This window comes from Cygnus atratus, chromosome 19 (genome assembly GCF_013377495.2).
Source record: "Cygnus atratus isolate AKBS03 ecotype Queensland, Australia chromosome 19, CAtr_DNAZoo_HiC_assembly, whole genome shotgun sequence".
Classification (NCBI taxonomy): domain Eukaryota; kingdom Metazoa; phylum Chordata; class Aves; order Anseriformes; family Anatidae; genus Cygnus; species Cygnus atratus.
In genome coordinates, this window is record NC_066380.1 from 12035840 (window position 1) to 12106336 (window position 70497).

A 70497-nucleotide genomic window follows, 5' to 3' on the forward strand; every position below is an offset into this window, starting at 1 on the left:
TGGCACTGATGTTTCTGGCTGTGGCTGCCCAGCCTCTCTTGTCATCAGCTGCGTCTCTCCAGTCACAGCTGCCTCCCTCTTATGTACAACACAGACTTTTGATTGTCTTAGCCTCATCAGGTGACCTAAATGACTCCTGGGTGCTCTTATACTGGGGTTTGCTGAAGTTTGCAGGGTATCTTCACCCCATGTCACAGCAGTATTTGTATCAGTGGAGAAACAGGGTGGTGTCTATTGCACAAGTGAGGGGGGTTACCCTGCCATGCAGGTGGATAGCTGGAGCCCTTGGTGAGGGGTGCTGCACAGCTGCCCTTGACCTTTGTCCTGGCAGTGATGGGAAAGGGCTGGCACCAGCTGGACAAGGAGCCTGAGCCACTGGAGAGTTCAGAAGACTTGGCCTGTAGTCAGAGACAGAAATAGCAATAGAAATAGACCCCTCAGTCTGGGGGTGCACAAACTCCTCTGGCTTCATGCAAGTACTGCGAAGCCCTAGTGCAGGAATCTGTCTCCATTAATTAGTTCAGGGTCTAACAGTGGTGTTCATGTGAGATAGACATGTCCACATGTGGCATGTCTGGAATTTGAATGGCCTTTGCTCTGAGCAGCTCTCAGCACTGGCCACAAGCGTGCTGCCTGGGGCAGGAGCCTGCTCAGCAAACCACAGCCCCACCACGGGCTGGGGGGGGGGGGGGGGGGAATTCTTGACCAGGAGGGGGCACCCTCACTCTGCTTGAAGGAGGTGGGGTGGGGGGGCAGCTGTTGGAAGAGCCGTGAGCTGGGTATGCGCGCTGCCGATGCCGGACGGTGTCTGTGCTCGGGGCTAACGGCGGCTGCGGGCCCGGCTGAAGGGCTGCTGCCCAGGGAAGGGCCGCGGCACCCCCGGGGAGCCCGGCGGGGGCTACCGGCGGCATTAGGCCTCCCCTGGGGGGCGCGGCGCGAGGGGGGGCAGTGCACGGCGCGAGGGGCGGGGCCGCGCGAGCTCACGCCGGTGCGGCGGGGTCTGAGCCGAGCCGTGCCGAGCCGCGCCGAAGGCCGCTGTGGGGAGGGCGGCCCAGCGGGTCCCAACAGGAGCAGGTGAGTCCGCGGCGTGCGCCCCACCGCTCCCCGAACCTCGGCCGGCGCCTGCTGCCGAGAAGCTCCTGGCGCCTCGGAGCGGGCCCCTGGGGCACGAGGCAGCTCAGCCTGTGGCAGCCCCGCTCCCCGCAGCTACCGAAGCACCCCCGGACTTTCCTTCCTCTTTTCTAGCGAGACTTTAAGGGAGCGGGAGCGGGGGGAGTGGAGCACGGCAGCCCCGCCAGTGCATCCCCGGGCAGCCGCCTCCAGCAGCTCTCGAAAAAGCCGTAAGGGGACGCTTTTGTCAATTCAGCCCAGACGAGTTCAAGGGAAGGAGGCTGAGCCGGTTTTAGTCGCGAGATCCCGACTTTATCCTACAGCCCCCTGAGTGGCGAGGCTGAGTTGGACAGGGGGTGGGGGAGAGCCGTGTGGGAGGGCAGTGGTGAGGAGGAGCAGCCTGGGGAGATGAGCGGTTCAGCGGGTCCTCAAGCCTGAGCTGAGGACTGGGCAAAGCTGGGTGATCTCCCAGCTGCTGCTGCTCCTGGGACCTGCTTGGTGGTCTGCAGAGATCAATGTCTCTAACACTGTCTATGGTTTTAATTTAGAGAATTAAATTAAATGTGGGCATTTTGGAAGACTGCAGTAAAGAAGTAGATACTAAGGGAGCAAGAAAACAGTTTGTGCTAGTGCATGAAACTCCTGGGCTGCTGCTCCATTCCACCCCTCCTTATGTCCAAACAAGTAATTTGCTTCTGATGTTGCTTGCACAATTCTGGCTCAAATTGGTTTGCTGAAGGAGAACTGTGTTTTCAGCCTAGTCTCTGCTTTGCAGAAAAGGTCCTGCTTCCCCTGCCCTTTCCTTTCCAGCATGCCCAGGGCCTCGTTCTTCCATTTCTTTGACAAGTTCAGCAATTTCAGTGTAGAAACAGTACTGAGGAGAGAGCACACTCAGGGCCTGGAGGATCCTGCCTCAGCTTCAATCCCAAATGCATCTTGTTTTTCTTAAGAAAAGAGTCGCTCAATAGGGGAAACTGAACTGGAGGCTATGTAAAACCTGCATGCAAAGTGTAGGTAAAAGTGTGGGGTAAACAAACGATAAAAAGGCAGCACTGAGTGTTGTGAACGGATTGCAGTTATCTTGCAAGGTCAGTCACAGCATGGCACAAACCTGCAAGGGGCTAAACAAATGACAGCTGGAGCTAAAATGAACAAAGCAGACGTACCTGTATGTGGATGATTATAAATCACAAGGTAAATGTTACAGTGTACTGTCCCCAGACCAAAAAAAAAAGTAAAGTCAAGCTGGACCTGAGCAGTGAGGCTGAGAGATGCACTGGGATGTCAGTTAATCACAAAATGGACCTTCCAGCATCAAAAAGATCAGGCAACAATGAGAACCCTGACAGGGTCCTGCAGTTCACTCATCCCACATCCTTCCACTGTGTTTGGCTGGAGCTGGGGCTCAGTCACTGAGGGCGCCCAAATTGTATTTCCTTGTCCGTTTTCCATCGTGTCTTACTCTGCTGAGGTGCTCTTGCAGGAACATTGCTACCTGTGCCAGACATGGAGGTTGTGTATGGTGATGAGGTACAGCTGTGTTTCCAGTGTCTCTGCCTCACTGGCTTGCCAGGCAATGTCCTCTTTGTTCCATAAATCCCTCAGCAGGCCCCACTGCTGATGCTTGCTGTTGATATTTTGTTACTATTTTCTCTTTAAGTTAATAACCCCCTGAACTTATGGTGTGATGCAATCTGTAGTTTGTGCCATTTCAGAGGGTCCCAAAGCAATGTGTAAGCTCATTGCGTTCAGCAGCTGGAGGTCCTCTCACAATCAAAGCACCTTTCAACACCAGTTGGCAAAGCTTTCAGGAGCATTCTCAGTCTCGTTAGATTGCACCCCAATGCATCTGTGCTTGGGAATTGACATGGGAGTTACCTGGAGGTCGTGGTGTGTAAATAGGGAAGCCCCTGTGAGACAAGGGTAGGAGGCAGAAGCTGTGATTTTCTTGTCACCTCCCTGCTTCTTTCTGTATGTAGAAACATACTGCTTGTCTGTCTTATGAGCACTGAAGCTGTTTTTCATCTGAAAGGCTGGGAGCCTTATTCAGCTGGAGTTTAACACATCAGGGCTTCTGGGCCTTTAAAGAAAACACTTCTGGGTCATTCCTATCATTTAGGTCTTGCATATTCCCTCTTCTCTAAAGGTAGATTTTGCAATGAAAACTTCATATAAAGTAGTAGCTTGTCTTTATGGAAAGTAAGGCTACAGGGTTTTGGCTTGGAGCAGAGTTTCTGAAGCCACTTTCAACTTTGAGCATTGATAGCAACTGCTTTGGCTCCTGTCCCATCTGTTATTTACTGTGAGTGATTAAGGCCAGAGACGTAAACCTGTGGCCAGCAAGTCTGAAGTGTCACTGCAGCCATTTAACAAGTGGTTGGCCAGTGCTCTTTTCTTCCCTTGTCCTCAGTGACATTAACAGCACAGGCAATTCTGACCTGTCTTGCTTTTAATGGGATGAGTTTAGAAAAAGTTCTTGTACTGTGAGTCAATTCCTTACAGCTGTAAGTTTGTTGAAGGTGCTAGAATTACAATAGGTGTAAATGGCCCATGATGTCCAGGGAGAGTTATGCTGCATGAGCCATGTCTTCACAAGCCTCCTCCTTGACAGGTCAATTTCTGCTGAGGTAAGAGCTACTGCTCTCTCTGCTTGGTGTAAAAGCAGGCACCAGTAGTATCCACCAGTGAGGTCATCTCAGGGCATAGGCTGGCTAGGGGGCTGGAGAGGCAGCTGCATTCCGGTGCACAAAGCCACTGTGGTCACAAGTCTGCCGTTTTGGGAGCCTGTGCCCCACAAACCTAGTCTCTCAAGGTTGGTCTAGGGAGGATGGAGTGATGTTAGGGGTGTGTGTGAAGAGACACTACAGTGGGCAGTACTGATGAGGCACAATGAGCCATGCTACCAAGCTATGCAGCTTCTGACCAAAGTATATTCTGGTGCTAAAGTTTATGTAGTTTCAAAAGGTTTATTGGGCAGATTCGAAGAAGAAAAAACATGCATTAAGAGCTATTCAATACAAAACATCATCAGTTATCAATTAGGTCCCCTGTTGAAAAAAAAATACTGGAATTTGAAAAGGCATTCTCAGGAGGTAGCAAGCCTCCTGCAATGCTCTGCACTTCCTGTGTTCTAGATGTGACTGAGCATCCTCAGGTAAGGATGTAAATTCATCATGTCCACTAGATGCAATTCAGTCTGACCTGGCCCAGATGTTCCCTTGCAGATTGCTCAGAAATAGAGAAAAGGCATCTGGCTTTGAGGAAGGGCACTTGTGTGAAATTCCCTGCAGGAACTGCTCTTCTGTGCTCAACTGAGCCACAGGAAGTGAGACCCTGGAAGGCAAATGAGCAGAGCCTTTTCTGTAAGCCTGGGGGCAAGTGGAGTCCTTCTCCACCCTCGAAGCTCAGGCTTGACATCCTACCTTAACAGGGCTCATCATGTGGCAAGTTACTTAACTTGCTTTTAAATGTTTTAGCCTTAGTTTTTCCATCTCTTAGCAATAACAAAGTCTTCCTGCTTTGTGGTACTGGACTAGTAATGCTTATGAACTGTATGGAGCTGGTATTGCTCTAGGGATTCAGTCTGCTTTGTTACATTGCTAAGAAAATGTCTTAGGTACAAATCTATTTCTCTTTCTGGGTTTCTGTGGTCCTTTGGGAGCTGCTGAGTGAGAACTTATTCCTTGGAGACTTGCTGCGTTCAGTGTCCCTGGCATTAGTTGGCTGTGATGTTGTGTGGGGAGCTGTTGGAAACAGCTTGGTTGCCTTTAGAAACTTCTTATGATGTGTTGTAGTGCAAATACTGCTTGTTTGTATAGCATTACATGGAGAAATGGATTTAAGTGGAGTAAATGATTGATTTGCCTAGTAGGGGTAGCCTGCCTTCCTGAGGTGTACAGGAGATCTGGGCAGCTTGTCAGCCAGCTATGGGAAAGTTAAACCTCCCATAAGTCACTGGGTTTTTAATAAGCCCCTGGTGGATTAGATATGACAAGGAGCAGCAAGAGGAAAGCTCAGAGCAGAAAAAAAGGGGAGAGTAGCCCTGGCTGTTCGAAGCAAGCTCAGTTCAGACTATTGATGCTGGCAGTGGTGTCCCCCAGTCTGTGTCCCCATGGCAGCACTGCTGAAACAGGAGCCAGATGTGTTTGTGCAGCCTCAGAGTCTGAGAACTCTGCAGCCGACAGATATGAATCCTTCGTTGGCCCTGCACCAGCAGCTGGCTGTCCTACACCTAGGCTCACTGTCTCAGGGCACATCTGGTGCTGTAAGGGAGCTTTTGAGAAGCCCAACTTGGCCTCCCAGAGCGGTTGGGATGGAGCTTCAGAGGTGCAAGGAGGAGCTGGATATGTCCTGTGCCACATCGGCACTCCATGGCAGTGTGTATGTGTGTGTGGGAGGTGTCAGGGTGGGTCCTGGAACAAGTTGGCCGGAGATGTGGGATGCCTCAGGGGTGTTGCTGTGTGCCAAAGAGTCAGACTGACAAACTCCACCCTGACACAGGAGGATGTGAGCACTCTTATTCCTTTCTCTTGCAAGACTTGACCTGAAGGCTGCTGGCTGGGACCATCTCCCCAGCTCTGCGCAGCCAAGGTACAGGAGTCTGGGCGAGGGATGAGCATAGAGCAGGGATGCACTGCTTGAAAGTGCTGTGGAGATGCTGAACTTCTGGGAAAACACTCATCTGTGGTACAGAGTTGGATCTGGTTACCTTCATCTCAAACCAGAGGCTTTTAAATTATCTCATACAGCCTTCAGCAGGTAGATTGTGGTTTTAGACCCTACAAACAGATAAGAGAGTCTCCATGCCAACTGGTGCTCTCTTGCTGGCCTTTGGCATTTAGGAGCTTTGTTAGCTTTGTTTAGAGTATGAAGTGAACTAATCTATTTGTGTTTCCAATTAAAAAAAAAAACAACAAAACAAACCCCGCTGCCATTGCCTAAAACCTGGAGTCTCAGTCACATTTCTTTGCTGTAATACAGTCCTGAAGACTGCATGTTGCTGGCCTGTCAGTGCAGCCAGGATAGCATAGATGCGTGGTTGGCTACTGTGCTGATGAGTACCTGTGAAGTTTTGGGTGGCAGAGACTGAGAAGTGGGCTAACTGAAATGAGCCTTCTTTAATGCTGATGTATCTAAGAGGATTAATTACCTCAAACTTTGTGTAGTTTGAAAAGGGAAGGTTTGTTGCTGTGTTTCAGTTGCATCCTGCAATGAAATCAGGTCTAAAAGTTACATTTTTCCAGCACTGAGAAACCTTCAAAGCACGACACTCTCTGCAAAGCCTGTTGAAATGATTTTTCTCTATTTTGTTGCAAGAAGAAGGCTAAGAAGCAGAAAAACCTTTTTCTTCCCCTTATCTATGAAAGACTGAGACAATTTGCTTCAAATTTTTTGTCTTTCAATAATTTCTTTTAAGCTGTCTGGAGAGATCAGTTGTTCAGCCCTAGTGTTTGGGTGAGCCAACTGTTCAGAAAAATAACGTCTGAAATGCTCTAACTGGATTTCAGCTTTATCTGCTGGATATTTACTATAGTCCTGCTTGGGTGGGAGACTGAAAATTGTGCAAGAGGAAAAAAGTGCCAGGGGCTTCTTAAGCTTACAAGGAGCAGAATTTTTCCCAGGATGACCCCTCTGACATAGCAGGGTCCCACAACAGGTGTACCAGCAGCTCTGTGTCCCCAGCTGGACTCAAGTCTGTTGCCAAGATGCCTCCTGCTTGGGGACCCACCACTGTCTCCTTCCTGTCGCGCTGCCCTGCCCAGCATGGGGATGGTTTGGTCTGAGGTGGCACATCTGCAAAGGTTCTGGAGTGAATTCAGCAGTTGTGGTGGTTTTACTCACGTGGGCAGCCGAGTTCCTCAGCTCTCTCACTCCCCCTGCTCAAAGGAAAAGAGGGAGAAAATACAATGGATAGGGCTCCAGGGTTGAGCTGAGGACAGGGAGATCACTCAACAATTATCGTCACAGGCAAAACAGACTCAGCATAGGGAGATTAGAAAAAAATATTACCTATTACTAACAAGCTAGAGCTAAGAAACAAAAAACATAAAAACACCTTCCCTCCACCCACCCTCTTCCACTTCCTCCCCCTGAGTGGTGCTGGGGAATGGGGGCTGTGGTCAGTCTATAGCACTTCATTTCTGCCACTCCTTCATGGTCACTCTCTTCCCCTGCTCCAATGTGGGGTCCTTCTCACAGGATGCTGTCCTTCTGGAACTGATTCTGTGTGGACTTTCCACAGCTCTACAAGAACTGCTCCAATATGGGTCCATACCACAGGGTCCATCCATCAGGAGCAAACTGCTCCAGCATGGGTCCCCCATGGGTGGCAGCTCCCCACATATCACCTGCTCCTGCTTGGGCTCCTCTCCACGGTCTACAGGTCCAGCCTGGAGTCTGCACCAGTGGGGGTTCTCCACAAGCCACAGCCTCCTTCAGGTCAGATCCACCTGCTCCTCCATAGGCTGCAGTGTGGAAATCTACTCTGCTGTGGTAATACCATGGGTTGCAGGGGGACAGCCTGCTCCACCGTGGGCCTCTCCACAGGTCACAGGGGAACTTAGCTCCGGTGCATGGAGCACCTCAGACACCTGGTGACTGGTGTCTGCTCACCCAGAGGTTTCAAAGACCTTAAAATCTTAAGACCTTAAATTCAGTTTATCATGGTCAGTGTTTTCCTAGGAATGGCCTCAGAAGAGCAGGGTTTTGTGGTCCATCCAGGCTGTCCCCATCCCACATGGCAGCCAGCATCAGAGTTGGAGCCATTGGACCCTTTTTTCATCACCTGCTTCTAGTTTGTAGGAACAGCAGTCAACAGGAAATGGGTCCCCATTAGCTGTCTGCTCCACTCAGCTCATTCCTCATCTCTAAGGTACAAAGGTACCATTGGAGTATGGTTCTTAGGTTCACTGGGCCCTCTCCAAAATGGTACTTTGGGTAATTCTGTGACTGAGCCATTTGCTAATGGTTTTCCACATGTAAAATCAAGTTATTCCCCACCTGGTTCCTAGAGTGCAGAAATGGATGATGAAGAGCTTGTACAACTCCAGCAGCTTATTGAACATATAAAATACTGTTAGTGCCAGGTATTACTGCTGCAGTGAGCTTCTGGAGCACTCACAGCTTGGCACATGGCTGTCTCTAGCATTGGCGCATACTTGCGGACAGTAGGTAGCAAATGCTTGGGGAAGACAAGCAAGGTGTGCAGGAGAGGACCTGTGGGGCAGGAAATGTCTTCTCCATGACAACGGACAACGGTGATTCTCCTCGATGGGGTTTACATAACATACCAGAATGTTGAGCAAGACCAGTAAGGTGCTGTTACTGCTATTTGGCATTTGAGGAAAGATGGATACAGAGGCTCATTCATCATGCGGGGAGCCAATGGTACTGCATGGAAGTAACAAGCCTTTATTCCAGTTTAGAACTCTGGCCATCTGTACCAAGAACAATCCTTGAGCTAAAAATAATCTCTTGGCTTCTAGGAGCCACACTGAGTGGTTAAGATTTGCTTGTGGATACCCCAAAGATAAGGGGCCTAGCTTTCACCAGCTGTAGAGCATGTTTGGGTTTGCAAGGAGCCCTTTGTGTGTTGACAATACAGCCCCCACATCCTTTCCAGGCCCTTCCATGGCCTCCAGCCCTCATCTCTGCCTGTGAAAGGAGGCAAGTTACTGTAATTGCTCTTAGCCATGCTTGGAAGCAGATGCAGCCTCTGAAACGTTTAAGCAGTAAGGTCACAGTAGCTTTTCTCCATGCTGATGCATTTTTCTTAATGAAGCAGGTGGGTTGGGGATGTTCTAGCTAGCTCAAATGCTTGACAGTTCCCACATGCTGGGCTTTCTTTTAAACACCCACATGCCCTGCTTTGTTTTTCAATTTGTATAGCGTCAATTAGATATTGGGGGGAAAATGTTTTATGTATGCTGGTGAAATAAGTGCCTTTTGACATCAGTTAAGGATCTTATACCATGAGTCTTCAGAACTAAAATAAAAGTCATGGCAAATGCATAAAGAATGTAGCAAAGGGAGCAGAAATAGATGGTAATTGTGTGGGATTAGGCTTGTGATTGTTGAGTTATATCTTTTTTTTCCTCTCTTCTGCACCTTTCTTTTTCAAAGAAACAGTATGCCTTGTCAACCATCATCCGTTTTGAAAGGTGAGCTAATTTGAAGCCTTTGCTGCTGACTGTCCTGTAGCATGTCTTTTCCTTTGTTCTTGTCGTGTTTTTCTTCCTTCAAAATACCCACAGATTTTCCATCAGGCAGGCAATGGTTTGGTACTTTGTGTGCATGGGAAGTGTTACTGGGGAGACCTCCAGGCCTTTGCAAATAGTTGGGTAAAACTAACCCAAAATTTGGTGCAAAAAAAGCCAAGTTCTCACTGGGATAATGAGGTGCCTGAATCTTTAGCCTTGCTGGAAGCCAAACTGTATCTTAGCTGCCTAAATATCTTTATGTATTCTGGCCTGATGAGTCTTTATCAGTTTTGTGAAAAACATGTCAAGTGGGACTAGATTCAGTATGTGTAGACATGCAGGAGCTGGAGTTCAGTGCTCCTTAGAGGAGAGGATCATCCTGTATTCTCCTCTGTAGACTTTGTCTTTGCAGGGAGGGGAGCAAGTAGGTTGCTGGAGGAGCCAGTCTCTTCTGCTCCAGGCCCCGTACCATCTTCGTGGCCCTCTGCTGGACTCTTTCCAGGAGATCCCTGTCTTTTTTCTTTGTCTTTCTTGTCCTGGGGAGCCCAGAACTGGACACAGTACTCCAGGGGAGGCCTGACCAGGGCAGAGTAGAGGGGGAGGATCACCTCCCTTGACCTGCTGGCCATGCTCCTTTTAATGCACGCCAGGATCCCCTTGGCCTTCTTGGCCACCAGGGAACACTGCTGGCTCATGGCCAACCTGTCGTCCACCAGGACCCCCCGGTCCTTCTCCTCAGAGCTCCTCTCCAGCAGGTCATCCCCCAGCCTGTACTGATCCATGCAGTTGTTCATTCCCAGGTGCAGGACTCTACACTTGCTCTTGGTAAACTTCATTTGGTTTCTTCCTGCCCATCTTCCCAGCCTGTCCAGGTCTCGCTGAATGGCAGCACAGCCTTCTGGCGTGTCGGCTACTCCTCCCAGCTTTGTATCATCGGCGTACTTGCTGAGGGCAGACACTGTTCCCTCATCAAGGTCGTCAGTGAAGATGTTGAACAAGACCGGACCCAGCACCGACCCCTGGGGAACACCGCTTGTCACAGGTCTCCAGCTGGACTCTGTGCCACCGATCATCACCCTCTGAGCTCAGCCAGTCAGCCAGTTTTCAACCCACCTTACTGTCCACTCCTCTATCCCACACTTTCTCAGCTTTGCTAGCAGGATGTCATGGGAGACAGTATTGAAAGCCTTGCTAAAGTCAAGGTAGATGATATCCACTGCTCTCCCCCCACCTACTCAGCTGGTGATGCCATCATAGAAGGCAACGAGGCTGGCTGAGCACGACTTCCCCTTGGTGAATCCATGCTGACTACTCCTCATAACCTTCCTTCTCTTACAATTGCTTGGAGATGGCATCCAGAACAAGCTGTTCCAACACCTTTCCAGGGACAGAGGTGAGACTGACTGGCCTAAATCACTTCTATAAACCCACTCAGGGTTTACAGGTTAATTAGTTATGAGATTTTCTAAATAAAACAAACGAACAAAAAAGAAAATGTCTCACCTTCTTAGATTTTACTACTTATATACCTTGTTTGTCCAAATACTTCAGAAACAGTTTTCTGATCTTTAACATATGCGGCACTTCCTTCCTTCAGTTTCTCTTCACTGCTTTATTATGATTTATTATGTCTTTCCAGTACCTGTAGGTGGGGAAAGATCAGAAGAAGACTCAGGTTTGCTTTTCAGAATGGCAGCTAATTTCAAGTTAATCTGTCAGGGAGCAAGTTCTCTTCAATGATATTTTATATAGCCTTCAAGACTTTCCTGTCTTCCTGTGAGTAACATGCCTGGCTGCGGTGGGCATGGCACCAATGTGTCTCACAGTCCTGCAGAGCTGGGAGGTGCCACACACAGATGAAGCTCCCCACCTGCTATGGGCACAGCTGAAGGCATGAGGATATGCATCTTTTTCTCCAGAGGGTGGTAGAAGTGGCACCATGTTTTCCATCTCTCTCCCCTATTCCTGCAGGCAGGACAGCTTTGAAGGGGACAAGCAGCTCCTTTGAGGCTGTAGGGGAGCCTGGCACAATAGGGCCTAGGGCAGCTGGTAGCAATGTGTGTGGGCTTGGTGTCTCCTCCTGTACCCAAGCCCGCTCTCCTCACATAGACTGAATTCCAGCGGGGAAAATCTGGGAGCTCCAGCAATATGAGTAGCTGCCCATGTATTTTGCTCACACAGACAGAAGTGCAGCTTTGGATGCTTCAAACCTCGTGGATGATATGAGGATGTGCTCTGCCTGTGGGTGCAGGCTTTTCTTCTGAGACAGACCTTAGTGCTCCGCATCCCTCTCCCACCCTCTGCCCCTCCTTCCCTGGCTCCTAGGAAGCCTTGAAATAAATCTTTGCATTTCGAAAGGCTGTTTTCTTCCCCAGCCTACATGTCAACACTAATCTGGGGACAAAAAGCCACATTTATGAAGAGAAAATAAAGTCCTGGCTCCCACTCACTAGCATAATACAAGGGCCCATTCCCAGCATGCTGAGGATGTTGTGGGGATCCTTTTGTGGACAAAGGGGCAATTGATGAACTAGGTCTTGGCAGGAAGAGATGGTATGTGGGAAAAGCACTGAACAGAGAGGCCTCTGAAAAGAAAGCCATTCCCTGTGGAAGAGGCAGCCCCCCAGGAGCTTGCTTGACCTGTTTGTGCCTGTGCCGGATCACCCTGCAGGCAGGAAGGGTTCTGAGAAGGTGAGGGGAGAGAGGCACCTGTACGTGTGCTGCTATACGGAAGAAAATCTCTAATTTCCATTTCTTTTCTTTACTAGAGTTGAAGGAGAGGCTTTCGTAGCCTGCTGGTTAAGTGTTTGTGTCTCTAGGGGCTAGAGCAGCAGCTGGGGGTGTGGTACTCGCCACAGCTCTGTTAGTGAGTGACTGGTGCTCCTTTGTGAATCTGTGGCTTGCTGCATTGACTCTCTCTTTATCCATACAGCAAGAGAGAGCAAACCTCTGTCCTGAGCTTGGGTGCACCCTCAGAGTGCATTCTTGAGACTGGAAGGTCTCCTGCTGCTCAGAGCAACCCTTTGCCATTCCTTCTCCATGTTTCGTTGGCAGCATGAGGTCATCAGGACCCATCCACTTATGTCCTGGCCAATTCTGCAGAATGTAAGGGAACTCATCTGTTTCTTGCTGTCTGAGTGTGAAACACTGCTCACTTGTCCTGGACCTGAAGCATATCCTGTGTCCACCCTTCAGCTTGGTGGCTCTGCGTGCTGAGCACAATCTTTAGTGAAAAATAGCACCTTGCTGCATCCTGCCACCACCTTATGCTGGTGCCTTGCCCTGCTGCAGCCATGCCCCCAGCCCTGCCAAAGCCATGCTGTTTTGCATGCCAGAGAGATCTGGGTTAATTGTCCCTGTGGAAAGGTAATGCCTTGAATGACACAGCCAGAGCATGGTGTCTTTTAGCAGTGCTGAGTTTGATTGACTAGTGAAGTTGGTTCTTTCCCTTGTTTCTGAATGATCCCCTTCCCTTGCACTGGTGTGTGGCATGCTGCCTGGGTGCTGGCAGTGCGGGAGGGGTCTGTCAGGGCTGCCTGTCAGAAGCAGTGACTGTCCCAAGACAAAAACCTCCAGGCAGGTCCCTGCAGCAGTGTCCCATCGCATGAGGTTCCTGGCTTGCCTGTCGTTGGGTCAGAGTGGGTGTAAAGCAGGGTGCTCTAACTTCTTTCACACTTCATGCCTGATCTCAGCACTCTTCATGCCCACTGGTTGGTGGTGATGAGACCTTTCCTGCTCATGGGCAGCTTTGGGGCCCTGGTCCTACAGGTGTTTGCTATGAAATGAAGTAGGAGCCCATGTGTTGTCTTGATTTTGGTGGGACTAGATTCTTGCAGTCTGTGTGGGACCGTCCAGTGTCAGCAGCTTTCAGGTTTGGCTGATTTCAGAACTTCGTGCTGCTGTTCCCCTGTTGTGCAGCTCCCTGAGTCTCAGTCCAGAGCTTGCCTGCTGTTTGTACCAGGGATTTCTGCCCTGCTCAGTACCACCTACACACCCGCACTCAGCTCTTCCTGAGTTCCTGTCCCAGCTTAGCCCTGACACCACATCTGTCTGTCCCCACTTGGCAGCTCTCTCTTTGAATCTTGGCTGCAGCAACTGCTGGACTGTGGATGGATGTGGAGGTTAGTGCAAGTATTTTATGCATGTCTGCAGATTTTACATCACTCTGTAAAAGTGAAGTAGTCCTGAAATAATCCATGAGATCAAGGGATGCTAATACAGCTCCTTTTGCAGTGCAGCACCTAGGACAGGAGCTTAGGAAGGTCAGAGCTTATCTTTGCTTCAGGTGGAGGCTTTGAAGATTCACCTTTCTGTCAACTGTTGTCTCAGTTACAGTCTGGCGAAGTGGGTCAGGAATCTGAGCACGTGCTATGAGTGGAAAGTGCTAGGACAACATTGTAGTGGACTAACGGCTGTTAAAAATTTTCTAGAAGTAGGTACCTTATTCAGACCTCAGACAGTGTCAGAAGCCCTTTTTCCTCTTCCTCTGGATTTGTGTCCCCTGCATCTTTGGAAATAACTGGAGGCAAGTGATGCAGGAGGAATGAAAGGATGACATATGGCTTTGAAGGAGTCTGAACCTGGTTCTGTTAAAGGCAGAAATGGGAATGGAGGGAGGGGGCTGTAGAGTTAAGTATCAGAGCAGTAGAAAAACGAGATAATTTAGTAGAGGGAGCTGGGTGGTTGGAGACAGATTCGGGTTACACAGATAGGAAGAGAGTTGTTGGGGCAGTTCCTCGTTTGATTCTTTAGGTCTTGTAATAAACAGAAGGTACCTGCTGAGTAAGGACCCTTTTAAGATTGTATGTTTTGTGCTAGCATACTCAATCAAAGGCCTGTCTAGAGGTCTGGGATGATAAATGTGGCATTCATTAGTAAGTCTCATGTGACCTATGTTAAAAGCCCAATTTTGACATGGTAGCTTTTAACCCAGTGTAAGCTGGCTGAGTAAGATAGCATTCACCAGATTTTTCTTGGGCTGCGCTATCATGTGGTGATGGCGATGCGTGCTGATATCCTAGACCCTTGGAAAGGATAAGTGAATATATGCTGATTTGACATCGTTAAATGCTGGTATAAAGAAGTCCAAATACAACCTGCATATGGCAGGCCTAAGCCCTTATCAGAGGGAGAGTGCCCATGGATGCTTCCCATTGCAACGTGTACCTCAAGGTGCATCATGGCACAACGGTGCCTTGTTTACTGCCCCTCTGTTCTTGAGGCTTCATCCAGCTCTGGTTTCTAGTGCAGGTATTTGTTTGATGTACAAACGCTGCTTTTGGCTCACTGTGAAATGCACTGTGTTTCAGCTGCTGCCACCATGATGTGCAAGGCAGGGCTAATCACACCAGAGCCCTCCGACCCCATGCAGTACTATGGCGAATCGTCTGACACCTACTACCACATGGACCGCTGGCAAAGGCTGCGCACAGCTGTCAGGAAGCTGGAGTTCTGGGAAAACTTCAACGCTGAACTGATAGGTAGTGGCTTCTTCTCCAAGGTCTACAAGGTAAAAGTGCTGAGACTGACCCAACGCAGCATGAGACTGCTGCTGTGAAGTATAGGCAGCCCACAGTCCTTGTGAGAGCACCTGAGTACCTGCTGAGTCTGTGCAGATGGTGCCTCTTTTGAGGAACCATCCCCCAGCTTGTTTCCTCATCTTCATCTCTCCTGGCTCACCCTGGCAGGTTGGCTGAGGTGAGGGAGGAGAGGACGTCCCCTCTGCGCACCTAGCACATCACCTTTGATATGCATCTTCCCTTCCATAGTGTAAAATGAGACAGGAGGACTTGATCAAGCAATGTTTGTTGACTATTATCTACCAATACAACAGGCTTGTCAGGGAGCTAAACAGGGGTATTGGATGACTTACGGGGATATTTATGCTCTGTGCAGGTTTTGTTGTCAGAACTGTGACAAAATACATTGAGAAAAGGAATGTAAAATGAAGTTGCGTATGTCTCCCAGAATACCTGCCACCCACACCCCCTGGAGATGCCAGTGCCATCACCCCTCTGCTGCTCTGTGTTACTGGTGATGCTGCGGAAGAGCAGGTGACTTGGAGTACAGTCAGAGTGGGACAGGCTGCTGGTTTGTCCGCTTTTGCCTCTGCTGCCTTCATGTCAGGAGATCTATGGCTCCATGCAAGCCTATGTCTGATGTATATGGTGTATCACCAAGGTAAATCTGCTTTTCTCACTGGGGCTGTTCTGAGTCACTCCCTACATCAAGCTCCACTGGTGTGGGAGTTTAACCCTCTCTTAGTAAGCACAGGATCCAGGGTGTTGCTAGCTTTGCTCCCCATCCAGTGCCGTTCCTCAGCTGAGGAATACTTTAGCATCTCACCATTGCTTATTTGGGGTGAAGGGATGGGGCGTGGAGCTCTTTCCCTGCAACCCTCAGTCATCACTGTTCTCTCTATGAACAGCTAGATGAAAGGGGGACCTCTACCTAGGAAGTGAGAATGCTTTGCAATGTGGCCAGATTTGCTCATATAATCTCTCTTCCAGCACACTCTAGAATGTGGTTGCTGACACGGATCTTGATTGTGTGTGTGTGTGTGACACAGACTCAGTGGAAACAAATTGGGCCTGGCTACATCATCACTTTTAGCTCCTTATCTTGACCAGGTGCAGGATGGACACCAGGAACGTATATTTCTTCTCGGCCACCATAAGCTACTTCTGCCAGAGGAGTACTCTGACATTACTGTGTGAGATCCCTAGCTGGTGTAAGCAAGTGTGCCCTATTGAACCTAGTGAAGCCAGACTGGCAGGATCTGGCCTTGGAGCTGCAGAAAACACGCAAGTTGGATAGATAAATACACATTGCTTTCTTAAAGCTCTGTCTCCTCCTTTGTTGCATTTGGGATTGGTGTTATGGTCTTTCAGTGCTCTTCAGGTCCAGTGATAGTGCAGTAATGCTGTTCAAAGGGTATCTCCAGCCAAGGGTATATGGCAGCTGTTTTCAGACTGGAGCAATACATGACCAATACCTCTCTGCACCATACCCTCCCTCCAGTAATTCCTTTCCCCACTTACACAGCATATTGTTGCCGTCACTTTCTCTTTCCTTTATCTAGCAGGTTTTCATAGTAAGGACTGCTGTCTTCTGTGTGTGACATTTTCCTCCTGCCCTAGCAGTAAATTGAGATTCCAGCAATAGGTGGGCTGGATGCATGGATTTTGAATGAAAATGGAATAAATTCCTGAAGCAGAAGGAGGAAAAGAAATGTTAAAACAAACAAACAACAATGGTATGGGTTAAATAGTTAGAGGACAGTGGAGGAGGACTTGGTACAAGGACAAGTCTTTTGTAGGGACCTGACATTTGTCTGTGGACTTGAGCACAAAAGTAACTGATTACTCACATTCCTCTCGGATCAGCCAGTGTCCTGTAGACTCATAGCCCTAAGCAGCAGTGCCCCTGCTGTAAAGCATCACTGGTGATGGTCCTTTGAAACTCTTTGCCAATGCAGATGCCGTCTTCCAAAGCACTCCCACCACATGGACATAGACTCCTCTGTATGTGATGCTGGCACTGAAAGGCTGCCTGTTGTTTGTGCCATCCCTTGTCCTGAGGAAGAAGGATTCACTTGGTTTCACATGGTGACTCAGACCAAGAGATCTGGGCATGACCTGCTGCTCAGTGAATTATGTAATGCGTAACCTGAGTACAAGGTACTTTCCCTCTTTTTCAGTATTAGTTTTCTGATGTGGAATAAGGAACTATTCAAGTACAAGTTTTGCTCAGGGAAGGCATGAAGCTCCTTTCATTGACAATTATCTGCTGCGTGGGGTCTGAGGTGCTCAAAAGCAGGAGAGAAATGCAAAGTGATTTATTTTCTGGCACTGGTTTAAGGCATTGACCAAGGTGAACCTCTGAATAATGTCATCTTCTGGCCCCCAAAAATCTTCACAAGCATTAGGAAGTACGGTTCCACTCCCATTTGCATGGTCTGCAAATTCCCACTGCCAGATTTTCACCTTTATTTCGCTGCTTGAGGCTGACACTGGGCCTTTACCCTCATCAGTTTTTAGCATGAAGTGAGAATACCTTGGAGGGTTCTCTGCACACTGATCTAGGGCAGAACTGGACAGGGCATGACTTAGAGCAGGCCAAGGGATGCTCCAGGTTGGCCGGGGTAGTCTTAGGGCCTGCAAGCTTTGAAGAGGCCTTCTGACTGCAGGTGCCTCAGTGAGCCTGTGATCAGCCTAGGAGTGTCTATTGTGCTACAGTCTCTCCAAGCTCAGTGGGATCTGTCCAATACAAAGAAAATTTTAATAATCTTTTCTATCATAGAAGCTTGTTTCCAAGTTCAGAGTCAGGATTGTGATAGGGAACAACTCTGATTTGTCAGAGCAGAGCAAGTGTTATCTCCTAAATTTCCACTTCAGTATTTTTTTTCTAAGCTAACAGTAAAGCTGACAGAAGACTAGTGCTGGGTTATGGACTAACAAAGCAAGGAGCTGTCTGTTGTTGAACTGTGATGGGTAGCACTATAAAATTGACTAATTACCCTAATTATTGTGCCAGCAATCAGCTGTTGCTAGAGAGGAAGGAGGCAAGAAGTTAAAAATGAATTATGGGGAGAAGACACCAGCTCAGGGGGCTCTCCATCATGACCTAGCAGTTCAGCCTTTCTGCATGAGGTGCGTGTTGCCTGAAGTCTGATCCCCAGTAACTGGAGGTCCCCCAGTTTGGCCCCCCTGAGTAACGACTAACTGTGGTTATGATGTCTCATCAGATGATGCTGTCAAAGCCCTGGTTTCCTTATGACCTGCTGGAATATACAGGCAGGCTGTCAGGTTGTGTTCCTTCAGAATGGAAGCAGCAGTTCATGTTTCTTCCAAGGCAATTTGTTTTGTGATCCTGATTATAATCAACCTTTCTCTCCTTTCAGCTTAGCTAGGTCTTACATGCAGCTCTTTGTTCTCCTCACATGTTCTGGTAACCTTAAAGTAGTCATCACAGAGAGCAGTGGGTGATGCTTTGGGTCTCAGACTGCTGCTTTGAAGCCATCTTATGCTGTTTGAACGATTTTGACGTGAAAGCAAACAAAAAAAACTAAACCTCAAGATGAGAGAAAGTTAAACATCACTGAATTCTCTATTCACTCTGGGGCAAATGTCAGGACATCAGTGTGGGCCATACCTCATATATGAGTCTCCATAAAGCTGACTTTGATTAACATTTGAAATATTAAAGTATCACAATGCCTTGTTATGTAATCTGGAATCTGCTATTCGGATCCTCGACCCAGATTTCATGAGTTGCAGTGGACCTTGGATGGTCCTGTCCATGCTGAAAGTTGGGGAACCCCTGTATGTCTTGCAGCCTGCATGAAACCCCTGCATGCAGTACTGTCCAACCATGGTACTTTCATGGGGGACAGCAAATTTCCTCTTAAAAATGCCTGCTCAGTCTGTTATAAGTTTGAGGAACAACATTTTGTTTTCTGTTCTTTACTTTCCCATATCCCTGCTAGAGGGAAGCCCTAGGAATGGAATATGTCTGGTAATCGACAGCAGAGGTTCAGGTTAGCATGTGAATGGGAAGAAGACTCAGGGCCTCTGTCCAGGGGCACTGGGGAGAGATGAGCTGGCTCTGCACTTGCTTCATTGTGTCTGTCTAGCAGAGACTGTAGATGGGGAGCCAGGTGTTGGCAGGGGCTCAGAAAGCAGTAGGGATGAGGAGTCTGACAGCAACCTTGTGCAGTGACCAGACCCAGGCAGGAAGGAGGGATGGAGGTGGGCAGGCTATGGTTGGGATGGGCCATTGAATGTAAGGCATTGGAGAGGAAAAGGTCAGCCCTTCTGTAATTCTGTGTGGGCTGAGGAATTGCTCCAGCCACAGTTACCTGAATTTTGGCTGAGAAACAGCTTTGTGCTGTGTTGTGACAGGAGGGATTTAGCTGTCTCCGGCCTCCAAGTCAGACATCACTGGTTTGGAGCTTGTGTGGGAGGGACAGCACCTTGCCCTTGTGCAAATCATTGTGCAAAGCTCTGGGCAGCAGGGAAATGAGATTCAGGACTTCGGTTGGGAATGGATACTGTTGTCCAGAGGGGCTAGAAGACATCTGTAAGCTAACAGATGTCCTGCTCCAACCTTGGATCCAGGTGACCCAGGCTGCTGCTTGTAAAGTGATGGTGGTGAAGATCTACAAGAACGACGTGGATGAAGAGGTGATTGTACGTGAGATCAGCCTGCTGCAGAAGCTGTCCCACCCCAACATTGTCAGGTGGGCACATCCTCTGGCCATGACTGGTGTCACTGGCAGGGGCTGGAGTTGGTCAGTGTCTATAAAGCAGTTCTGTGGAAAGGGAATAAACAGAACCTTGATGGCTTGTTTTTTTTTTTTTTTTTTTTTTTTTTTGGTGCATCCTGCTTAGGTACCTTGGGATATGTGTGAAGGATGACAAGCTGTACCCCATTCTGGAGGTAAAAGTTTCTTGCTTGTAAGTGTGTTATAGGCAGGCAAGGACTGTGCAGTTCTTTGGTAGGGAGGATGGCAGATATCCTGTAATGCATATCTGCATATCTGACACTTGAGCCTGTGAGTCTGTACGAGTAAGACTGCCTTAGAGAAGCTTCTGGTTCTTTTTGCCCCCCAGTTGCTCATGGCTGAAGTGGGCACAGTCACTATAGGACCATGAGATTCAAGAAGGATAGCCAGAAAGTGTTTCAGGGTGGTCTAGTACCACCCCAAAGAGCAGAGGAGCCACTGGTTGGAGAACAGGAGTAGAGCAGATGCAGACTGGCAGGAACTTTACTGTGGCTCTGATGTGGTGGTGTGGTTTAATAGAAAAGCCTCGGCCGGTACCGGAGAGGCCTTGTCTTGTTTCTGCACCATCAGCAGCCTGAGGCATTGACTGAGCCCCTGCAAAAGGCTTTTTGCCTTTTGGTTGCTGCCTGTGAGTGAAGACTGTGGAAGGGTCCCCTTGGCCCCGTGCTCTTGGGTGCAATGGGAGGAGCAGTACAAGGGTTGGTGTGAGCATTTTCTCACTGGACAGAGGAGACCACTGCTAGGTGAGCCTGGCAGGGCAGGGGGCGGCAGGGGGCAGCAGGTGGCTGGATGCAGCAGGTACTTGGAGATAATGTAGTGGCATTCAGCAGCGATGTGCAGAGGAAAAGTGTTGCATGGCACTGCCTGGTTTGAGGTGGGCACCCAGGAAGGGGCCCCCACCATTGCCAACAAGTCATGAAGGCACAGCACAGGTCCCCAGTGCAGGTGTGGAACGTTGTTTGCCATGCTGGCTTATACAGAAGTCCCTGCAGCAGGGCAGTACCAGAGACCATCAGTGTCTTGCTGTGTCAGGAGGGGTATTAGCATTACACCATGCACAGGGACCCTTGTGTGTGGTGGCATTTATTATCTCTGTCCCGAGGTTGGGAGCTCCTGGGTTGGTGATGGAGAGCTCAGAACCAGGAGAGCCTGTGTCCAGCTGCATAGGTGCCTGCTTTTTGTCTCTGTTCACAGTATGTGAATGGGGGCTGCCTGGAGGAGCTCCTGGCCAGCAAAGACATCACTTTGACATGGAAGGAGAAAGTGGACTTAGCTTCTGACATTACCAGAGGCATGATCTACCTGCACTGCAAGAACATCTACCATCGAGATCTCAACTCCAAGGTACACAGCTGGAAAGGGGATGTCACCCCTGAAGGGCAACTATGTTAGGGGACCCTACAGAGGCACTTAGGGCTGTAACCTGGAGACCTCAGGCTTCTTCTTGGTCCTCTGCTCCATGCTAATCCCTTTGCAGGCAAGGAAGTTTTATTGATAAAACCTGTAATTACATTACATTCATCGCTTGTCAAGCAGAAGACTCAGCTTTTTAAGGAAAAAATCAAATATTGATGAAGGTCGGCAGCGTGGAAGCCATTCAAGCATTACAGTCTTGAAAGACATCAGTACAGGAACCAAACTTGCCTTTGTAATCTCAGGCTGTTTGGTTGGCTCAGTTCCTAACTAGGAAATCACAAACTACATGGGAGGACAAGGCACAAGTCTGTTTCATTCTGATGATGGATTTCTTGGCATGTGCGCTCTGAAGTCAGTTGAGATGCAATTTCCTGTTTGGTGATAACTGATGAGTTTGGGATATGCTTGTGGAAAGTTAGTGAGTGCTGCAGGTTCCTGCATGTCTTTTCTGTCTCACTATGGAGGTTCAGCCCTGAAAAAAGTTTATACTTCCCAGGAGAGACCTGGGAAATCTGCTGTGATGATGGCTGAAGATACAGGAGAGAAGCGTATATATGTTTACTTGATTCCTAGTTGTCCGTGAGAACCATCTGGAGAAGATGTTCATAGTTTCTGCTATCTCTTTGGGAGCAGATGCCAAGAGGAAATCCTGGGGAACTGAACAGGTTGAAACCACTGGGGTTTCTGAGAATCTGTAAGATAATTTTGTAGAAATTCCTCCAGAAAACACTGTTAGGGATGTACAACCCTGGGCAGCGAGAAGGGCTGTGACTGTGATCTGCCTGCCTTTTACTGAACAGTGAACAAGGCTGATGTGCACATTTCTAGGTCTCTTTCAGATGAAAGGATGTGGATTGTTGTGTTCATATCAGGTAACTTTGCAGATCTCAGTTCAGGTTAGTTAGGATGGAGTGCCAGCACTGAGTCCTGGAAGGCTGTATCAGGAGGTAGCCTGAGGCACAGTGGTGATGAGCAAGCAGGGCTGCATGGTGAGGGCTCCTGACAGTTCTGGGCATGGGATGGATGGTGAACCAAAAGCCTCCAATGGACACAGGCTAGGGAACTGCTCCTTCAAAGGACTTTTTCTGGCTTCAGATGTGGTCAGTGTGTGCTGCCAGGATGCAGGCCTCTGGTGAGAGGAGAGCCAGTAATGGCAGGGGCTGAGGGCCAGTGAGGTGCTGCACAGTGAAGTGTGCAGGCTTTTCCTTGTTGGGCATCTCATGTTTTACCCCCCATGGCCTCCTTTCAGAACTGCCTCATTCGAGTGACACCAAGGGGCCGTGAGGCACTGGTGACTGACTTCGGGCTGGCCAGAGAGGTGGTGGAGCTGCCTGTGAAGGATGTGGAGAGGAAGCTTTCTCTGGTGGGCTCTGCTTTCTGGATGGCTCCTGAGATGCTGCGGGGAGAGCCCTATGACCGGAAGGTATGGCAGTGCTTACCAGCTCCTTGTTCATCATCAGAGGTCCTGAGCAAGAATGAGGGATGTCTGCTGGTGACATGTTCCAACAGCAGAAAAGCCTTTCCCTCCCTCCCTCCCTAGGAAACATTGTTCTGCTATCTGGACCTTTGTTCAACAATGTTCTGCATAGCAACTTAGATGTTGCATGTGTGGCCTTGTTAAGTTAAACTCTTAGGGAAATGGATTACTGCTGTTGACGAACACACTGAAGCCTCTCTGAAGAATATGCTGGAGGAGTTACAGCCTGGTGAAGCTGTTATGGGATCTATGGGGGGTGCCAGAGCTACGGTAGAAGCACCAACTACGTTGAAGCGTGGCATGGGTCCATGTTTCCCAAAGATAAGGCTCAGCCCCACGTGAGGCTATGGTGTTTCTGGGTGGGTTCAGAAGTATAAGTTCACCTGAGAACAACTGATTTGCTGCCTCCATCTTCAACACACCTTTGATGGGCTCTTGGCTAACTAATGGAAGAACCTAGTCATCGGTACTTCCCATTTGCATGCTTTGCTTCTTCTACGTATGCTTGGTCCTACCTCTCCTCATCTTGCAGGTAGATGTGTTTTCCTTTGGCATTGTCCTTTGTGAAATCCTGGGCAGGATACCAGCTGATCCTGAAGTGCTTCCCAGGACTCAGGTAATGATTTTTGCAGCCAAATTTAACAGTGTTTTCTCCATGATACCAGATTGTGGTTTCTCTCGGGACCATACAGACCTGACACATGTGCATACGTGCACGCTCAGATTTCTCTCCAGAGTGTTTTTCATGAGAAAATCTGATGACAAAATGTTCAGTGTGTAAGTGGAATCATCTGTAGTTTGAAAACTTTTGTTACATCAACAATATGAGATACAACAGTTTTGTTTAGGGATCTTAATTCCAATAATTCATTTGGCTTTGACATTTCAGCTTCTGTATTGAAGTGGCAGGTCAAACAACTTCATCGTGAATTTGTATTTTCAGATACATTAGGGTTAATATACAGTTCATGTAAAAACAGTGGGCTTCTCTAGAAACATGGCCTTTTTTCAGTATTTGCAACAAGTCCTTTCCACAAAGTGAGAAGGGAAGGTTTTTCCAGAATGAGGGTGAAAAATCCATCAGGAAAATAGCAAATTGCTGCTTTCCAAGCAGTCTTCAGGAAAAAAGCAATGAACCTGTAATGACCAGAGATTATTCCATGTTTCTGTAAGACTGAACAGTAACTAAAACTGCGTCTCCATTTGTAAGATGGAAGAGAATTATGTATCAGGGACTCTGATGTCTGAAAGGACTAAGCTGTAGCTATGGAAACAGCTGGCTGGATCCCCTCAATCAGTTGTCATTGGAAGACCAAATAATCTACAATTTCTGTCCTTGGCAACCACTGCTCAGCACCTCACCCAGTGCTGGTTGCTCTACATGCTGTTTTCTACCTTTGTGGTTCTTGTTGCCTTACTCTGAGCTTTTCCAGGAGGACACATTGCACTTCAGGGAGAGCACAGAGCAAGCAGAAGGATGTTGCAACGTTCTCCCAGTTCAACGTCTCTTTTACCATCTGTGTCCTCCTGGCAGAGCTGGTACCTTTGCATAGCCATAGTTAAAATAGCTGTGATGGAAACCATGAACATTTTAATCTTTAATTAATCAGCTTTAATCCATGAACATTTTTGGTTTTAACAACTTGAGAAGGGTGAAGAGCCTTTAAAGGACTTTATAGCTCAAGCGTTGATTACTTTTTCCTTGCTTCTTACTGTAAAACCCTTTTATCCTGGTGGTTTTGAGGTGGAAGGAGGATAGCATTTGCAGCTAAGAAAAGTATAAAACCCAGACAAGGCCCATCTCAATAAGCAAAGGATATATAGGACGCATCTTGAGTAAGAGAGGGGCTTGAGACCTATTTTACCCATTTTCCTGGGGAGGCTGCATAACTGACTGCATGTAGTCATGGCCAACTCAACCTCTTCCTGGTTGGTTGTTGACCCACGCTCTACCCCTTCCTCAACAGGATTATGGCTTGGATGTTGCTGCCTTCCAAGGGATGATCAGTGAATGCCCCAGGCGGGTGATGGACCTTGCTGCTAGCTGCTGTCGGGTGAGATTCTTGCTAGATTTTTTTTTTCTTTTGGTTTTCTTGGGTTTGTATCACACCTCTGTGAGAGTATGCTCTCAGTGCCAGCACAGGGTTCTGCCACTGAAGCTCTGAAGTGAAGAAGTCTTCCTGGAGCAGTAGTATGCTTTCATCCATTGCATAGGTTTGCCCTAAGAAACACTTCGGAGAAGTGATCGGTTTGTGTATTACAGCCCAAAACATCACAAGGTCCTGCCTGTTCCCTTGTATATCAACCCCAAAGTGGGAAGCACATTGGTGACTATGTCTGATCCCCACTTAGCCAGACTGCAGGCAGAGACACCTAGCTGATTCTCTCTGGAAGGCACTGCCTCACCATTACCAGCATTGCAGGTATCATCAGAGCAGATTTCTCCAACCTGTGTTGCTTTGGCATAAAAGGTAAAGGTGAAAGCTGGGGGACCTCCCTGTGCTGCCTCAGGATGCAAAGTAGAAAGAAAGGATTCAAGTTTATCTTTGAAAGGAAGGAAAAAAAAGGCAATAATCAGGAGAAATTAGGTGATCATAATGCAACTCAATTTGTTGCTCAAGGCAGCAAATGGAAATAATTCTAGCACGAGTCCCAAGGACATGTGAATAACTCGCCCCGGATCAGAGGAGTAATTCACATGAACAACTTGCTTTGGTTTGTATGTGTTTCAGATATTGTATCTCTGACAGACAGTTTCCTAATGCAAATTGATTAATAATGTGCTTGTGCCAGAAATGGCTCTTGGGGCTGTTCTTTGCTTTTGTGCAATGTGCAGGTTTGGGCAGGTTCTGGTGCAGGCTTCCCCAGGGCCAGGCACAAGGGCAGCCTCAGGATGGCACAGTGGGGGCCTGGGCTGGAGGTGCCTAAGTGCCCCAGGCTGTGTTCCTTGGCAGCCCTTGCATTTGTGGAAGAAACTGTGGGTTCTCCAAGCAGGGTGTGAGGTATACTCTCTCCTGTAAGAGAAGGAGGGGGACCTGGACCTCTCTGCCCTTCAAAAGGAAAAGGGACAAACCCCAACTCTGAGGATACCCCAATGGCACTGGGAGGACAGGGGGATCACAGCCCACTGACAATGACCTGTGTCAGGGAGATAAGACAGATTCCGACTATCATGAAAAAGCCCAGGGAATGAGACATCTCCCTCCTGACACCTACCTCCAGTCTTTCCCCTGCACAGCCCTGACCCTGCACTGTTCAGGTTGGCTTTGGGATGAACAGTACCCGCACCCTGTTGAAACTTGGCCTGACACACCATGACTTCAGCATCTTGCTGTCTTTGCTTGTGCTGTACTGTGCCTTGGGATCTGTCTTGTGGCTGCTCATTTGCAGCAGTCTGTGCCTGGATCACTGCAGTAATGCCAGGAAGCTCTGCTGGAAGGTGCATGGCCCAGGCCAGTGCTGATGATGGACGAATGTCATTGCTCAGCCATGGGGGACCCAGGAGAGCTGCTGCAAAGCACCCACTTTCCTGTCCAGGGTGTCATCTTCAGCCTCTCCCTTCTCGTTCCAGGTGGAAGCGTTTAAGAGGCCATCTTTCTCCGAAATCCTGGATGAGTTGGAGGATGTTGCAGAGAGCCTGGAGCCTAGGAGGGAAAATCAGCTTTTGGGCTGAGCTGTGGGCCTTCTGCGAGGCCTGGTGGAGTATTGCACAAACTGTAAATCAACTGTCTTGGAGGGTCAGGAGTGAAGAAGGAAGGTGGGAAAGGGAACAGCCAAGTGACACACTGGTATTTATTTAATCATAGTCTCAGTCTCTAATTTCTGGGTTGGAAAAAGTGGTTAAAATGGAGAAGGGATTTATCAAGGGTATATATTTCTTACGTACGTTTTTAACAGATGTAATTCAGACTCAAGCCGCTTTTGTTCATTTGCTTGTTAAAAGCACATGATCCTGGAGGGGCAGGTCAGGGACCTGAACTCCCTTGCAGATGCTTTCCAAATACCCAACAGAAATGTAGTTCTCTCCTGCTTCAATGTGCCCCCTGGACTCAGGGTCTTCCCCTTCCGTATCTCCTCTGGCCTTGGGGAATCTCCTCTATGGAGGCTGTGGTCCTTGTGGTGTGAAGGAGTGTGGGGTTTTGGCACACTCAGTGAGCCTCAGGGTTGCCTTATATTTCAAAGCCTTACAACACCCATCTGGTAGCCTGGCAAGGACAGGTACGTTCTAAATCTCTGACTAGGTTCCTTGACGTTGTACACAGGATGCATCAGTATCAGGCAAAGTTTTGGAGTGCTGGGACTATCCACAGGGTGCTCACCTGCACCAGGCCGAGGCAATGGGTAGGGTGTGCCTCCTCAAGATATGAATTAACCAATTAATATCTCCTATCATAAAAGCTTTGTCAGGCACATGCCACGTCAGAGTTGTCCCAGTATTGTAGCAGTCTGGATTTCTCCCCACTGTCCTCAGTCTGGGTTCAGAGACAGGAGTCTGGGTTCAGGAGTCTGCCTCCCCACCTCTCATCCTGCTGCAAATACATGGTGACAAGCACAGTGCCAACAGCTTGTGAGGCCAAAGCAGGGGAGAGTTGGGTCTGGCATTATGCAGTATCTCACCTATTCCTCTGCCTGGTCGAGCATTCCATTGTCTCTCCAGTGGTTAGACACCCTTGCAGGCCCCAGGGCTCATGCAGCCATGAAAGGATTTTCTTTTGGTACTTTCTTCTGTGTTTTCTTCTGTGGGCTGGAGGAAGGTTGCTAGGTCTGCAGATCCAAACCAGAGCTGGGAAGAATAATGGCAAGAAATGGTCTGGCACTGCAAATTGAGAGAGAGAGTTGAGCAGACAAGTTCATGTCTCCAGATCAGCTGATGGCTGCACCATCTCATTGTGAAAGACAGGTTCTACTAGGACCAAAATTTTTGTGAGTGTAAATAGGCATATTGCCTGTATAGTGGTGGAGCAGTGGCTCTCTTCTTGTAGACCGTAAGCTCTTGGAGCAAGGATCCTTCATTTGTCCATGAGAAAGTAATTGTATAATGTATAACCCAATGGAGCTTTCAGCCTTGTGGGAGGAATGATGTGCTCTCACATAGTGGTATAGACCTACATGTGGGTCTCATCTCAAGCTCTTGAAGTAGAATTTGGTGTCACATATGGCCCAACATCTCTGTGTTGTGGTGCTTGTACAAGGGAGTGTCACTAGTGTGCCAGGACAGAGATGTTGTGGAGGAGTGGTGCATTTTCCCTAGGGATTTCCTTATGATCAGGACCTGACATGAAGTGCACTGAATGGCACCAGAATCATTGTCTCAGCCACATGTCCAGAGAAATTCTCATTCCCCAGAGCTGCCATCATGCTGTTGACATCTGTGCAGAAGAAACCTCCTGCTCAATAGTAAAACTACTCAGCAAAAATCTTCCTCCCAGCTTCCTACTGCTAGCAGCAAGGAGCAAAGCCTTGAGAAGTAGAAGACTGAAAATAAAGGAAGTTTTTCAATTTGGAGGAAGGCAGAGTGGCCACTTTTTGACTTGCACCAGTTTGGGGGCTTTAGACCCCTAAATGAAAAGGGCTGCAAAGGCAGCATAAACAGTATGTATATACTTGTGCATCTTCAGTGACAGCCAGACAACACCATCATTGCAGCAAAGTGGTGGACAGAAATCACAGGGTGTGTATTTGGCTACCAAGGGATGGACATAATCACAGAATGGTTGAGGTTGGAAGGGAACTCTGGAGATCATCTAGTCCAACCTCCCTGTCATGCAGGGCCACCTAGCACACGGTACACAGGATCACATAGAGGCAGGTTTGGATTATCTCCAAAGGAGACTCCATAACCTCTCTGGGCAACCTACTCCAGTGTTCTGTCACCCTTACAGTAAAGAAATATTTTCTCATATTCAGCTGGAACTTCTTGTGTTTCAGTTTGTGCCTGGTGCCTCTTGTCCTGTTGCTGGGCACCACGGTAAAGAGTCTGGCCCCATCCTCTTGACACCCTCCTTTCAGATATTTATAGACATTGATAAGATTCCCTCTCAGTCTTTTCTTCTCCAAGCTAAGCAGGCCCAGTTCTCTCAGCCTGTCCTTGTAGGACAGGTGCTCCAGTCCCCTCGTCATCTTTGTAGCTCTCTGCTGGACTCACTCCAGGAGCTCTATGTCCCTCTTGTACTGGGGAGTGCAGAACTGGGCACAGTACTCCAGGTGAGGCCTCACCAGGGCTGAGTAGAGGGGCAGGATCACCCCCCTTGACCTGCTGGCAACACTCTTCTGAATGCACTCCAGGATACCGTCAGCCTTCTTGGCCACAAGGGCACATTGCTGGCTCATGGTTAACCTGCTGTCCAGCAGGAATCCCAGGTCCTACCCCTCAGAGCTGCTTTCCAGCAGGTCAGCCCCCGACCTGTACTGGTGCATGGGGTTATTCTGCCATAGGTGTAGGACTCAGCATTTGCCTTTGTTGAACTTCATGAGGTTCCACATTGTCCAGTGCTCCAGCGTGCCCAGGCCCCTCTGAATGGCAGCACAGCCCTCTGGGGTATCAGCCACTCCTCACAGTTTTGTGTCCTTAGCAAACTTGCTGAGGGTGCGCTCTGTTCCATCATCCAGGTCATTGATGAAAAAGTTGAACAACACTGGACCCAGTACTGACCCCTGGGAGACACCTGTAGCTACAGGCCTCCAACTAGACTGTGTTGCTGAGCCCAACCCTCTGTGCTTTGCCATCCAGACAGTTCTCATTCCACTTCTGGCCATTCATCTATCCCACACTTGTTGAGCTTGCCTATGAGGAGACAGTGTCGATGCCTTGCTGAAGTCAAGGTAGACAACATCCACTCTCTCCCCTCATCTACCCAGCCAGCCATCCCATTGTATAAGGCTACCAGATTGGTTAAGCATCATTTCCCCTTGCTGAATCTATGCTGACTACTCCTGATCACCTTCTGCTCCATGTGCGTGGAGATGATCTCTGGGATGAGTGATTCCATCACCTTTCAGGGATGGAGGTGAGGCTGACCAGCTATTTGTTTCCTGGGTCCTTCTTGCCCTTTTTGAAGACTCAGGTGACGTGGGCTTTCAGTCCTCAGGCATCTCTCCTGTTCTCCAAGACCTTTCAAAGATGTTGGGTTAGCAGTAACATCCACCAGCTCCCTCAGCACTCATGAATGCGTCCTGTCTGGGCCCACAGATTTGTGGGTGTCAGTTTGCCTAAGAGGTCTCTGACCTGCTCCTCTTTGACCAAGGGAAAGTCTTCCTTTCTCCAGACTTCCTCTCTTGTCTCTAGGGTCAGAGATTCCTGAGGGCTGGTCTTAGCAGTGAAGACTGAAGTAAAGAAGGCATTCAGTAATTCTGCCTTCTCTGTATCCTTTGTCACCAGGGCACCCACCTCATTAAGCATCAGTCTCATGTTTTCCTTAGTCTTCTGCTATTGATATATATATGACCCTTCTTGTTGTCCATGACACCCCTTACCAGACTTAACTCCAGATGGACCTTGACTTTCCTTGTTACATCCCTGCATCCTCTGACAATGTCCCTATATTCTTCCCAAGTGGCCTGTCCCCTTTTCCACATTCTGTATACTTTCATCTTCCATTTGAGTCCTTCCAGGAGCTCCTTGCTCATCCAAGCAGCTCTCCTGCCCCCTTTGCTTGCTTTTTTTGTTCATAGGAATACATAGATCCTGAGCTCGGAGGAAGTGATGTTTAAATACTACCCAGCTCCCTTGGACCCCCTTTCCTTCTAGGGCCCTGACCCATGGGATTCCTCCAAGTAGGTCCCTGAAGAGGCCAAAGTTAGCTTTCCTGAAGTCCAGGGCTGCAATCCTACTTCTTGCCCTGCTTCCTTCTCACAATATCCTGAACTCCACTATCTCATGGTTACGGCAGCCAAGGCTGCCCCCAACCTTCAAATCTCCAACCAGCCCTTCTCTGTTTGTAAGGACAAGATCTAGCAGCACACCTCTCCTGTCCTTGTTGGCTCCTCGACCACCTGTGTCAAAAAGTTATCATCAGTGCTCTGCAGGAACTTCCTAGACTGTTTGTGCCTAGCTATATGGTCTTTCCAGCAGACATCAGGGTGGTTGAAATCCTCCATAAGAATCACGGCCTGTGATTGTGAGGCTACTTCCATGTCTGAAGAAGGCTTCATCTACTTCCTCTTCCTGATCAAGTGGCCTGTAGCAAATTCCCACAACGGTATCAGTCATGGTAGCCTGCCCTTTAATGTTACCAATAAGCTCTCAACTTTGCTCTTCATCCACCCCTAGACAGCTCAATGCATTCCAGTTGCTCTCTCACATGAAGTGCAACTCCACCACCTTACCTTTCTGGTTGGTCCTTTCTAAAAAGCATGTAGCCCTCTGTAACAGCATTCTGTTCATGTGAGCTATCCCACCATGTTTCTGTAATTGTGATGGGGCCTTGCGACCTCACACAGATCTCCAATTCATCCTGTTTATTCCCCATGCTACGTGCATTTCTGTACAAGCATTTCAGGGAGGTGACCAAGCCTACAGGTTTCCCAGGAGGGGTGCAAGAGAGTCCTTTGTAGTCATGTCCTGCACTCACTTCCCTGGCTGCATGCACCCTTTGGAGGCACCCTGACTTGAGCCACTTATTACTGCCTACCCTGTCCTTGTATTTCTCCCCTTCCCCCATCTTTCCTAGTTTAAAATCCTCCTTATCAGGTTGGCCAACCTGTTAGCAATGACGCACGTGCCCCTCCTAGTGAGGTGGATACTGTCTCTCCCCATCAGTTCTTGATTTTCAAACAGGGTTCCATGGTCATAGAACCCAATCCCTGTTGCCAGCGCCAGCAGTGCAGCCAGTCATTAACTTGGAGTATGTCTCCTCCTCCTCTGATCCTTCCCTCTCACTGGAAGTATTGAGGAAAAAATGACCTGGGCTCCCAGACCCTTGACCACTATGCCTATAGCTCTAAAGTCCTGCTTGATGGCTTCCAATTTACCCTTGGTGTCATTAGCACCCACACAGAAAAGCAGCAGAGGGTAACAGACTATCTCTTACCCGAGCCTCTGGCAGGCAACAAACCTCTCTAGCCAAAAGGTCAGGTGGGCAGATGGGTGCCTCTGTACCTTTCAGCAGGGAGTCACCCACAACAATCACCTACTGCTTCTTCTGGGTGCTCCTGCTAGGTACAGGGTTTGTCAGCCCGGTTGCCTCCCCTGAAGTCTTGCCCAACTGATCCTCAGCCTGGAGGGCACTGAACCTGTTCCTCAGTGCAGGAGGGGCAAGAGAACTGACAAGCTTCCAGCCCTCTTCTGTAGCGTTATGATGTACTGCTTCATGCAGCACGGAGCCCTCTGACCTCTGCTGTATGGGGTTGGGACTCTTGGGAGCTATAGAACACCCTGTCTGTCTCCTGCTCATCTTCTCAGATACATCACAACGTGCTGACTTCCTCCTGTAACTCCCTTACCTGACAACACAGGTCATGGACAACAGCACATCTTCCACAGGAGAGCTGACTTGTTAGCCCAGGCCTCCTGAGGGGGCACCAAGCACTTCCTGCAACCTGAGACCTGAAGAGATGCGTCCGCCATCAGAGGCTCTGTCTGAGTCTACACCTCTGACATAGCTGATGCAGTGACTCCAACAAGCACCAGGGAATGTGTTCTGCGGTGAGTGAAGACCATCTCTGAGGTTGCGTATGCTACTAGGATTGGAAACAAAGACGCCCTCTTGCGCCCTTCTGTGCAGACTGCTGCGTCTGTTCGCTGCCTCTGTGAGCGGTGCCCTTGGCCCGTACAGGTCCGGGTACGGAGTAAAGGTGTACCCGACGCATCCCTCTCGGCCGCTTAGAACGGCCCAGCTCCGCAGGGCTACTGGGCGGGGGGACGGGCACTGCCATCCCTGCTGGCCCCGCCCATGCCTCGCCAGCTGCTCTCGCGCGAGCTGCCGGCACCTGTCGGGTCTCCGCGCTCCCGTGGGCCTGTGGCGGCTGAGGCAAGCTCCCTGTCGGCTGCCATCCCCCGCTGCGCTGAGAAGTGTGCCTACCCGGAGCTGATCGCCTCGGCGACATAACCACAGGAGCTAACCACAACCTTCCAAGGCTTCCCAGGCTCCCCTGGGCTCTTTCATAGCAGAATAAGCTTGAGAAAGAGGAGTTTGATGATTCTATGAATCCAATATTGTCCTAACACCTTAATTGTTAAGCATATGAAGCCTTTTCCAAAGGCCGCTAAAGATAGAAGATAGCTGTCCACTGTGGCTCTGTGTCTGGCGCTACATGCACTGCTTTCACGTAGCTTTTCCCCAGGTATCCCCATGCTGCCTGGCTGCCCAAGGTGGCTTCTGTTCTTCCTCTGATCATCACCATGCACAAGAGTAGAATAACAGAAGATGCACAATATACTGATCCCTCAAACAGCCTTTTAGGGGGTGAAGGTGTCTTGTCACAGGTGTACTTTTCTGCAGGGCTTCTTCCCTGTTGGCCACCGTCTCTGCAGGACCAGCAGACTTGGTGCTGGTGTCTGAGATGCATGCCCTTTGGCACATTGGGCTGGTCCTTCGAGCTGTACATCTGACACTGGTCCTGCAGATCAGCAGTGGGGGGACTGGGACACAGTAGAAATGGTATGTGGATTTGTGTGTACTTTGGTGACACTGTAGTATGAAGGGAGTTCTTTTGGTTTTATTTATCTGCTTGGAGGTAAGAAACCTACTCAAGGATTACAGATCCATAGGAATATTATTTTCTGCACAGAGGACAGCATTAGCCCATGTAGCCTGAGCTATGATGAGATCACCAATACTTTTGAGTTGGCCAGAGATGGGGTGATGCCAGAGAATGCCAAAAATGCCATGTTCGTTGGAATTAGTGGTTTTATCAGTGCTGGTGACTAAAGATGGCATGGACCTAGGTGCTGTTCTGCTATTGCTCACACAGTTAAATTTTTGGTACCTCTGTGATGTGGGTTTGGCTCAAACCACCAGCATTGCTACCAGTTGCTTGGGCACAATGTGACAGTTAGCATGAGCCATGAACCATTCCCAATGGGCCATCAGGATGTGCAGGTTGTCGTGAAGCGAGAAAAAGGTTGGTGGTCTGGACAGCTGGGCTGAGCCATGGCAACCTCAGACAAGGGAACAAGCCTACTCTATCTTCTAGTGTAGATATGGCTGGTGAAACCAAGTCTACGTGGCATTTTAAGAGCAGTCACAGGGGTGGACTCAGAGATGTGTTTCTTCTAGGCTTGCCATGTGTCGCATGGGTGGGACATCCAGCCACATGCCGAGTCTCAGGTGACCAAAGGATATTAGGTCTTTGCTAAAGGGACCTTTGGTTCCTGCTGCGAGGGCAGGTGGAACTGAGACTGTCTTCAGGTTCTGTGTGGATGACAAAAGCCGATGTTTGGAGGTTGCAGAGAACAGAGGTGGTCTGGGAATTTGGTGCATCTAGTTGACCAAGAGTTTCTATTCACTGGTCAGAGCTAGAAGGAACAACAAGCACAGAAAACCTGCCTCAATGCCCTCCAGCTGTGATCCCCTTGCTGGGACTGCAGGGCCTGGCTTCCCCAAACCAATCTGACAAAGTCCAGGTAATTAGTTGAATTTCATATCTCATTGTCCAGGCAACTGAAGCAACACCAATGGTAGGTGGAGAGTCTGGGCAGTGCAGAAGGCTTGACTTTGCCGGACCTGATCAGGAGCTGCCTCCTCTGCCTCTTGGCCATTTGCTCTGCTGGTGCTGGCAACATGGACCAGACAATGCTGCACCTTATGGGCCATGCATTTCCATGTTCCTCATTGCATCTTTGTTTTTCAATGCTATTTGGAAATAAAGAAAGACTAGAGGTACTTTACCACATCAGTCCTGTCTACTGTGTTTCATCATTCTGGGTCTGTAGTGTGCTGCTGAAATGCCACAAGTTTTCAAGCAAGAGGCACCAAACACAACTCAAGGAACATCTTCATGCTCTATAAGCATACCTGACATTGCAAACCCTTAGGGAAAAGTCATTTAAAGAACATTATTAGCTATGAGAAAGTGATATTTTGAGCACATTGCCTCTTGGTGCCCTTGGTTTTTGGTAGCGTCAGCTGGCTTCTTAAATCACCCCCTTGCTTCAGTTAGGTGAGAACAAGGTAACAGCAGCAGCACAAGCATAGTGCAAAGGGTGTTGGATTCATCTTTTCCATCTTAGCAGCCCATGATAAGTCAAAAGGACCAAACCACAGTGAAATGATTTCTCTTCCCTGATGCAGCTTCTTTGGTGCTGATTCATAAGTAGCCCTAATTACTCTTCAGATGCAGCTGTCTCACAAGCTCTTTGCCAGGAGGCAATGGACCTCTAAGTCTGCTGCATTTAAACATAAACCCTATAGAGGCACTGAAGCTCAGTTTTATTAGATTCTCACATGACCAGTCATTGGTGTTAGGTAGGAAGGAGACCTTTCCTTCCAAAGCCCAGTCCTGTGAAGTCTATCATCTTTTAGGGTTACAGCTTGTGAGAAACAATTTGCAGCCTGGATGGACCACAAAACCCTGCTCTTCTGAGGCCATTCCTAGGAAAACACTGACCATGATAAACTGAATTTAAGGTCTTAAGATTTTAAGGTCTTTGAAACATCTGGGTGAGCAGACACCAGTCACCAGGTGTCTGAGGTGCTCCAGGCGCCGGAGCTAAGTTCCCCTGTGACCTGTGGAGAGGCCCATGGTGGAGCAGGCTGTCCCCCTACAGCCCATGGTGTACCACGGCGGAACAGATCTCCGCATTGCAGCCTGTGGAGAGCCCACACAGGAACAGGTGATCCAGGGGGATCTGCCGCTCCTGGGGGGTCCCAAGACAGAGCAGCCCACTCCTGATGGATGGACCTGAAGAGCCGCTGCCTGTGGAGAAGCCCACATAGGACCAGCCCAGGAAGGACGGCATCCTGCAGGAGGGACGCTGCACCGGAGCAGGGAAGAGAGTGACTGTGGAGGAGTGGTAGAAACGAAGCACCACATGCGGGTTGACTGCACCCTCACTCGTGCCCACCCCCTGCACTACTCAGGGCAGGGAGGAGGTGGAGTAGGGTCAATGGGGGAAGGTGCCCCCAGTTTATTTCTTTGTTTCTCACTGCTCCAGCCCATCAACAATAGGTAATAAATTTTATTAATCTCCCTATGCTAAGTCTGTTTTGCCTGTGACGATAATTGTAGAGTGATCTTGCTGTCCTTATCTCAACCCTTGAACCCTTTACATTTATCAGGGGCTCTCAGTGGGACTAGCTTTCTGAGAAGCCCTGATTCCTGTTTTGAATTTATAACAGCAAACAATCTCTCCTCTTTCTTCCACTCTGGATACTCCTATTTGAAGCGGCTGGCCCAGCCACATTTAAAACATTTTCTCAAAGGCTGTTCCTGCTAGGATTTAGGCTGCAACACAGGTAGCTTTCCTTGCCTGCCATTCCTTTGTCTCTTCCTCTCCCTTCCATCCTGTGCCTGAAAGTTTTCTTCCTCTATCTCCAGCCCTCTGCCTCACTACCTGGTCCACAGTGAATACCATTAGTTTTGCTGTCTGCTTTTCTCTCATCTGCCCTCCTGACATACACCTTCTCGGCCTCCCACAGAAGGATCTCCACTGACTGTTTGCTCCATATTTCCACCTTCTGGAGCTTTTTTTTTTGTATATTTGGCCAGGCTTTAATCACAAAATGAACTTTCAAAAACCCTTGGGCTACAGGGTCCTCAGGATTCATCCCCGAGTATTTTTCTCATTCTGACCCAAAGTCTCTCATATGATTTCTGTGTTGTGGGTTGTTATTATTCCAGTTGGGGTCAGCAAGTGGATATTTCTGCTCGTCAGAATTACTCCTGGTCCGTGGGGGGTTGATTCTTTCCCATTCTTGCGTAGTTGCCCAACTAATCATTCCCCTCCCCCTCTTCTCTGGTGAATAATATACTCAAGATTGACATCATTTCCCCCCCAGGAATACAGATTAGGCCTTAGAAACTGATCTAACTGCTGTAATCCTATAGGGTCCTCAATTAAAGACTTTATTTCCTTTTTAAAAATTCTAACCTCTCTGCTGGTGTGTGTGTGTGTGTGGGGGGGTGGAATTCGCATTTGTGCTTGCCTCACTGGTACCTCCCTAAGAGGATACATAGGAGTGTTAGTACTGTTAGTATCAGGGAATGGGAAATTATCAATATCTCTTCTACATTGTTCTAATTCTTGCCAGAGCCTAGAGTGCGATCCTTCTGTAGGGAAGGAAGTGTTAATTGCAGTTCCTGTCTCCCTTCCTGGAGTGGCTGCTGCTGCCGCCGATGCAATTTTAGGATTATAGGGACAGGGTAAATTATCCAAGGGTTCCTATCTACCTGTTCTTTCCTCTGACTCCTCTTTCTCCTGGTCCTACCCCTTTTCAATAAAAACTGACTTCTCTCCTGCACCCAGCAAGCAGCATAACTTGACTCCTCCTCGGAAAAAGGAGTCTTATTGTGTACGTATAAATTTAAAACCTGAATTTTCACCAGACCCGTATTTTGGCCAAAATACAGCTGTTTACTTAATTGGTTCATTTGTCCAGATTAATATGCAATATTTAATAATTTTCTTTTTTATAATTTCCTCTAATTTTGGGATTATTTTTCCAATTTCTTATCATTCTTCCCGAAGGACTGTCAGGCACTGCCCCAGGGATATCTCCCTGTCCCCTGGCACACTTATTTCCCATTTTTCCTAGCCCTTGCCAGTGTGCTGCTACAGAAATTTTTCCTCCTGCAGGGCACCACACACTAATGTTCCAGTTCTAGAAAATGGGAGTGTACTGCCAAGCACTTTACCATACACAGGATACCGTACACTTACGGGTTTAGTAGATTCTCTTGCGTACTGCCAAGCACTTTACCACGCAAGGGGGTATCGTACACCAGATTTTCCCAAGACTCTTCCTTTCTCCCTTTTACCTCTTGCTTCGTCCATCTCTGGCTGCGCCTCTTGTGGAGCTACAGAACCGCAGATCGGGACTCCATACTTGCTTCCTACTAAAGTATGTCTCAATCACACCTCACACAAGAGTCCTACCTGACTCCCAGGGCAATACTTACTATTTCTTATCTTGGTCTGTGCACAGAGTTACTGGGTAAATTCTTGAAACCGGAGTGCCTACCTTCATTTCTTCCCTAGTTCTTCATTGATCCTGCCTTCTTAACCAGTCTTGGTTCCTTTGTCAGCTCTCTGCAGAACCACTGTCACCAATGCACATGGCCACTGAAATCAGCAGGGCATGCCTTCCTGCTGTGGTGGTAACGGGTGTCCCCAGAACGCAACTGGATCCTGGATGAGCCCCCAGTTTGTGAGAAACAATCTGCAGCCAATAACACGGGCTGAGGCGAGGATTTCAGTGAAGTAACAATTCTATTTGTGATTCCAATGGTGGGCATCCTGCAAGCAGGAGCGTATCATAACCCTATATCCCCTATTACCAGATGCTTGATTCCTTCCCTGTTTCCTCATTGGCTGAGTACTACAGGTTCACAACCTACTTGACGCTTGTTGCTATACCATATATGTAAAATTTTATTTGACCAACCTTTAATTTCTCCTTTCCCCCTTTATTTCTTCTCTCGTAACTGGAGGGGCCCATGATTATTATTATTATTATTATTTTTTTTTCTGATTCTGCAACTGCTTGTCTTGTTTTTCTTAGCCATCCTGCTTATTTTGGTACAGTGGGACCTTCCACTGTCCCCTTCTCTGCTTAACATACCCCCACTGTTATGCCACTGTTATGCCTGTACAATCACTTTTGAATGTGCAAGGTTAGTGGATTTTTCCACTGCAAAAACACAACTTTAATTCTTACAAGCTGTGAAATCTTTGGGCACTTGCACATGGCAAAACTGCTGTGTTCTTCCTTGGAAAAAGCTGCTGTGGAGCCCTTGGAGACTGGCAGTAATCCCATGGGTGGCTTGGCCTGCTGGGTTTTCTATGTCCCAGACAAAGCATGAGGGTATCACTGGAAGCAGCCCTGATCTGGCTGGGGGGCTGCTTTTCCTTTCATAGAATCATAGAATGGCCTGGGTTGGAAGGGACCTCAAAGATCATCTAGTTCCAAGCCCTCTGCCGTAGGCAGGGATGCCACCCACTACATCAGGTTGCTCAGAGCCTCATGTAACCTGGTCTCAAACACCTCCAGGGATGGGGCACCCACAACTTCTCTTGGCAACCTGTTCCAGTGCCTCACCATCCTCTGAGTGAAAAATTTCCTTCTTAACCTCTAATCCAAATCTCCCCTCTTTTTGTTTAAAACCATTCCACCTTGTCCTATCATTATCCGCCCGAGTAAAGAGTCCTTCTCCATCCTTTTTATAAGACCCCTTTAAGTACTGAAAATCTGCCATGAGGTCTCCCCGAGCCTTCTCTTCTGTGGGCTGAACAGCCTCAGCTCTCTCAGCCTTTCTTCATAGGAGAGATGCTCCAGCCCCTTGATCATCTTTGTGGCCCTCCTCTGGACCCACTCTAACATCTCCATATCCTTCTTGTGCTGGGGGCTCCAGACCTGAACACAGTACTCCAAGTGGGGCCTCACAAGGGTAGAATAGAGGGGCACAGTCACCTCCCTTGACCTGCTGGCCTCTCCTCTCTTGATGCAGTCCAGGATGCAGTTGGCCTTCTGGGTTGTAAGTGTAGGAGAAGAGGAGGGTTTTGAAACAAAAAATGCAAGCCTGATTCATAAGTTTTTCAGGACATGGAAGAAAAGCTCAGATGAGCAGTGGCCAGGATCAGTCACTGATCGACGGGGGCCATTCTGCTTTTCTTCTGGAGAGAACCTTGTCAAGAAGATGTCAAACAAGAGGGACTAGATGGTATCCTGACAGTTTGGGGAGCATATTCCTTTAGGGCATAGCCTTTAGTCCTCAAGTCTCTTCTCTGCTTTTTCCCTCACTGGTCAGGTGTAAGAGCTGATGGAGGACTGAGAAACCTTCCATGAGGCAAGATGGGAGCTCTGGGCTGGTAGTTGTGGCAGTCAGCAGAGATGGATCTTGGAGACCCTGTAGGGGTAGATGTCATTCCTCTGTTTCCAGTTATAGCAGTGGTGTACTCACTCCAGGTCCATTTCTTTTTCCTAACAATATCTTCCTCCCCCCCAGCTCCATGCACCGGCACCTTTGCTAGGCATCTTCTTTAGGGTCACTTGCATCCCAGACTGCATCATTGCCAGTAGTCCCAACTAACTACAAAGGGAGTCCAAGTGTACTAGTGTGTCTGGGGACATGGCACATGTCTCTCCAGGGAGACATATCATGAATCCTAGTGCTTCAGTTCTTCCTGGCTGATGTCTGTGACCCACTCCCACATGGCCACATGGCCACTCCCACTCCCCGCATGCCTGTATCAACAGAGAGCATTTTCCTGCCTTGCAGAGGTTGTGGCTCATGCTGGAGGGGATGCAGTGCTAGGCTACTGCATTAGCTTAGGGGATGCAGGAGAATCTCACTCTCCAGACAGGTACCAACTACCTCACCCAACACTGATGATGGCTTGTCACATGCCCCCCCCCCCCCCCCCCCCCCCCTAAATACCTGAGTATTTCCTCTATGGAAATATTCACTTCACCAAGTGAAGGTGTAGGAAAACCAACCAGATGGACTTGGGTAGACTGTTCTTGGTGTGCTCTTAAACCTACTAACCTGTGTGTCCTTCAGAGCTGAAATTTAAATATTGAAGGTTTCTGTGTAATAAGAGGAAAACGTATTGGGGGACCAGAGAATGGGGATTCAGCACTTTTAGCTAGGTTAAAATAGGGGGTGTCAGGATCAGTTCATGTCTCCACAAAGAAGCTTGTGGTTCTCAGTGTTGTCTGTGGCAGTGCTATGGGCTTCTCTGAGAGGCTGCTCCTGGACAGCAACATTGGTGGCTGATCTGGTCAGACAGAACTGGATGCTGTAGGGTGTTGGTCCTGCTCCTGATGAGGGCACATATATCACTGGGAATAGGAGAAAAACATAACTGAGCCCCTGGAGATAAGGAAGTGACTATGGGAAATTCAGTGCGTTCTCTGCTCAGACATGCACTTTGTCATGTACCTAAAAAAGAGGAGTGAGCAGGGAGAGGACCTGATGTACAGGGATGTGCAAAACCTCAGATTTATTTCTCAGCATGTCACCCATGTGCTGGGTGAGTGGCCTCTTCACTTTTCCCACACTCACAAGGTTTGGACTCAATGTTTTAAGGCTTACCAATGTTGTAAGTATTACCTTGCTACACATTTGTGCACTAAGTAGCACAACAAACCTGTGACCTTTAGGAACATAACACAAATAAATACTCTGGTTCCACTGACTGATTTGTCCCTGCAGTGCAAATTTAGCACTAGGGTCCCCTTTCACTCATCATCTGTAGGGGTAGGAGTCAAAGAACAAGACATGTTATTTAACTTGTTCTGCTAATAGTCAAATAAGGGATAAGCTGTTTCCATCTGCCCGTGGGTAGCCTGTTTTCGAATGCTACTTGAAAGAAAATGAAATGGAAGATACTGGCACCTGCTGGCCACTTGTGCGAGGTTTAACTTGGGACTGTTGTAGTGTCTTAGTACTACACACATTACTGGACAGACTGTCTTGTATTCAGCTCTTGGTCCATGGCGGCTTAAGAATGAGATGCTGAAAACATGCCTTGGGAATCGCTGGCTCTGGGCCTGGCTGCAGCTGGATCTTGGTGGGCAATGTCACTGTGGTTCCTGGAGTACATCGTGTGTGAGACAATGGGAAGGGAAGCAGGGAGGTGACAGTGCTAACAGCACTGTACTGGAAGCTCAGTCCTTTCCATTTCAGTCTACATCATAGCTCCAGCATGGCCTGCAGGGAGGAGGTGAGAATTCAATGCCTTTCAGATCACTCCTTGGGTCCAACAGAAAAAGAGGCTGCAAAACCACTGAAGGCTTCAAATACATGGATTAGAGAGAAAATTACCAGTATTTGCCACTGAAGGAAATACCATCTGAGAGCTTTGCTGAGATGCAGTAGCCTTACCATCACTTGGTCTTTAAATCAAGGCAATGATTTTTCAGAAAAAAGATGCTCAGGCTTAGTCAGCATCTGTAGAGCTTCTGCTTTCTAAAAGCTGCTATGGGCCAAAGCCACAACTTACAATATCATTCTTTGTTCAGTTTTGCGCTCAAATAACATTATGTTTTCTGTCTTCTGTTGGCTGTTGAGTGGCATGTGTTGGTACCAGTCAGACATCCTCTTTCCCTGTTACAGTGGCCTGAATTTCATTTCTGTTTGCTTATGGGAGTAGTGGTATTCTTTGCCGGTCTTCCAGTTTATACCATCAGCATAGCTCCCATGAATGCCCAGCCAGTACATCCCATTCAGGTTAGAGTAGTGGCAGTCATTGTACCACCATGCTCCCTTATAGGCTGTGGCACAATTAAAGGAGCTCATGTCGTTGTCCTGGTCTGTTGTTGAAAATGGCATGTCCTTGTGGTATGATAAGGAGTCTCCTGCAGGGGAGTACAAGTTCACAGTTAATGCAATAGTGCAAAAGGGAACTTAATGTTTCTGTGCATCATTGCAAGGTATCAGTGGGCCTTGCTGGATCATAGAATCATAGAATATACTGAGTTGGAAGGGACCCATAAGGATCATCGAGTCCAACTCCTGGCACCACACAGGTCTACCCAAAATTTTAGACCATGTGACTAAGTGCACAGTCCAAACACTTCTTAAATTCAGTCAGGCTTGGTGCAGTGACTCCTTGCCTGGGGAGCCTGTTCCAGTGGGCGACCACCCTCTCCGTGAAGAACCTCTTCCTGATGTCTAGCCTAAACCTCCCCTGCCTCAGCTTGACACCATTCCCGCGGGTCCTATCACTGGTGACTAAAGAGAATAGGTCGGCGCCTGCCCCTCCACTCCCCCTCGCGAGGAAGTTGTAGACTGCGATGAGGTCTCCCCTCAGCCTCCTCTTTTCCAGGCTGAACAGGCCTCAGTGACCTCAGCTTCTCCTCATACATCTTCCTTTATAGTCCCTTCACCATCTTCGTCGCCCTCTGGACACTCTCCAACAGTTTACATCCTCTTTGTAAAAACTGCAAGGCAGTTTTTATAAATCCTGCTGTTCTCCTGTTTACCTAGGTATCCTCCTTGGTCATAGAGAAAAGGAGTATCCTGAGCTCTGCTAGGACTGCTGACACACATGGAGAACTTATCTATGCCTGTGGAGCAAATGGACCAGATTCTGCTTGCAGTTACACAACTCTTACACCACTTGGATTCTCTGTAGACTTACTGTCTGAGCTGGACTGTCAGAAAGAGTTGCAGTGTACAAAGCCACATAAACATGGAGCACTGCTATCTCAAGTGTTGGTTTCACTCATTCTCACATTAAGGGTATTGACTTTTGCAGAGGATTTGTTTGCTTTTTAAAGAAAGAAAGAAACAAACAAAAAACACATCAGGAGTTAGGAGGATGTTGTGCTGATGCTGAAAGTATTGAATATCAACCCAGCCCTAGAAATACCAAAACTTCATGGTAAATATTTACGTCCAATAAAACTGAAAGCAGAACTTGGCCTGGCTGCTGTGAAGGTGTGGGAATGCTATGTGTCCCACTGCTCAGAGCCAGACTCTGCATTTGCTGCAAAACTTTGTGGCAGGGCTTTTAGTCACTGCTCTGGGTCACGCTTCTGTGGGTGATGGGGGTCCCCTTCCTTCCCTGCACCCAGAGGTCACTCTGTACCTGGGGTGCCTTAGGCAGCTTTAAAAAATTGACCCCAAATGTAGATGGTGCATGACAACACTCTGTACTGTAAATACTGAATGCTTCTGAATTGCTCTGGGAAATGGTCTTTCCTAGTAAGCTGCTAACTTACCAGCATTTCCACCAAGGAAGTCTCCTAGAACTAGTTTGTATTTCTCAGACTCTCCTAAAATTCTGAAAGAAGCGTACTTGGCAAAGTAGTAGTTGTTCTCAAAGTCTCTCAGGTCAATACGGAGTTCACAATTTCCTAGAAGAGAAGGTGGAGAGCAGTTCTGTGGGGCTGGTGGTAAGTAGGCAAATGGAATTCAGGGGTGAGGGGTTTAAGGAGCCCTGAGATAACTCAAGAGGAGCTACCACTACTTGAGAGATTATGATATATTTCAAATTGCTGCAGAACCATCTGTCCTGCACATAATTGTGAGTCCAAGGCTGTTTGTGAACATGATTGTCATCACAAACAGGACTAGTAAGTAGATGTGTTGGCCTTTCTCCAGGATAAGTCATGCAGACAGCTCATTCACTTCTGTTACTTGTAGTTTTACCTTTTTTAGAGGTAATTTTCCTGTGTGCAATGGACTGCAAGAGCCTGCACGCTGTTTAAAATTAACTACTGGGGCCCAAGAGAGATGCAAGAAGTTCAGTCTTTAATGGCCTAGCATTGTGCAGTGAGTGCACTCTAACAGCCCCAGCCTGGGGAAGGAGGCAGACCTTACCCAGAGAGGTGAGGAAGTGGATGTTGTCATTCCCCAGCCAGAACTCTGTTAGCTGGTTGCCAAATCCTCGCTTGTATGAATACCAATCTCGCAAAAAATTCACTGATCCATCTGAGCGTCTCTGGAAAACCTGCAGGAAATAAGAGTCTCACCCCTGTCAGGCCATTCTTCACTAAAAGAAGCTCCATTGCCTGACTGCAGAGAACGGGTGCCACAGCCCTTTGCAGCAAACTCTCCCATTGCGTTGGGCCATGCCAGAGGGTAGCTGGGAGGACTGAACCGACAGGGAAATCTCTCTCACAAATTTGCTTCATCTATGCTTGGAAATGAGGAGGGATTTTTCTGACTTAAGCAGGAATGGAAGACAGTTTGTGGTGCTCAGTCTGTTCCCAGAGATCTGTCCCAAGAGAATCCCCTGTATTCACATGGATTTACCCAGGTTTAACATGAACTTCAGCTGTCACCTCTCTGACCTGGCTTCATTGCGTGTTTTTCCTGTCTTTGACACTTTTCTTCCTTTTTGTTGCTATTTTAGTGCTATCATTTAGAGCCTTAATAGAAATTACTGTAGGGTTATAAAAGCTTCCCTCCCTTCATCCTACTCACAATCCATCCTCCACCGTCTGTGTCCATATCACAGAAGACAGTGGTGGCATTGCAGCCTTGGGGGTAGATAGTGTACCATCCACTCAGGATCTTCCCTTTATCCAGCAGCTCTTGGCAGTTCCTGGCTTGTGAGCAAATCAGAGAAAGAGTGAAAGTGGAGAGAATAATGATGTGCTCACTGCATCTGGAGAGCACATCAGCCTCATGCTCTGAACTAGCTTCTTTGGGCCTTCAGTCTCCCAACTGGCTCTTTGCACTGCAGAACTCTGGTGCACATCTACTTGGAGACAAATCCTGCTACTCCCCGAGTCAATATGTCACAGGGTTGATGGGCTCTTTCTAAGAGATAGTCTAATGGGCTCAGACCCCTTTCATCTGCAAGGGGTCTTTAGAGGGTCTGGGTGATGGAGCTGCTCCAAGCGGGATGACAAACTCAAGATCCAGGAATTTGTTTGGACTCAGGAATGTGGGGCACTGAAGGTGTGGGGGTAGCTGGCAGCATAGGAGCTGTGACACACAAAAAACCCCCACCTACCTGTAACACAGAAAATACCGTTCAGCTCATCTCTTGTGAATTGAACAGGGGGCAGTTTTGAATATATACATCTATATTATGTATATATTTATTTTTCCTCACCAAATCCACAGCAGCTCAGATTCATGGCTGCCAAAGGATTGACGGAAATTCTTTACTCTGAGGGAGGTGAGACACTGGCCCAGGCTGCCCAGAGAAGCAGTGGATGTCCCATCCCTGGAAGTGCTCAAGGCCAGGCTGGATGGGGCTTTGAGCAGCCTGGGCTGGTGGGAGGGGTCCCTGCCCATGACAGGCGTTGGAATTGGAAGAGCTTTAGGTCCCTGCCAACCCAAGCCATTATGTGATTCTATGATCCCAGCTTACAGCTGCATTTGTGGTATGATTTCGCAGGAGAAAGTCTGGGAAGATTTACACTGAGCATCCTCAGTGTATCATATAAGAAGACCCCTGCTCTACCCAGAACCCAGTGCTGTGCCAGTGCATGGTGTGGGGGTGAGAGGACTCACTGCCCTGGTGGGACACACTGTCCACTTCTTGCAGGCAGGACCTGCCTCTGCACTCCAGAGCTGCTCCATGACATGGTAGTGGTGATACAAGTGTCTGAGCATGATGAGCATCTGATGTGTGGGCACACAGCTGTGCCAGGCTGTCTTGTGAGCCTGGGTGTCCTTCATAATGGAGGTCTGCTCCTGGATGTGGCCTATTACTTGTTAGTCAAATGTTTTTACGTGCCCAGGAAATGTAGAACTGAATTAGAGTGCTTGAGGCAGTGAGGTGGTGAGTTCATGGCATCCTAATCTTTCTCTTTGAGGTGTTACTGCAGCTCTCCAATCTGTTTGAGCCTCTGCATGGGATTCTGTTCTTATGGCATCCAAACGTAGCCAGAGTGGGCTGGAGCTCTGCTTTGATTCTAGCTCAGGGAGATTTAGTCAACTGATGCTCCCTTCCCTTCCCTTCCCTTCCCTTCCCTTCCCTTCCCTTCCCTTCCCTTCCCTTCCCTTCCCTTCCCTTCCCTTCCCTTCCCTTCCCTTCCCTTCCCTTCCCTTCCCTTCCCTTCCCTTCCCTTCCCTTCCCTTCCCTTCCCTTCCCTTCCCGTCCCTTCCCTTCCCTTCCCTTCCCTTCCCTTCCCTTCCCTTCCCTTCCCTTCCCTTCCCTTCCCTTCCCTTCCCTTCCCTTCCCTTCCCTTCCCTTCCCTTCCCTTCCCTTCCCTTCCCTTCCCTTCCCTTCCCTCCCCTCCCCTCCCCTCCCCTCCCCTCCCCTCCCCTCCCCTCCCCTCCCCTCCCCTCCCCTGCCCTCCCCTCTGCTCCCCTCCGCTCCCCTCCGCTCCCCTCCCTGGCTGAGGCTGGGAGGCACCTCTGGGTCCATCTGATCCAACCTCTCTGCTCAAGCAGGGCCACCTACAGCTGCTTGCCCAGGACCACATCCAAGCAGATATTAAGATCTCCAAGGAGGAGCCTCCACAACCTCTCTGGGCAACCAGTTCCAGTGCTCTGTCACATGCACTGTAAAGTGCTTCCTGATGTCTAGACAGAACCTCTTGTATTTTTAGTGGCTTCATCTTGGAAACCAGGATACTGTGGCTGTAAGGACCAAAACAGACCTTCTACAGGTCACACAGAGGGCAGGTTATTTAAGAAGCACTCACAGGATGTGACTGTTCTATCTAATCTGGTCTGGGTGGATTACAAATAGCCATGCAGAAACTGCATGTGGCTGAGAGAAGCAAATAGGTAAACAGTAATATTCTTGCTCTGTCCTTCAGTGTCACTCTGAATTAGTTGCTGCCCTGTCCTGACTTCTGATGCAGGGATTCTGCCTTACTGCTTGTCATCACTAGTCTGTTCTGCAAAGCCAACAGTGGGATGAAAGACCAAGGAGGAAACTCACCCAAAGTTTCTGGAAACCCAGGCTCTCCTTTTGTTCCTGTTGGGCAAACAACATCATCAATTGCTCTCTGCCTTCCACACCTAGTCCTTCCCTCTTCCACAACTTGACAGTGTTTGCTTTTCAAGCCAAATCCTGCTGCATTGGTGTGAGTGGTGATGTTAGGTGAATTGATAAGCTCATCTGCATGCACAAAGAGGCATGGTGCAGCAAAGGCAGGAGGAATAACTTGTTAGTGATCTGTACTGGCTGGTTCTCAGCCCATCAAAGGCCCATCTGCTCAAATCCAGAAGAGCACAGAGGGACAATGGCAGGTGGGAACCCAAGTCACAGGCTCCTGTAATTACAGAACCAAGTATCTTGTCTGGCTGCTTCCCAGGGCTGCCCCCACAGAGCCTCAGCCCCTTGTCCAGCTGTGACACTCAGCAGCCTGAGTCAACAGGAACAACTCTCCAGACCCCCTGGCAGGCACAGGGGGGTGGCTGCCTGGGAGTGCAACACATTATGGGATGCAGGGGAAGAGGACAGGAATTATTGTGAGATGTTCAGGGGAGGAGCCAAAGGTGGGAAAATGGAGGGATTTAGGTGATTTGGGAAGGAAGAAGACAGGGAAAATAGAGGGTAAGGGGATAAAAATGGTGTATTTTAGATAGCTGGTCAGTATGCTTGTTTGTTTGTGCCCTGCCCTGATCACCACAGTCTGTCCTGTCATCTTATTAAAAACTTTTCTAGTACTGTCCTGGGTGAGAGCTCTATTCTGTGTGCCCATGTGTGTATGGGGGTGTGAGTGCAGCACCTGGAGCCAGACCATGGCTCAGAAGTTTGTGGGGCAGCAACTGGCATAAGTGCAGGTGTGCAAGTGAGTGTGACGGCTAGCAAAGATCAACGCAGGCAAAGCTGGTGAAGTGGTCTGGACTCAGGAGGTGAGTGCGTCTGAACATGCTGCTGTGGGTGTGAGGGTACATGGGTGTCTACAGGGGCAAGAGCACAGAGGGTTGGCTGTGGGGCTGGGGTGCTCCAATAGTTCTGCGTATGTGTGTGTGTGGTCTGGAGTGGGGCTGCAGCCTCAGGGTTCTATGTCCAGATGCCAGCAACTGGTGAGACTGAGATCCAACTGCTAGTTAGACTGAGTGAATCCTCTTGCTGGAGGAATCCCCCTTGTACTGATTTATCTACGCAGAAAAATTCTCACCAGTGGACTGCTACCCTGCTCAGCCAGAGAGGGAAGCAGGATGAAGCTGTTTGTGCTCTTTGTGCTCATGTGAGTGCTCTGAGTGGCTGTCGGTGAGGATGAACATGTATATTTGTATAATTGTTTATAGGCACATGTGTATATATATTTATATTATGTATTTATTTATATATATATATATATATAGTGTATACATGGCCTCTTCGTGTATATGCCTACTGGGAACTACTTCAGCCTGGCTACCAGTTGGACCTGGGGACAGGGACAGGGAGTGGCAGCCTCGCTGCTCTTGGATTGTTGGACCCAGTATGATATATTTTCCTTTGACACCTGATTAGGGGTCAGGAAGTCTAAATGACAAGAGTAATGCAATACATGTCTATGTCAGACCTGCTGGCTGCTAAGACAGCCTGACAAATGGGGTGCAAACATTTTGTGCCAGTGAGTATTACTTAGGTGGGACACACAGAACAGTAGTAGATGGGTGCGGGAAGGAAATCAAAACACACCCAGGGAAGGAGGCAGGGTCAGAAGCACAAAAAGGGGAACAGTTACTGCTGGCAGAGGTCTTTAGTGGGTGTTTTGGGAGCAGCTGTGACAGTTGGAGCAAATGTGCTATACTAGTGACCAGCTCAGTAGCATTTGGCTCCTATTACAAGCCAAAGACTTGTGAGAGAAGCCACGGTGCAGAGAGAGCTCATTTATATGTGCCAGTGGCCTTAGCATGCAGGATGATGTTATCAGAAAAAAAAAATATTTATATAAACATCACCTTGTTTACTCTCTACCCTATTAATAACACTGGAGAGAGACAAGTTTCTGTGACATTAACAGTAATGAAGTTTCATCTGAGTCTCTGCCTTTTGACATAGCAGGGGAAGGTCAGAGTTCTGCCCAAATGTGTCTGGTCCCTTGGGCTGGGGTGTGCAAAGTCCTGCTGTGTCTGTAATTGATGGTTCTGGACAGCAGCTTCAGGCTCCCAAGTTGTTGGCAGCCTCTGTTGCTGTCTGGCTGGTTTGGGAGAGGGGCTGCTCACATCACCAGGGGCCGGGGCTGAGCCTCTATGGGGAGCTCCAGCAGACCAGGCCCTATGATGGGGGAGAGCTATTGTCAAATAGCCCATCCAGTACCCTGTGGGGTACTTTTATTTTTCTATAGTTGCTCCCACATGGTGTGTTGTTCTAGAATGGCACGGGGTGGAAGTTGAACTAGACAGGCTCCCATCATAAATTCATCTCAGCATGATTTACCTTTTGGTCCTGGGAAACCAGGGTCTCCAGCCACTCCTGCAAGAGACAAGAGAAAAATGCTCGTCACAGATGACTCAAAGGGACTGAATTACTGCAAATCCCCAAGTAGAGGCTCCTGGCCCTCTGTGTTTCCCAAATGTACAGGAGAGGCTGTTGTAAATAGTGCAAAGCCATGGTGCTCTGTGAGTGCCCCAGCTGAAGGCAGCCTGCGAGGCCCTGCCTGCTCTCCAAATCAGCAGCATCTCTCAGGAACAGCAGGACAGTTGCTTCTCCTTCTGCTGGATTCATGCCTCTGTCTCAGTGATTTTTTTTTTTGTTGGTTTTCAGTTTTAAGCCTGTGATCTGTGAGATTTCAGACAATAGCTGCTGTTTCAATGTGTCCTGTTTCAATCTCCTCCTGTGGGATTCTGCTGATGTCTTGGGTGCTTTTGACAGGGAAATATGTACATATTCAGCATGCAAAGGGGCTCTTTTCCCAGCTGTTCAGTGTGCCAGCACTCAGTTCCTGGATGATACCATGTGCTGGGAGCTGGAAATGGCATGATTTGCTTTCTGAGTCTGGACCATGTCTATGAATGCTTCTTAATGCATGGCTCAACAGTCTTGTCTTATGCAGCCCTACTCTCAGCTTGAGTCTATGAACAGAGAGAGATCAAATAAGCGACTTCCTCATTTTGTGGAGGGGGGTCAGCCTGTTGCAAGGAAATCCCTATTCCCTCCTTGCTTCACTGTATGCCAGCTGTCTCCACTCCAGGAGTGGAGAATAGGGAATCACAGAGTCATAGAATCATAGAATGGTTTGGGTTGTAAGGGACCCCAAAGATCATCTGGTTCCAACTTCCCTGCCTATATCAGGGACACCTCCCACCAGACCAGGTTGCTCATAGCCCCATCCAACCTGGCCTTGAACGCCTCCAGGCGTGTGGATGGGGCATCCACAACTTCTTTGGGTAACCTGTTACAATGCCTCACTACCTTTACAGTGAAGAATTTCCTCATAATGTCTAATCTAAATCTATCCTGTTTTAATTTAAGACCATTCCCCCTTGTCCTATCATTATCCACCCAAGTAAAGAGTCCTTCTCCATCCTTTTTATGAGACCTCTTTAAGTACTGAAAATCTGCCATGAAGTCACCCCGGAGCCTTCTCTTCTGTAGGCTGAACAGCCCCAGCTCCCTCAGCCTTTCTTCATAGGAGAGGTGCTCCAGCCCCTTGATCATCTTCACAGTCTCCCTCTGGACCTGCTCTAAAAGCTCCACATCCTTCTTGTGCTGGGGCCCCCAGACCTGGGTGTAGAATTCCAAGCGGGGCCTCACAAGGGTAGAGTAGAGGGGGAGAATCACCTCCCTTGACCTGCTGGCCACTCCTCTTTTGATCCTGCCCAGGATGCAGTTGGCCTTCTGGGCTGTAAGTGCACATCGCTGCATCAGGTCAAGCTTTCGGTCCACTAGAACCCCCAAGTCCTTCTCTGCAGGGCTGCTCTCAGTGAGTTCTTCTCCCACTCTGTACTCACGTCTGGGATTGCCCCGGCCCAGGTGCAGCACCCTGCACTTGGACTTGTTGAACCTCATGAGGTTCATGTGGGCCCACTTCTCAAGCTTGTCCAGGTCCCTTTGGATATCTTCCCTTCATTTTGTCGTATTGACTGCACCACTCAGCTTGGTGTCATCTGCAAACTTGCTGAGGGTGCTCTCAATCTCCTTGTCTATGTCATTGATGAAGATATTGAAAAGCACTGGTCCCAGGACAGATCCCTGAGGGATCCTGCTCGTCACTGACCTCCACCTAGACATGGAACCATTGACAGCCACTCTCTGGGTGAGGTCTTCAAGCCAATTCCTTATCCACTGAATGGTCCACCCTTCAATTTCATCTCTCTCCAATTTGTAGATCAGGATATCATGTGGGATTGTGTCAAAGGCCTTACAGAAGTCCAAGTAGATGACATCAGTCAGTCTTCTCTTGTCAACTGATGCAGTTACTCCATCACAAAAGGCCACCAGATTGGTCATGCATGATTTGCCTTTGGTGAAGCCATGCTGGCTGTCTCAGATCACCTCCTTGTCTTGCATGTGCCTTAACATTGCCTCCATGGAGGATCCATTCCATGACAGACGCAGAGGTGAGTCTCACCGATCTGTAGATCCCTGGGTCCTCCTTTCTACCCTTTTTAAAAATGGGAGTGCTGTTTCCCCTTTTCCAGTCACCAGGGACTTCACCTGACTGCCATGATATTTCAAATACAATGGACTGAGGCTTGGCAACTACATCAGCCAATTCCTTCAGGACCCTGGGATGCATGTCATCAGACCCCATAGACTTGAAATTGTTAAGTTTCTTCAGGTGGTTTCAAGCCTGCTCTTCACTTACAGTGGGAGGGACTTTGTTCTCCCAGCCCTCATCTACATGTTCAGGGAAATGAGATATGTGGGAAGCCTGACCACCAGTGAAGAAGTTGTTGAGTACCTCAACCTTCCCCATGTCTGTTATTAGCAGTTCTCCCTTCTCATTTATCAGAGGGGGAACACTCTCCCTGGCCTTTCTTTTCTGAGCAACCTACTTATAGAATCCCTTTCTGTTATTCTTTGCATCCTTGCCAATCTCAGTTCCATCCTTGCTTTGGCTTTCCTGATCCCATCCCTGCACATCCAGACAGCAAACCTGTACTCTTCCTAAGCCACATGTCCCTTCTTCCACTTCCTGTGCATTTCCTTCTTGCACTTGAGTTTGACCAAAAGGTCCTTGCTCAGCCATCCCCATTTCCTGCCCTCCCTGCATGCTTTCTTACACAGGAGGATGGAGAGTTCTTGTGCTCTAAGAAAAACATCCTTAAAGAGTTACCAGCTCTGTTCAGCTCCTTTGTCCCTAAGGACAGTGTTCCAGGGGATCTCAGCCACTAGATCTTTAAATAGCTGGAATTTCGCTGTTTGGAAGTTCAGGGTCCTGACTTTGCTATTAGCCAAGCCCATATTCCTTGAGATCACAAAGTCAACCAGGGTGTGGTCACTGCAGCCCACATTGCCTCCAATCTTAATCTCTTTTATTCGTTCATCTGTGTTGGTAAGCATGAGGTCCAGTAATGCTTCTCCTCTGGTTGGTTTGTCTCATATCTGGACCAGGATGTCTCCTGGAGTCTCTAGGAGTCTCTCAGCTTGCTTACGCAGTCTGCTGTGTAGGGAGATGTCTGCTTATAGGGGGCTGATAAGGGGGACTTCAAAAAGAAGAGTAGTATCTTCCTCTGAGATGTGGTCCCACCCTACAACACTGTTCCTAGTACCCATCCCATGCCAGATGCATGCACCAAATCTTCCTGGTCTATGCTACTTCAGGGCTGTTTCTTGGAGTATGACCAACTCTCAGGTATTTTATCTCTGTAGATCCAGTCTCCCTATGTATGCCCTGAACTTCAGTGGGTTTATAGATTGAAGCCAAGTATGTTATGCATTACCTTTTGTACCGGGTGGTCCTGCTTTCCCAGGGAGTCCCTGGGTTCCCATTTCTCCTACAAGGAAAAACTCAGTTTATATGTGCATATTGTAATCTGATCAGAGGGGAGGTCACACAGAAGCCTGGGCAGCTAGGCCTCAGCTTCTGCAGAAACAAGGAAGATGTTTTTTGTTCATCGGATGATATTTTATAACATATCTCACTCCCTTTCTTCTACTAAAGCTATACTACACAGGTACTGCCAATGTAAGTCCTAATTTACAGTTCACTTATGAATTCCTGTGAGCTTTGTACATCTGGGAGCCAGTCCCCAGTGGAGTGGCTCTCTCTACTGTTGTGACTCACTTTGCCTACAAGTCCACTATGACATGGGAGGCCTTGAAGGACTCCTATGGGTATGAGGTGACCTTCAACAGCTCCTCCCCCCCGCAACAAAGCAATCTAATATCAAAACACTCACTGCTGGGTTTTGGAATCTCACCTTTTGTTCCTGGGACACCTGGTTCTCCCTTTGAGCCAGAGGCACCTGGGATCCCTGGGCATCCTTGGAGAACAGCAAGCCGGTCAGCATCACCTAGTCCCACTATTCTCACCTCTGAATTAATGAAGACAGTCATCGTGGAGATTATTACGACTCTGAAATGTCTTGGAGAGGAAACTGAACCCTTTGGGCTTCAGAAACAGTGCAAAAGGCAAAGATAAGCAAGTGATGTCCAGTCTGAGGAAGGAAGTCTGGCATAATTATATGTATTAAGAGACGGTATTGAGGTTGTTGCGTATTAGAATTAGATGCTGGATCTCTCTGGCTTCAGGGGAGTTTAGTGGAAGAAGGCTGTTATATGTGACATTACATGCATGACAAATACATTGTAACTTAATAAAACAAAAGATGTGAGGTGCTCTGTGGGGTAATACAGCAAAAAGTAAATGGCACTGATGAGCATGTGGATAGTAAAGATTCTGATTTAAAAGGATTCTAAAGATTTAGCCTGATTTCCTGACACCAGATCAGTTTAAAATCACGCCTATTGCCTTTCTGGAGAATAAAGACCAAAAACTGTGTTGTGCAGTGTTCCCAAGTTGCCAGGGTGCTGGGCACCCATCAAGCACTTGGTTGATATTGCTCTGCATCCTCCAGTAACAGAGGTAAGGCACCACAGATGGAAAACATGGAACAGGGTGGAAAACTATGAATGGGGCAGCCTGTTCCTGGAGATCCCACTAATGAGTGGGCAGGATGCTAAACCTTTGGTTGGAGCCAGCAGCTTTGTGAAGCCACTACTGAGACTTCATCACCCATCTTCCCACTTGCAGCTGAATTAAAGAGATGCATAGAAGGAACAAATCCACTCCCCCTCCCCCCCCCCCCAGCTCAGCTCAGTTATAACAGCCTGCCTTAGGGCAATTAACAGTAGGATTTGTGCCCCACTCACCTGGGCAGGTGTCCTGGGCATCGCAAATGGTGGCTGTTATGCTGAGCAGGACAAGAAGGACTGGGGCTACACTTTCCATTGCTGGCACAGCTCTCTGCTCTCTGCTCAGCTTTCCTTCTCCATGTCCCAGGCACTGTGGTTAGTATTGACCCATCTAAGCCCTTTATACGTAATAAAAAAATCCAGTGTAAGCTCCACCTCTGTGCTTGCCCAATGCCTGGGATCCCCACTCTGCGTCTCCAGAGCTTTTCCCAGGTAAGCAGCTTTCCACAGGCCTGATGGGGAAAGTCCTTGCCTTGCTGCCCCAGCATGCCTTGTCTCAGGCCTCTGCAAATTTTGGATGCATATCTCCTCCTGTACTGTATTTCTAGATGAAATGAACCGGCAAAAACATACATTTAGCTAAATGGAGACAGCTCCCCTCTTCCTTCCTGCTAGTGGCACTTTACAAAGAGCAGTACTTACTCTGTGTATGGGGGAACTGAGACAGTAGGAAAAGAAAAGCCCAAGGTCAACAAAGATCACAGTCAGAAGCTGCAGTGCCTGACTCATGCTCCAATGCTCTGCCTACCAGGCAGTGTTGGGTCACTTTGCAACCTTTCAAACAGAGGTTTCAGTTTATAGGTAATCCAGGACTGACCTGGAGTTAAAACTCTGCATATCCAAGTGAGGTTTGGTGGGAAGAGCATGTCTGACTTTTTTCCTGCCTTTTTTTTTTCTTTCCCCCTCCAGTTCGTGTTCATTGTAATGAGTAGGATTTCAGTTTCTCTGTTGTGCACTCTGTTCATTTGTGTCAGCATTACGAGGTTCAAACTGTCTCAAGTCTGACTCTTTTGTTACCTCTATGTACAGAACCTTTAAAGTTTATAGCAGAGTTTTTAGCAGCTCTGTTCAGCTCCTTTGTTCCTAAGTATAGTGTTCCAGGGGATTTCATCTTTAATAGCTTTAAATAGCTTGAAGTTCACTCTTCGGAACTTCAGGGTCCTGACTTTACTCTTTGTCAGGCCCATGTTCCTCAAAATCACAGTCAACCAGGGTGTGGCCACTGCAGGCCAGAAATGCAATAGATGTTTATGATTGGTTTTGTTCCCAAGACACAATTTTGTTAAGGGCAGTGCAGGTCTTACTTTCCTTTCCCTGTCTGGAAAAAAAAAAAAAAAAAAAAAAAAAAGCCTGCAGGGAAATCAGAAGGAATGTGATCTGACCACCTGAACTCAAATTTGGGTTTTGTTTAAAATGGGAAAAAAGTATATCATTCATGTCAAGTGTTGTGTATGCAGTTCTCAGGGAGAAATGAGAATAGCTTCTTTCTTCAGCTTTTCAGAAGGAGAGAGACAGAAAAAAAGGATGAGCAGATGTCTCTGATCTGCTAGGGCAGGAGAGGTCTATGCAGAGTCATTTAAACTGACTGGGGCCCTGTGCACTCCTCTTCTCTCCCTCTCTACATCACAAATGTTCATGCAGCGCAGGCTGCTACCTGTCTGGGACACAGTTGTTTCTGCCCCATGGGGCAGGTGAAGATGAAGAAAAGCCAGCTGCTAGTACTGAGAAGTCTCCTCCTACTCAGCACTCTGTGTCCTGTGCTGTGAGCTTGGTAACAGATGCAATACTTTGTTACAATATCTAGCAGCAAGAGCTACCTGTTTCTCTTGGTAAGTCACTCCAAAAAAGCAATGGTTAAACTGGCCTCACAGGTTATCCTGTCCTTACAATCTGCCAAGGGCTCCTGGCTGGATCTGTCCTGTAAAAAAAAAAAAAAAAAAGTAAGAATAGGTTTGCCCCAGCTTTTCCCAGTTAATCCCTTATCAAGGTGGCCAGACCTGCATCAGGCTGAGAATGCATATTGTGGAGGCAGCACTGATGTATCCACCTAGGTGTTAAAGCCTGTGGGCTCCACCCAGCCTGGGGGACACCTGGAGATGTCACCCTGCTTTCAGACAAGGAGGCAATGCTGCAGTGTCCTTGTGGACATGGCTAACTTTGGGAGCAGGGGGAAAACTGCTTTTGAACAAACAGTCCAAAGTAGGTCGGGTCCCTGAGGGTAGATATTGAAATTGGCCCAGTGATCAATATGCCCTAAATTGTTTTTCCTCACACTGTGTCCTAATGAAGATCAAATAGTGCAGATCGTTTACACCATCAGCAATTCTTTTTTTCTATGTAGGTTCTCACTTGAGTCCTAGGAAATATCCCCTGTCGGTTGTGAAAGTCCAGTATCACTTTGGGAATGCAGAAACGAGTTTTAAGTACATTGCATGAATAGGGAGTGCCTCTAAACACCATGATTCTTCAGCTCCAGAGATGTAAATGTCACAAGTGAAGTCTCCAGAACTTAACTGACTTGTAAAGCCCCAAGAAAATAAGCTTAGCAAATCAGAAGGCACAAACAAATGACAACAGATCTTCAAAAAGTGCATGTGGGAACATGGTAACTGCACAACAGAGGATTTAACACTGATTTATTCAAAATCATAGGTGAAATCCAGGCTCCTGGTAGTTTTGACATTGGCTTCCTTACCACCAGGAGGCTAGAGCTTCACAGAAACATCAGAAAAGCTGCAAAGGCTGTAAATACCTAAAACAATAGGCAGCAAGCCCCAGTCATGGCATTCCTCTGCTTTGTCTCATGGCTAAGGACATTGCCACACAACTTCTAAAGGTGCCAGAAAGGCAGACAGTTTGTGCTGAGGAGCTGAGACGGAAACTCTGACATATCTGACTTCAGGCTGACGTGCGGAAAACAGACTCCACAATCAGTAAGATTGTAAAGTAGGTATGTTTATTCAGTGCTGGGCAGCACGGGGGGTAGTCCTGCCAAAGTTGTGCGCATGCCACATGGCAACTTGCCATAGTTATATGCAGTAAATAGTTACATATGCATGAAGTTTCACAATGCTCCTATACATATGCATAACCTGTCCCTGCTTCATATTAAAATTAGTTCAATAAGTCATTTCCATAAGCTCTTTCTGTCTGTGCTTCCGCAGTGTCTCCTTGTAGTGGTCACCAGGGGTTATGGGGATGAAGGTTGGTGACTCTTCCTTGTCACTGCTAGTTGACCTCTTGTCTTTGCACAGACTCAGTTGCTCCTTGGCTCTTGTCCATCTGCAGGACCAGTTTCTGTCAGTTTCTTAAGATCACTTAAGGCTCACACTCTTGTCAAGGGACTAACCTTGGTAAGGGACCCAAGGCTTCTTGATTTAATTAATTTGCACAATTCACAATAGTTAGCAAAGACACTAAGTAGCATCCACTAGTTTAATACTGTCAGCACTCTATCTCTATTTGCTAAGATTCTCCTAACTCCCTCTCTCAGTCCCTCCTTCTCTAAAAAGTTAGTAAATTCTTTTACTATTTCTAGCTTCAATACAGCATTTCCCTATCTAACATTCTTTCGAAGTATTTGTTAGACACCAGTTTCTGTCTTAGTTGGTTGTTTTTCCACTTGCTGTAGGAATCTCCTGTACTCTTAAAACACCATAAGGTACATCGGTTCACCACGCAAAGAACCATGGATAAAACTATGACCATGATTATTGTAATAAACAACTGCTCCAGCCATGTTAGGTTTGGCAACCAGGAAGTCAATTTTTTTTACCAAATCTGCAAATCCCCAGGATGTATCATCCTGAGCTACTGCATGCAAAATTTTATTCTTTTCTCCAGGTCAGTCTCAATCTGTTTTTGTTTGTTAACATATACACAGAAAGTTAATCTGGTGTATATGTTAACATTTTTGCATGGGAGTAGTTCAAATCTCTCCCCTAGATGTTCACAATCCTTTCAAATGGACACGTTCCATTTCTTAGGTAAACTATCACTCACTGCCTGTGTGAGTTTCTCATAAGTATTGTGCTCCCACTGTTCAGTTTCCTTGACCAATGATACCATTAGGACCATGAAAAATGTAACCTTCCAGGTTGCACCTGAGTAACCTTCCTGGGGGTTTTGGGTGTCTTTTTCACGCTGGTGTGATGGATCCAGGCGTTCTGCTCCTTGATTCTGATCGCTGTAAAAGTGGTGAGGAGTACCTGAAACAGTCCTTCCCACTCTAGTTCCAGGTCTTCTCTGCAAGAGACTTTACATACACATAATCTCCAGGTTGTATACTGTGCAATGGTCCATCTAACCCACTACACTGAGTCCCACTCACATGCTTTCCAATTTCATTGATATTCCTCTTTGTATTCCATAGGGTCATCCATATAAGATTTCAAAGGGGCTTAGCCCTTCTTTTACCCTTTGTCTAGTTCATGTACGCAAAAGGGCTAAGGAAAGAGACTGAGGCCAGACCAAGTTTGCTTCTTGTCCCAGTTTCACAATTTCCTGTTTAATTACCTCCCAGGCCTTGGCTGTTCTGGTCAGGAATGCTTCTGGCCATCCTGAAAAGGTGTCAGTTAATACTAATAAATACCGATACCCCCCTTTTCTTGGGAGCTGGAAAAAAAATAATTTACCACTGGTTGGAGCTTGATTCCTGTCTGTGGTTTGCTTTTATACCTGTCTAACAATAGTATACAAATTAGGTCCCCAGCATACTTTATTAGTGTTTTACAATTACCATTCAATTTAATATGGTATCAAAATTCTCCCATCATTTATTTACATTAAACCTGCAGGTAACATTTTCCATTTACATCTTAGAATATTCTACTTCATTTTCTATTTTTTTTTTTTAACGCCTGGTTTTCTGTTCCTGGTACTAGTGCCAAAATTTGACTCTCAGATGCCTGTTCTGCCACCCCTTTGGCTCCTGCGTCAGCCAATCTGTTTCCCTCTTCAATATCAGTATCCCCTGCTTGATATCCTTTACAATGCATAATGGCAACTTTAGTAGGCAGGTATACTGCTTGGAGTAACTTCAGTATCTCTTCTGCATGTTTAATTGAGGAAGATAAAAGTCCTCTCTCCTTCCAAATTGCCATGTGTGCATGCACCACACCAAAGGCATATTTCAAATCTGTCCAAATGTTAATTCTTTTCCCTTTTGCCAGCTCAAAAGCTCTTATCAGGGTGATGATTTCCACCTTTTGATGATTTTTGTTACCACATATCCTGTGAGGCGAACTCCCTAGTGGATGAAGATACCATGTCCATGATCTTGATGCAATCATGAATGGGTAATCTGGAAACTCTGTTACTAAGGAAAGAGGCTGGGTTCAGAGTATTAGTGCTGAAAAAATTTAGTAAACAAATGGTCCATTCTACACATTAGTTTTCTTCTTCAGTAGCAATCATTTGCATATTGCAACAGTGTCCCCTTTTCCTGAAGGGGTCTTTCAAGCTTCAAGATCACAGGCTAGTTGTTTACTGGATATGGTGTGACTATTCTTGAACCCCTGTGGTAACACAGTCCAGGTAAGCTGAGCTTTTCATCCTCTATTAGCATTTTCCCATTCAAAGGCAAAGAGTTTCTGGCTTTCAGTTGCCACCGGCAGGCAGAAAAAGGCATTCTTTAAATCTAGTACCGTGAACTAAACTTGACTGTTTTTCTCATTTTGTCAAAAGGTTATTTCCATTTTTCCTTGTTCAAAAGAAATTTTTGCATCCAATTTTTCCAGCAAGTCCCTTCCTAATAAGGACCTTGGCAAATTGGGTAAGTATAAAAATTGATGAATTCCAATCATTTTTCCTAATTTAAATTTCAAGCATTGAAAAAAATGCCTTTTCCTGTTGGCCAGTTGCTCCTATTACATTTACAGACTCAGTGCTTTTCCAGAGTCAAGTTTTGGATTAACACAGAGAAAGAAGCTCCCACAGCCAACAAAAATTCAAGCCCCTCTCTTCATTCCCTAGCTCTATTTCAACCAGTGGACCTTCTAGAACAGATGCCCCAGGTCCCCATCATTCTCAACTGTTGCGAGTTTATCCTGCAACCTAAGACTATCTTTCTGACATGAGGGGCCAATTGCCCTAGAAAGAGGCTAGCCAATTGCCTCTTTATTTTATTTTATTTTATTTTATTTTATTTTATTTTATTTTATTTTATTTTATTTTATTTTATTATTTTATTTTATTTTATTTTATTTTAATTTTTTATTGCATTTCTAAGTTCGACCAAAAATTCCTTAGGGCAATGTGAGATAACAGTTCACTTGAGAGAGTCAGCACCATTGCAGGTGCCCATTGGGAGCTTTACAGTCTTGCCTTGCTGGGAAAGAGGGATCTGATCTGCAAGGGTAGATTATCATCTCCATCTGTAAATTATCACTCCATCCGTAAATCTGTCGTGGGCTCTTCAGTGGTAAAATCTATTGAGGCTGGAACTGTGGTATTGGTGGTACCCCCAAGGATCTTTGTAGGTTACAGTGCAGTTATTAGGAAACAGATCTTTGGAAAAAAACAGCATGTTTTTGTGTTTGATGGACTCCCTTGTAGATAAAACCAACAAGCCTTGTTAAAACAATTTCAGCTTCTGTATGTTACTAGAGGCCTATCCCAAACATGGCCTGTCCATTCTGCATGTTCTCTGTGACCTTCCAGGAATGCATTCCTCTGCAGTGGCACAAAATCCCTGTCCTCACACTTCTCTCCTTCAGTCGAGGGTGGCAAGGACCCACTGAGCTAGAGTGGAGGAGACAGATTGGCCTAGAGGTAACATCTCTGCAATCCAAGATATTTAGGTCTGTCTTGTCTCTCGCTTGCTGCTGTTACTTGCTTACTTGTTACTTGTTACTTGCTGCTTGTTACTTGCTTGTTACTTGACACGCTCCAGAGCCTCTATGTCTTTCTTGTAGTAAGGGGCCCAAAACTGAACACAGTACTTGAGGTGCAGCCTCACCAGAGCTGAATACAGGGGGACGATCACCTCCCTGGTCCTGCTGGCTACAATATTTCCGATACAAGCCAGGACCTCGTTGGTCTTCTTGGCCATCCGGGCACACTGCCGGCTCATGTTCAGGTGAGCATCGACCAACATCCCCAGATCTTTTTCCTCTGCACTGCTTTCCAGCCACTCTCCCCCAAGCCTATAGTGCTGCATGGGGTTGTTGTGGCCAAAGTGCAGGACCTGGCACTTAGCCATGTTCAGCCTCATCCCATTGGCCTTTGCCCATCGACCCATCCCAGGTCCCTCTGCAGGGCCTTCCTACCCTCTGGCAGATTGACACTTCCCCTCAGCTTGGTGTCATCTGCAGATTTACTGAGGGTGCACTCAATTCCCTCGTCCAAATCATCAGTAAAGATATTAAAGAGGATGGACACTCAACCCCTGGGGAACACCACTGATGACCCAGTCACCAGCTGGATTTCACTCCGTTCACCACCACTCTCTTGGCCCAGCCTTCCAGCCAGGTTTTAATCCAGCAAAGAGTGTACCTGTCCAAGACATGGGCTGCCAGCTTCTCCAGAAGAATACCCTGGGAAACCATGTCAAAGGCCTTGCTGAAGTCTAGGAAGACTACATCAACAGCCTTTCCCCCATCCACCAGGCCGGTTACCTGGTCATAGAAGGAGATGAGGTTGGTCAGGCAGCACTTGCCTTTCATGAACCCATGCTGGCTGGGCCTGATCACCTGGTTGTCCTGCATACATTGCATGATTACATTCAAGATGACCTGTTCCATCACCTTTCCTGGCACTGAGTTCAGGCTGACAGGCCTGTAGTTCCCAGGGTCCTCCTTACGACCCTTCTTTTAGATGGGTGTCACATTAGCAAGTCTCCAGTCATGTGGGACCTCTCCAGTTGACCATGACCATTGAAAGATGATGGAAAGTGGCCTAGCAATCACATCTGCCAGCTCCCTCAGGTGCATCCCATTAGGGCCCATAGATTTGTGGGTGTCTTGCTTGCCTAAATAACCTCTAATCCAATCCTCTTCAACCAAGGGAAAGTATTCCTCTCACCAGGTATTCTCTCTTGTTTCCAGGCTCGGTAGTGTGTGGGGGCTAGCATTAGCAGTGAAGACTGAAGTAAAGAAGTCATTCAGTAATTTCCGCCTTCTCTGTATCTGCCATCACCAAGGCACTCACCTCATTTAGCAGCGCACCCACATTTTCCTTAGTCTTCCTTTTGCTGCTGATGTATTTGATGAAGCCCTCCTTGTTATCCTTGATGTTTCTTGCTAAATTTAATTCTGTGGCCCTTGACTTTCCTCATTGCATCCCTGCACTCTCTAACAATGTTCCTATATTACACCTAATTGGTCTGTCCCTTCTCCCACATCATATACACTTTCTTCTTCTGTTTAGGTTTTCCGAGGAGCTCCTTTCCCATCCACACAGGTCTCCTGCCCACCTTACTCAACTTCTTTCTCACAGGGATGCTCCAATCCTGAGCTTTGAGGAAGTGGAGCTTGAATATTAGCCAACTCTCCTGGGCCTCCTTTCCCTCTAGGGCCCTAGCCCAGGGGATTCCTCCAATTAGGTCGTGAAGAGGTCAGTTAGCTCTTGAAATCCAGGGTTGCAGACCTACTTTTTGCCCTGCTTTGTCCTCACAGGATCTTGAACTCCAACATCTCGTGATCACTGCAGCCAAGACTTCCCTCAACCTTCATGTTTCCAACTAGACCATCTCTGTTTGTTAGTACCAGCTCCAGAAGCGCTCCTCTTCTTGTTGGTTCACCTACCACCTGCGTCATGAAGTTATTTGCATTGTTCTGCAGTAACCTCCTGGACTGTTTGTTCTGAGCTGTGTTGTCTTTTCAGCAAATATTGGGGTGGTTAAAGTCCCCCATAAGAACCAGGGCCTGTGAACGTGAGGCATTTTGCAGCTGTCTGTAGAAGGCCTCATCCGCTTCCTCTTCCTGATTTGGTGGCCTGTAGTAAACTCCCACCACAATGTCAACCCTGTTGGCCTGCCCTTTAATCCTCATCCATAGCTCTCAACTCGCACTTTGTTCCTCCCTAGGCAGAGCTGCATAGATTCCAGTTGCTCACTCGTGTAAAGAACAACTTCACCACCTTGCCTTCCTGGCCTGTCCTTCCTAAAAAGCACAAAGCCATCCATGGCCATATTCCAGTCATGAGAGCTGTCCCACCATGTCTCAGTAATTGCGATGAGATCATAGCCCTGCAATCACACACACACCTCCAGTTCCCCTTGTTTATTCCCTATGCTGCACGTGTTCACATAGAGGCATTTGAGTTGGGCTCCCAATGCACCTTCCTTTCTGGACAGGGCAACTGTAGCTTGTCCATGTGGGCCTACGGTATCTCTCCTGTTCCCTCTCTCGGCTCTGGGCATCCTTTGCTGGGTGTAGTGTCCAGCTGGGGTGAGTGGGATGGCATGTCATCATGTACCTTATCACCAGTATTCCTGATGATACCCTACTTCCGTGTCGAATCTAGTTTAAAGCCCGATCAATGAGCCCCACCAGCTCATGACCGGGGACCCTCTTCCCCTTTTGGGAAAGACGAATCCCATCCGATGCCAGCAGTCATGGTGCCATGTAAGGCTTCCTGTTTTCAAAGAACACAAAATTTTGGCGATGACACCAGCCACAGAGCCATATGTTAATGGACATTATCCTTCTGTTCCTGTCACTGTCAATACTGGGGAGAATGAAGGAGAAGATGACTTGCACACCCGAGTTCCTGATCATCTGTCTCAATTCCTTGAAGTCCCTTTTGATTGCTCTCGGGCTATGCATTGCCACTTCTTCTCCCTCCAGCTGTAGGTCCAACAATGGGTAATAGTCTGAGGATCAAACCAAGCTGGGAAGTCTCCTGGTGATGTCCTTAACCCGGGCCCCAGGAAGGCAGCAGGCCTCCCTTAGAGGAGGGTCCCTTCTACATATTGGATCCTCTGTTCCCCCTATTGTGTAATCACCCACAACTAAAACCCATCTTTTCTTTCTTCTGCCAGTGGTCACAATATGGGGGATTGGCCTTTCCGACCCTGGCAATATCTCTGGTCGAGAGGGATCTTCCCCTTCTCCATCCTTTGATTGCTTTTCAGCCTCCAGGGCCTCATACCTGTTGCTCAGGGCTACCTGATGGGGTGAGATGGGTGTGGTGTAATTGCCTAAAGTAACTAGGAAAATAAGACTAATATTCACATTTTAAAGAAAATGTACAGCATTGAAGAGGCTTTCAGGGTAGGACGTAGCTGCATTACCTGAGTGTTCCCTAGGCTTCTGTTGTGGTTTAAACCGGCCGGCAGCTAAACACCACACAGACGTTCGCTCACCCTCCCCCCTCCCTCTCCGGGATAGGGGAGAGAAACGGGAAAGTGAAGCTTGTGAGTTGAGATAAAGACAGTTTATTAAGACAGGAAAATAACAATAATAATACCATAATACCATATAATACCATATATATTATAATATTATTATTATTGTTATTCTTTTCCCTGTCTTAATAAACTGTCTTTATCTCAACTCACAGGCTTCACTTTCCCGTTTCTCTCCCCCATCCCGGAGAGGGAGGGGGGAGGGTGAGCGAACGGCTGTGTGGTGTTTGGCTGCCAGCCGGGCTAAACCACAACAGTCCATTTGGCGCCCAACGTGGGGCACGAAGGGTTGAGATATCGACAGATTTGACCAGAGTGTGTTAAACTAAAATTAAAAGTATTCGACCTGCTTAATAGTTGCTAGTCACAATGTTGATTGCTTTAATCTCAAGTCTGCTGTGCCTGTTTCCCAAATTGAGTTTTATAGCACGTTACTTTCTGTATGTGCTCCCTGTCGTGCTGTTTATCCTTTCCGGGCCCTGGTTTAAGATTGTTATGGTACTGTGTGGTGTAACGATGGCTTATGAAATGATGAGATTTCTGGTCATGACTCTAACCTGGTATTTGTACTCAGCACTGTCGTCGACTCTATACTTCAGAAACCATATCTCAGAAACTATTAGCAATTACACCTATTGCCTTTTTTCATCAGGGAGTCAATCTGTGGAGGGGACAGGGGAAGATATTTTTTGCTACCTGTTCACTCTCCCTTCCTCCTTCACCACCCTCTTATCCCCCGAGCTAGTTACGGTAGCTCTCCAAGATGTTGAATATCCTTGGGATACTCAGACCGGCATGTTCCTGTTGTTATGTCTCCTGAATGCGCTTCAGGTTTTGTTTAAGGTTAAACAACTACTTAGGAATCTCATCTGGAGATCTGTCTTGAGGTGGGATAGTTGCGAGTGGCAGGGAGTGTGGGAGGATATGGGCAAGTTTCTAGAGCAGTGGGCACCTCCAGTGTTTTGGACATTCACCCCTGAACAACTGCAAAATCCTAAAAAACTGGTAGAATGCTTGAAAAGAAGGTGTCATGACTCTGGCAGTTCCAAAGTGACACAAATCACTGTAGCGTGCTGGGGTCTGGCTTGTGCCTATCGAGCTGCAATTGATGCTACTATCAACCTAGTGACAGACCCTGCAGCCGTTCCAGCTCCAGCTCCCGCAGCCATTCCAGTTCCAGCTCCCGAAGCCGTTCCAGCTCCAGCTCCCGCAGCCGTTCCAGCCCCTGCAGCTGCTCCAGCTCCTGCAGCTGCTCCCACTCCTGTGGCTGGGTCAGAGAAATGAACTGTAGCAGTGCAAGTTGTCCCTGCAGAGGGTATTCCAACCCCTGTGGCAGACCCTGTAGCTGGGTCAGAGAAGCGAGCTGTAGCAGTGCAAGTTGCCCCTGTAGACAAGGTGAAAAAATGGTATAGAGACTCAGGTCGTTTAGAACGCAGACAGTCTTCTGCTAAGTCTGGGTATGGAGAAGACGGGGCTGGGCCATCAAATGTGCAGGAGGATGAAGATGAGGATGAGGATGTCGAAAAATCAACAGTAACTACCTGAACCCTATACCAGTGTGAGCTACGAGATGTGCGAAAAGATTTTGGTCGCTGTATAGGTGAACAGCTTGTCACCTGGCTGCTCCGGTGCTGGGACACTGGAGCCAATGGTGTGGAATTAGAGGGCAGGGAAGCCAGGAGGCTGGGATCCCTTGCTAGAGATGCAAGCATTGACAAAGCAATTGGAGATGGAGCACGATCTCACAGCCTCTGGAGGTGTCTCCTGTTAGCTGTGAAGGAAAGGTATCCCTTCAAGAAAGAACTTGTATGTCTACCAGTCAAGTGGACCCCCATGGAGAAGGGAATTCAGTACCTGAGGGAATTAGCCATGTGGGAAGTAATTTATAAGGACCTAGACGACACACAAATATCCACAGATCCAGATGAAGTCCAGTGTACTCGACCCATGTGGCGGAAGTTTATACCGACTGCACCATCATCATGGGCCAGCTCATTGACAATAATAACCTGGAAAGATGGTGAAGATCCCACAGTGGGTGAAATGGCTAAACAACTCCGGCAGTACGAAGAAAATCTCTCCTCTTCCCTACAGGCCTGCATCTCGGCTGTGGAGAAACTCTCTGAAGAGTTCCACCAACTTAAAGAGAATTCATCTTCCCCCCCACCTGTACAAACCAGTGTCTCGGCTATTAGGGGTAAACGTTCATCTGTGCAAAGAAGACAATATGGTGGGTACACACCCCGCGCCACCCTGTGATTTTACCTACGTGACCATGGAGAGGACATGAGAAAATGGGATGGAAAATCTACTGAGACCCTAGAGGCACGGGTACGTGAGTTGCATAAGAAAACAATCGGGAGAAAGGGGTTCTCTGAAAAGTTTGCTGATCCAACTTCCAGCAGGCAGTCCTTTAAACACAGAAACGAAGATTCTGACCAGGACTAGAGGGGCCCTGCCTCCAGCCAGGGGGAGGAAAGGGACAATCGAGTTTATTGGACTGTGTGGATTCGATGGCCTGGCACGTCTGACGCACAGAAGTATAAGGCTTTAGTAGACACCGGTGCACAATGTACTCTAATGCCATCAAGCTGTAAAGGGCCAGAGCCCATCTGTATTTATGGCGTGACAGGGGGATCCCAGCAGTTAACTGTATTGGAGGCTGAAGTAAGTCTAACCAGAAATGAGTGGCAAAAGCACCGTATTGTGACTGGCCCGGATGCTCCGTGCATCCTTGGCATAGACTATCTTAGAAGAGGATATTTCAAGGACCCAAAAGGGTTCCGCTGGGCTTTTGGCATAGCTGCCTTAGAGACAGAGGACATTAAACAGTTGTCTGCCTTGCCCGGTCTCTCAGAGGACCCTTCTGTTTTGGGGTTGCTGAGGGTTGAAGAACAGCAAGTGCCAATCGCTACCACAACTGTGCACCGGCGGCAATATCGCACCAACCGAGACTCCCTGATTCCCATCCATAAGCTAATTCGTCAACTGGAGAGCCAAGGAGTGATCAGCAAGACCCATTCACCTTTTAATAGTCCCATATGGCCAGTGCGAAAGTCTAATGGTGAGTGGAGACTAACAGTGGACTATCGTGGCCTGAACGAAGTCACGCCACCACTGAGTGCTGCAGTGCCGGACATGCTAGAACTCCAGTATGAACTGGAATCAAAGGCAGCCAAGTGGTATGCCACAACTGATATTGCTAATGCATTTTTCTCCATCCCTCTAGCAGCAGAGTGCAGGCCACAGTTTGCTTTCACTTGGATGGGAGTCCAATATACTTGGAATCAGCTGCCCCAGGGGTGGAAACATAGCCCTACCATTTGCCATGGACTGATCCAGTCTGCGCTGGAGCAGGGGGAGGCTCCTGAACACCTGCAGTACATCGATGACATCATTGTGTGGGGTGACACTGCAGAGGAAGTTTTCGAGAAAGGGAAGAAAATAGTCCAAATCCTTCTGAAGGCCGGTTTTGCCATAAAACAAAATAAAGTTAAAGGACCTGCACGAGAGATCCAGTTTTTAGGAATAAAATGGCAAGATGGACGTCGTCAAATCCCAATGGATGTGATCAACAAAATAACAGCTATGTCTCCACCAACTAGCAAAAAGGAAACACAAACTTTCCTAGGTGTCGTGGGGTTTTGGAGAATTACAAATTACAGTCTGATTGTAAACCCGCTCTACCAAGTAACCCGTAAGAAGAATGCTTTTGAATGGGGCCCTGAGCAATGACAAGCCTTTGAACAAATTAAGCAGGAAATAGTTCATGCAGTAGCCCTTGGGCCAGTCTGAACAGGACCAGATGTAAAGAATGTGCTCTACACCGCAGCCGGGGAGAATGGTCCCACCTGGAGCCTCTGGCAGAAAGAACCTGGGGAAACTCGAGGTCGGCCCCTGGGGTTTTGGAGTCGGGGATACAGAGGATCTGAGGCCCGCTATACTCCAACCGAAAAGGAGATATTGGCAACATATGAAGGAGTTCGATCTGCTTTGGAAGTGGTCGGTACTGAAGCGCAGCTCCTCCTGGCACCCCGACTGCCGGTACTGGGTTGGATGTTCAAAGGAAGGGTCCCCTCTACACATCATGCAACTGATGCTACACGGAGCAAGTGGGTTGCACTGATTACTCAGCAGGCTCGAATAGGAAACCCCAGTCGCCCAGGAATCTTGGAAGTGATTATGGACTGGCCAGAAGGCAAGTACTTTGGGATATCATCAGAGGAGGAGGTGGTCTGTGCTGAAGAAGCCCCACTGTACAACAAGCTACCAGAAAATGAGAAGAAATATGCCCTGTTCACTGATGGGTCCTGTCGTATTGTGGGAAAGCATCGGAGATGGAAAGCTGCTGTATGGAGTCCTACACGACGAGTTGCAGAAGCTGCTGAGGGAGAAGGTGAATCGAGTCAGTTTGCAGAAGTGAAAGCCATTCAGCTGGCCTTAGCTATTGCTGAACGAGAAAAGTGGCCAGTTCTCTATCTCTATACTGATTCATGGATGGTAGCAAATGCCCTGTGGGGGTGGTTACAGCAATGGAAGCAGAACAACTGGGAACGCAGGGGCAAACCCATCTGGGCTGCTGCATTGTGGCAAGATATTGCTGCCCGGTTAGAGAACCTGGTTGTAAAGGTACGCCATGTAGATGCTCATGTGCCCAAGAATCGGGCTACTGAAGAACATCAAAACAACCAGCAGGTGGATCAGGCTGCTAAGATTGAAGTGGCTCAGGTGGACCTGGACTGGCAACGTAAAGGTGAATTATTTATAGCCCGATGGGCCCATGACACCTCAGGCCATCAAGGTAGAGATGCAACATACAGATGGGCTCGTGATCGAGGGGTGGACCTGACCATGGACACTATAGCACAGGTTATTCATGATTGTGAAACATGTGCTGCAATTAAGCAAGCCAAACGGTCAAAGCCTCTTTGGTATGGAGGACGATGGCTGAAATACAAATATGGAGAGGCCTGGCAGATTGATTACATCACACTCCCCCAAACCCGCAACGGCAAGCGCCACGTACTTACAATGGTGGAAGCAACCACTGGATGGCTGGAAACATATCCTGTGCCCCATGCCACCGCCCGGAACACTATCCTGGGCCTTGAAAAGCAAGTCCTATGGCGACATGGCACCCCAGAAAGAATTGAGTCAGACAATGGGACTCATTTCCAAAACAACCTTATGGACACTTGGGCCAAAGAACATGGTATTGAGTGGGTGTATCACATCCCCTATCATGCACCAGCCTCCGGGAAAGTTGAACGATACAATGGACTGTTAAAGACTACACTGAAAGCAATGGGTGCTGGGACATTCAAAAATTGGGATACACATTTGGCAAAGGCCACCTGGTTAGTCAATACTAGAGGATCTGCCAACCGAGCTGGACCTGCCCAATCAAACCTGTTCCTCACTGTAGAAGGGGATAAAGTTCCTGTAGTGCACGTAAGAAACATGTTGGGTAAGACAGTCTGGGCTACTCCTGCCTCAGGAAAAGGCAAACCCATTCGTGGGATTGCTTTTGCTCAGGGACCTGGATGCACTTGGTGGGTAATGCAAAAGAATGGGGAGGTCCGGTGTGTACCTCAAGGGGACCTAATACTGGGTGAGAATATCCCATGAGTTGAATTGTAGTATGTTAATTATCATATAATACTGTATGTCATCACTACCATGATTGTTACATATCATAGATGAAAATGGTGATTAATTAGAAGGTATTGGAAAGAGTGTAACCTGAGCATGACATAAATGGTATGGAATAAGGGGTGGATATCTGTCCTGGTTTCAGTTAGGACAGAGTTAATTTTCCTCCTAGTAGCTGGCAGGGTGCTATGTTTTGGATTAGGATGAGAAGAGCGCTGATAACATGCTGATGTTTTAATTGTTGTAGAGCAGTGCTTACACCAAGCCAAGGACTTTTCAGCTTCTCGCTCTGTCCTGCTAGCAAGCAGGCTAGGGATGCAGCAGGAGCTGGGAGGGGACAGACCCAGGACAGCTGACCCAAACTGGCCAAAGGGGTATTCCATACCATCTGACGTCATGCTGAACAATATATAG

At 47.9% G+C, this 70497-nt stretch overlaps 2 protein-coding genes across 3 annotated transcripts in view; one reads left to right on the top strand and one right to left on the bottom strand.

Annotated features, from left to right (window-relative positions):
• The first annotated feature begins 972 nt into the window (after positions 1–972).
• Positions 973–34297, top strand: LOC118260718 (dual specificity testis-specific protein kinase 2-like). Of its 2 annotated transcripts, XR_007709022.1 has the most exons (10): positions 973–1074; positions 14618–14817; positions 19427–19548; positions 19700–19748; positions 20788–20937; positions 22259–22432; positions 23019–23102; positions 24454–24540; positions 26058–26274; positions 34083–34297. XR_007709022.1 is itself a non-coding variant. In XM_035571154.2 (9 exons), the coding sequence occupies exons 2-9, from the start codon at positions 14629–14631 to the stop codon at positions 26157–26159; spliced, it is 957 nt and encodes a 318-aa protein (XP_035427047.1). In that variant the 5' UTR covers positions 973–1074; positions 14618–14628; the 3' UTR covers positions 26160–27866. The 2 variants fall into 2 exon arrangements, 1 of the variants encoding a protein (XP_035427047.1); XM_035571154.2 differs by lacking the exon at positions 34083–34297 and having other exon boundaries at positions 26058–27866.
• A 7398-nt stretch (positions 34298–41695) lies between these two features.
• Positions 41696–70497, bottom strand: part of LOC118260727 (ficolin-1-like) — a 33618-nt gene continuing 4816 nt past the window's right edge. The window contains 12 exon segments of the mRNA XM_050714666.1: positions 41696–41943; positions 43312–43446; positions 43913–44042; positions 44519–44643; positions 46941–47033; positions 47396–47398; positions 49380–49415; positions 52829–52882; positions 53309–53422; positions 54261–54381; positions 54384–54425; positions 54427–54491. Coding sequence (XP_050570623.1) covers positions 41696–41943; positions 43312–43446; positions 43913–44042; positions 44519–44643; positions 46941–47033; positions 47396–47398; positions 49380–49415; positions 52829–52882; positions 53309–53422; positions 54261–54381; positions 54384–54425; positions 54427–54491 — 1166 coding nt within the window.

Bases quoted from the DNA above. Each gene is read 5' to 3' on its own strand.
- LOC118260718 (XM_035571154.2), top strand. From the start codon at position 14,629: ATGATGTGCAAGGCAGGGCTAATCACACCAGAGCCCTCCGACCCCATG. The intron at 23,103-24,453 runs GTAATGATTTTT...CTTCCTCAACAG, and splicing joins AAGTGCTTCCCAGGACTCAG to GATTATGGCTTGGATGTTGC. The intron at 24,541-26,057 runs GTGAGATTCTTG...TTCTCGTTCCAG, and splicing joins TTGCTGCTAGCTGCTGTCGG to GTGGAAGCGTTTAAGAGGCC.